The sequence below is a fragment of the Miscanthus floridulus genome, chromosome 14 (genome assembly GCF_019320115.1).
Source record: "Miscanthus floridulus cultivar M001 chromosome 14, ASM1932011v1, whole genome shotgun sequence".
NCBI classification, from domain to species: Eukaryota; Viridiplantae; Streptophyta; class Magnoliopsida; order Poales; family Poaceae; genus Miscanthus; species Miscanthus floridulus.
In genome coordinates, this window is record NC_089593.1 from 77,994,988 (window position 1) to 78,055,300 (window position 60,313).

Genomic DNA, 60,313 nt, shown 5'->3' on the forward strand with positions numbered 1-60,313 from the left:
AGTGAAGAGCTGGACAGGCAGACCCTTGGTCATGATATCTGTGAACTAATGTGCAGATGGGACATGGAGAACACAGAACTGTCCTAGAGCGACCTTTTCGCGGACGAAGTGGATGTCGATCTCGATGTGCTTTGTGCGGCGGTGGTGGACGGGGTTGGTAGCCATGTAGATGGCGCTCACATTGTCACAGTAGACAACCGTCGCAAGCGGGATGGAGATGTGGAGCTCCTGTAACAGCTGACGCAACCAGCAGCACTCGGCAACAACATGGGCCACTGCTCGGTACTCTGCTTCGGCACTGGAGCGAGACACGGTCGTCTGACGTTTGGAAGACCAGGATACCAGGTTGTCACCGAGGTAGACGCAGAAGCCAGAGGTAGAACGGCGCGTGTCTGGGCAGCCAGCCCAGTCGGCGTCGGAGTAGGCTATGAGCTGGTCAACGGCACCGGAGCCCAAGTGCAGACCGGCGGACAGAGACCCCTTGACGTATCGCAGGATGCGCTTGATTAGCACAACGTGCGGCTCGCGGGGGTCGTGCATGAAGAGGCAGACCTGCTGGACAGCATAAGCCAGGTCCGGCCTTGTCAGAGTGAGGTACTGGAGTGCACCAGCAAGGCTCCTGTACTCCGAGGGATTGGCAACTGGGGCGCCCTCTGAGGCAGACAGCTTGGTCCGAGCATCCACAGGAGTAGCAGTCGGATGGCATTCAGACATGCCAGCACGCTAGAGGAGATCAGCAGTGTACTGCCGCTGGGAGAGGAACAACCCGCTGCTGTCCCGCGTCACCGAGATGCCGAGGAAGTGGTGTAGGTCGTCGAGGTCCGTCATGGCAAACTCCGAGTGAAGGCGTGAAGTGACATGCTGGAGAAGTGTCGGTGACGACGCGGTGACGATGATGTCATCAACGTAGAGGAGGAGGTAGGCCATGTTGTCGCCAGCCTTGTAGACGAACAGGGAGGCATCCGACTTGGAGGTGGTGAAGCCGATGCTGCAGATGAAGTTGGAGAAGCGCTGGTTCCAAGCACGCGGCGCCTACTTAAGTCCGTACAAGGACTTCTGCAGCAAACAGACAGAGTTAGGAGCAGCGGGGTCGACGAAGGCTTTCGGCTGCTCGCAGTAGACCGTCTCCTCGAGGTTGCCATGGAGGAAGGCATTCTTCACGTCGAGCTGGCGTATGGGCCAATCTCGCGATGCAGAGATGCTGAGGATGGTGCGGATCGTGGCCGGTTTGACGACGGGGCTGAATGTCTCATCGTAGTCAACACCGGCCTCCTGGGAGAACCCGCGGACGACCCAGCGTGCCATGTGACGGGCGAGGGAGCTGTCGGAGTGGAGCTTGTGCTTGAACAACCACTTGCTAGTGACGATGTTCGCACCAGGCGGCCGAGGTACGAGGCGCCAATTGCCGTTGTCGATCAGCGCCTTGTACTCTTCCGCCATTGCAGCGCGCCAATTGGGATCGGCGAGTGCACTGCGATAGTTCACTGGGACCGACGAGGCGACGGAGGCAGAGAAGCCGTAGCACTGGACGGTGTGGAGGTTGCTAGTCTATGAGCGTGTCACAGGCCGGGCCACTGGTACTACGGGGAGCGCGGCTGGTGGCGCTGCCGGTGCTGCAACCGCTGGTGGCACAGCAGCAGGGGCCACGGAGGCAGCCGCAGGAGCCATCGGCTCGGTGGCCGGCGCTGCAGGAGTCCGGGCACGGCGAGTGTAGATGGCACCGAAGCGCTGGCCTCCTAGCTGTGGCCCGCCCACAGGAGGAGCAGCTGGAGTGTGCCCGCTCGTAGGCGTAGCCAGGGGGCCCAGCTGGAGTACAGCCGGGAACAGATCCTCGCTGGTGGCAGCGAGTGGCGGAGTAGTGCTTGCTGGTGTCGGCAAGGAGGAGAGTCCCTGCATCAGAAAATCAAGTGAAGACGGCATGGAAGCCGCCGATGGTGCTGCTGAGAACGGAAACACGGACTCGTCGAAAATGACATGGCGGGAGATGATAATTCGACGAGTAGACATGTCGAGGCAGCGGTAGCCCTTGTGAGAGGATGGATATCCTAGGAAAACATAAGGTGCGGAGCGAGGGGCGAGTTTGTGTGGGGAGGTGGCAGTGAGGTTTGGATAGCAGAGGCACCCGAAAACGCAAAGTGAGGAGTAATCTGGGATGGTGCCGTGAAGGAGTTGGTGAGGTATTCTGTTGTGGATGGAGGAGGAGGGACGCCTATTGAGGAGGAAGGTGGCTGTGGTGAGAGCCTTAGCCCAATAGGGAGGTGGCATGGACGCATGGAGGAGCATGCGTTCAGCCTTGCCGTTTTGTGGGGAGGTATAGGGGCAGGAGAGGCGGAGCATAATGCCATGGCTGGTGAGGAAAGAGGTGGTGGCATGGTTAACAAACTCGGTCCCATTATCTGCTTGAAAGGATTTAGGTGTGGTGCCAAACTGTGTCTGAGCGTAGGCAATGAACTCGACAATGTGGCGATGCACCTTAGATTTTTGGCGAAGTGGAAAGGACCAGCAGTAATGAGAAAAATCATCTACTAAAACAAGATAATATTTGAATCCGGAGTTGCTAAGCACGGGAGATGTCCACACATCACAACGAACTAAATCAAACGGAGCATTGGTTATAGAGGTGGAGTGACTGAATGGGAGTCACACGTGCTTGCCAAGTTGACAGGCATGGCATAGGCATGGCGAGCTCTTATTGTAGGAGATGACCGACATGCTCTGGAGAGTGGCGAGGCTGGTTGGACCGGGGTGGCCGAGGCGGTGGTGCCATAGAGATGATGTGGTGGCGAGGCTGCAGGAGTGAGCTGGTGTGGAGGGGAAGGTGTAGAGGTCGCCACCACTATTGCAGCGAAGAGTCACGCGCCCCGTCTGTTGGTCCTTGACAGAAAAACCACAAGCGTCAAATTCAATTGAGCAAGCATTTTCACGAGTGAATTGACGGACGGAAAGAAGGTTGCGCACTAAATCAGGAGCAACCAGAACATTGTTAAGGTGAAAAACAGAATTAGGAAAAGACAGTGTGGATGTGCCACGGCAGGTGATAGGAATTGTAGTGCCGTTGCAAACCGTGATGCCGGAAGAGGGTGGGGGAAGACGGGACAGGAGTATACCATCCGAGGACGACATGTGGGCAGTGGCACTGGTGTCGAGGACCCAGGGGGAAGACCCCTGGAGGGACATCTGGTTCAGGGCGACAATGAGGCCGGCCTGATCCCAGCTGCCATGCTGCTGCGGGGGTGGAGGAGAGGTGTCGGAGAACTGGGCAGGGGCGAACGCCGTGTGCGCCTAGGCTGAAGGAAAGGCGCCGAGGACCCCAGGGCCACGCCAGGCTGGGTTCGGCATCGGCGGACGCCAGGGCTGCTGCTGCGCCTCACCCATCCAGGGCTGCTGCTGCGCGCCGCCCGTCTAGGGAGCGTAGCAGTACCAAGGGCCCGCTGGCGGAGCAGAGGACTTCTGCCCGCCTCCAGAATTGGAGCCGCCCCTGCCCTTCTTCTTCCAGCGACCGCCGCCGCTGCCCTGGCCCCCGCCACCGTAGCCACTGCTAGAGCCGCTGCTGTGGCTGCCCTGGCGACCGGCGGTGTAGCCACTGCCCGTGTTGCCGGAGGTGATGCGGCAGCCTGTGCCGCACGAGGCATGGAACGTCGTCTGGGCAGTGACGGAGCCCTCATTGGTGAGGCGGAGCTCCTTCAACATGAGCTTCTCACGGGTGGTGGCGAAGTCCGGCAGCGGGTGGGAATCGGCGATGTTGTCGGCGGTGCTGGCAAAGCGGGGATTGAGGCCGCGGAGGAAGTTGAGGACGAGCTCCGAGTCGGTGATGGTGCGGCCGACATCGCGCAGAGCATCGGCTGTGGCCTTCATCCGCTGGGCGTAGTCATTGATGGAGGAATCGCCCTAGGTCATGGAGTGGAACTCGTGACCTAGGAAGATGGCGCGCGGAGCCTTGTTGGCCTCGAAGAGGCGCCTGATGGCAACCTAGAGCTCGCGCGCAGTTTGATTCGGTGCTGCAGCAAGGCCGATGACGTCCGTCCCGGCAGAGCCGAGGAGCCAGCTGCGGACGTAGGCCTCGGCAATGGCCCAAGTAGGGTCAGTGGGGCTGGCCTCCGCCGTGCCGTCGACGTGTGGAAGAAGACCGAATTTCCCGCAGAGAGAGGTGAAAAACGGCTCCCACTAGTTGAAGTTGGGCTTCGTCAGTTCCAGGGTCACCGGGATGTGGTTCTTGACATTGATCGTCGCGTAGGGGGCGACGAAGACGGTTAGGGCAGGGATGGAGCCCATAGCAGCCGAGGTGCTGGAGAGTGTGGTGGAGCTGGTGACAGAGGAGGTCGACATGGGCGACCTGGGAGGGGGGAGCAACGCAGCAGGGGGGCTGTGCGGTGGGAGGGAGGGAGAAGGAGGATCTAAAGGCCTGATACCATGTAGAAGGTAGAGAATCACCACACACACCAATGTGGGTGGGGAGCCTTTCATATATATAGCCAATAGGCATACATGGAAGTTACATACATGGGAAGCTATTTCCTGTACAAGGAAACTATCCTAGGCTATACATGGCAGCTAGCCTATCTAGGGAAACACCAATCAATCGCTAATTGATATACATATCCTAATAATGAGGTAGGTGGCGGTTTGCAAGGCTTTGACCCAGAGGGAGGGTGGAAGAGATGCCTGGAACAGAAGACAGCGCACAACATTGTTAAGGGAACGAATGATGCGCTCAGCCTTACCGTTCTGAGGCGAAGTGTAGGGGCATGACATACGAAGATGAACACCATGAGTGAGGAAGAACGTGCGAGAACTAGAGTTGTCAAACTCCCATCCATTGTCGCACTGAACTGCCTTGACTGTGGTGCTGAACTAGGTAGAAACATAGGCAAAAAAGGAAACTAGCGTCGAAAAAGCGTCAGATTTAAGTTTCAAAGGGAACGTCCATGTATAATGAGAGCAATCATCAAGTATGACCAAATAGTATTTATAGCCTGATACACTGAGAACAGGGGATGTCCATAGATCACAATGTATAAGATCAAAATTATTGGACGCTCTAGATGCTGACATATGAAATGGAAGACGCACATGGCGGCCTAACTGACAAGCATGACAAAGAGATGAACTATAATGACAACAAGCAGGAAGACCGAACGACGCTAGTGTGGAGAGGGCCTCGTGTCCAGGATGACCGAGGTGGCGATGCCAAAGCGAAGACCCAGAGTTGGCGACCAAGGAGTGCGCAGCCGGCAGACGAAGAGGGTACAACGGCCTACAACTGTTGCACCTGACGATCACGTTCCGATACTAAAGATCCTTCACAGAACAACCAGTCGGGTCAAACTCAATAGAGCAATTGTTATCGAGAGTAAACTGACGAACGGAAATAAGATTCTTAATAAGCTATGGAGAGACCAAAACATTATTAAGATGTAGGGAAGGTGAAATAACAGTAGCGCCAGTAGCTGTAACGAGAAGTAAAGAACCGTTACCGATAACAATGGAGGAAGGAGTAGGATACCGCAGGGAAGTTGTATGTGAAAGAATATTAGAATGTGAGGCCATGTGAGATGTAGCACCTGAATCGAAGTACCACTCGTTGTTGTTCTGGGGCTGATTCAATGTCATGGTGCTGAATGTCGACGCTAGAGAGGACTGATCCCAGGAGGGCAGCCCAGCAAGTGGGTTGTAAAACCCGGGAGGAGCAGCCCATTGTCCTGCAGACTCCATGGCAGGGGCCTGCTGCTGAGGCGCCGGCTGTGCCAGCAGGGCCTGCTGCTGGGGCACCGGTAGGGGCATGAGTGGAGGCCGTGGTCTGGGCCACATCTAGATGGACTCGGCCCACGGATTGTAGGAGGGCCACGGGGCGCCCCTAGAGCCGGAGCCGGCGGCCTTGGGTTGCCCACCGGACTGCACGCCGGCAGCGGCGGGGCTGGCCACTGTTCTGCTGTCCAGAACCGTCGCTCTTGCTGCCACGTTTGCCTCGACGACTCTTGGACAAAGGAGTAGACGAAGCAGGTGCGCCCCCGGAGCCCGAGCCGCCTGTGGGGGGCTGCTGGGCAGTGGGAGGGAGGGTGCGGTGCAGAGGTGGACGAGCCGATGGAGGCAACGAGAGTAGTCTGCTGGGAGGGCGCCTGCTTCTCCATCGTGAGCTCCTCCATAAGGAGATTAGACTTGGCCTCTAGGAACGTGGGAAAGGGACGTCCACGCCGGAGGTGCAGGCCGATGGTCTTGAACTTCTCGTTCAGGCCGCGGATGACATTAAGCACAAGAGTGCGGTCGGTGACAACCTCACCCAAGTCGCCAAGCATGTCTGCCATGCGCTTGAGTTCCCTGCAGTAATCGGTGATTGACAAGTCACCTTGAACGAAGTTGCGGAACTTAGCGTCGAGGTAGAGTGCTCGTGTCTCGTGGTTGTTGAAGGACTGCAACTCAACAGCACACCATGTGGGGCAGGCGGTGGAGTTCCAGGCCGAGATCGTCTCGGCGAGGTCGCCGCTAATGGTGTTGTGGATCCACGACTTGACAACGCAATCCATGCATGCCCAGTCAGGGAAAGTAAGTGCCGGGACATCCTGCAGGACGTGGTCCTGAAGGGAGAACTTCCCCACGGCGAGGAGGAATTGATCGCGCCACCGATTGTAGTTGCCGGAATTGAGGTCGAGGACGACCTGAACAAGGTTCCGGATGTTCTGTACAACGACTACCTGGGCATGAAGATTGGCAATGGCGAGCAGAGCTTGATGAAGATCGTGGTGGTTGGAGGTGCAATCCTCCGCATCAGAAGGGGCGTCGTCGTCGTCATCGGTGCCGGGCACGTCGTCGTCATTGGTGCTGGGCGCGCCAGCAGCGGCGTGCTCCTGTTCAGCACGGGCCAGGGCGTCGCGAGCGCGCGCCGCAACGGCATCACGCCCCAAAACGGCGTCCTGGGCCTCCTTCTCGGCGGCGGTGGCGCGTGCCAGGTTGTCAGCCCAGGCCTTCTTGTGGGAGGCCGTGCGCAGGCGCGCAGCGGCGGCGGCGGCCTTTACCTGGGTATCAGACTCCAGGGCAGAGGCCGGGGGGTCAGATCCAGAGGCAGCGGCGGCAGTGGCGGCGGCGGCGGCGTGAGGAGTAAGAGGGGGAGTCTCAGCCATGGAGATCGCTGCACAGCAGGGTATGCCGGCGCGAAGGGCGCAGCCAAGAGAAGAGGCGCGCTGGGAGGGGGGAGGCGCGCTAGGGCAGCGGAAGGTGAATGAGGGTGATGACCCAGACTCGTGATACCATGAAAGCAGATGTGGCTTAGGAATAATAGCAGATTGATTATCAGGAGTACAAGAGGTGTACAATATATAGGCAAGGATGACCTGGGGTTTATAGATCAATACCCAATCATGAGGAACCTTGCCTAATACCAAATCACCTACTATAACAGCCCTGGGCGCCTAGGCCCATGCGGCTAGCAGCCCAATAAGCCTCACGCTAACACTTTCTTCTGAAATGACCTGAAAGGCATTGAAAACCAAAACCATGTTGTTACAGGCAGTAATAAGGAAAAAAAAGTGTAGTGAGGCTGATCGCCTATAACAGCCATTACCTCAATTAACTTTCCTAAAGCAATGCTATCAACTCCTCCACCAGAAGAGTCTGGCCGAAGTTCCAAAGCTGAAGAAATGTTGAAAAATTATCTCACATAGGATTACCACAATATACATTGCTTAAGAAGTTCAGAGTTCAGACTAACCATGACAAAAGAAGCCATGATTTTCCTCGCATAAACCTCCAAGATCATTACCATCAGTTACAGGATTGTTAAATCTAACTCCAACTTTGGAGGACCGGTTTTTTCCAAAAGCATGCACCACTTTGCCTCGAGAACCACAAGAAGGGCCCCTGTGAATCAACCAAACGACTCATCAGAATGTGAAAGAAATGTATCTCAGCAACAAAATAATCACATGACCACCACAACAAAAAGATTAATCAGTGTCAACAAAAAAGATTAATCAATATTATTAGGATATGTATATCAATTAGCGATTGATTGGTGTTTCCCTAGATAGGCTAGCTGCCATGTATAGCATGTAACTCAAATTCGGAAATCATACACTCAAAAAGATATTTAGTCAGAAGAAACACCATTTTGAGTCTGTCAAATGCTATTGCTGCATAAATATGTTCCTTCCACTGATACTAGAATAAGGTTGAAAGATATCCTCATTTCAAGTCTGTCAAAGCTCAAGAACACAAGGGGTTCCCAACATTCACTGTCTGGGTCATACAAATTGACTCCACTTCAGAACACATCTGGCAAAATGCAATCACAAAGAATCCATAGAGATCTAAGACACACCATTGCTAAGTTAAAATGAAACACGAAAGCATAGCTCTCAACAAAAATACCTTGGTGCCAGATTTAATGAACTAGTACCAGTATACTCTACCCAATCACCTGCATAAGAAAAAAGATGTAAAGGTTCAATTAAAGAAAGAGTTAAATGTTAATATAGAAAAATAAAGAAACGGGCAACAAAAACCTTCTTCGAAAGTGTGTCTGTTGGATGTCCCCACAATATCATCTCCTGAACTAGAAGGTGCAACATCCCTCCGGACATCCTTCATGGACTCTCCAAACTTAGAAGACGTCTGCTAGAATATTATCTCTTAATCAATAATATGTATGTTTCTGCTGACATATTGAGTTGAAAACTTGAAAAGTTCGGTAAAATTTTGAACTGTGTATATCAGTAAAGGGAGCTCATGTAGAACTTACACCACACAGCATAAGAGAATCAAGTATCAGAAGTCTAGCATCAAAACGCTTTGAAAGTGCCTTTATCAATCTTTCCTGGTAAATTTCAGACCCTAGAAGCAAGTTTTTGCCAAATAGTTAGAGACATGCAGAAAAGCAAACACCAAGAAATTGCCAGCTAGGCATAACAGTGTGTGTAACACAGCTCCGTGACATTATTTTGTCACAACAAAATAAAAAATTCATAAAAATTACCTGGTGGGCCAGATAACAGAATTCGCTGGTCTAAAGGTGAAAGTTTTGGTAAGAATTTCCTAGACTTCTTTTTCATGTTTATGAATGCAGATGATAAGAGTATCTCCTTTGTGCTCTCACTGCACGAAACGAGCACAGATTAATAAAAAAAGGTGGTATATAGGAAAAGAAAGACACAGGCTGAACTATTTAGGACCAAGCCACCAAAACTATAGCAAAGGATAGATTGCTTTGGCAAAATACTGAAATCTGATCAACAAACAGAAAAAGAAAAAGTTCAGAGAAAAACTGGAAGATAACAGAGCTCTTAATGAAAATACACAAGACTGTATAATCTAGAACTAGCATATTACCTGAGATAATATGGGAAATTATCAAAGGTTACGTCAATATCCTGTGGGCTCAGAATCTCTTGTTTCAGTCCATCCTTAAAAGCTTGCCATCCGCTCGGAGGCAAAGAAGCTGATGGACTAGACCTGATGCAATCGCTCTGATTTTCAAGAGCTTCAAAATTCACCCAGTCAAGTCAACCTCAATTAAAGTTGGTCCTACAATATCCAAACTGATCATACGTTATTAATTGTAATCTTACCAGGTCCGACTACCCTCTGGTTATTCTCTCCAGCTGATCCAGCAGTAACTTCATTACCCCTTAGAGGATGCTGAAAAATCTGCCAGCATGTTATGGATCACTCAAGATAGGAAGTCAAACTAACAAATCTGACTCATTGTATCATTGCTGAAGTACCTATTAGCATCCAAATCAATAGAGAATGGACAGAAGAATGAAATGGACATGTATGAAGTATGAACAAAATTTGATAATGTATGGATACATAGGCATGCTTGCCACATTGACCGAAAACAACTTCATCCCCTCCTATGAGGGGAACTTTGGAGTCTCTTCCAGTTTTTCTTTTATTTACTGCAACCTCACCATTTTTTCCCATGACCTGTAACTCACATGAACCTCCTTGCTGGAAAATGAAAAAAAAGGCCAAGTTTATGCAAGAAGTCAACAAGCATAACAAATAACTGCATTCTAACAAAGGAGAAGCATAAAGGACCTCAAGACGCCGCAATATGCATAGTTCTTGACTAACAGTTTGGTCATCCAACCATATGTCACTGTTTTTATCGTTACCAACAGAAATTTGGTTGCCAAAGATAGGAACATGGAGGGTCTGCAATCACAGATGGTTGATATTCAACATCAGTTAATATCAAATGAGCAATATGGCCTGATTAATTAAGGTAAATAAAAAAACAAATGCACAAGTTACAAATAGAGTGAGGAATGTTTTCAGCTGATTGATCACAAAAAAAGAGGTAACTCAAGATTTATGAACCATGACGACAAAATTACAGGTTCTTACACATTTGAGATGCAGAAAGATCCCATGAAGATTAAATACAGACTTTCTTGCAGTCACCACACCGAGAAGAATATTTCAGACGTTCACCTACGTTTGACCTTGTACGAGTGTGTTATAATAAAATCAGAAATGGTGGTTAAATAACTCCATTAGAACATGTCCTTGTCCTAAAAACGGAAAAAGTCTACTTACCCCCCAACTATCATACTTGGTCTACTTCACCCCCCTTAACTATGAAACCGTCTGTTTTACCCCCTGAACTTTCCAAAACCGTTTATTTTACCCCCTGGGCGGTTTTCAGCGGCGGTTTGCTATAGTAACAGCGGGTTTGCTACGGTAACCGCGGGTTGCTACAGTACCGGTGGTTTTGAATTTTCTTTTTTTTTATTTATTTTCGGTGAATTTTTGAAAAATCATAGTAAATTCTAGAAAAATCATAAAATGAAAAATCTAATTTTATTGGACTCCACATGAGTAGATCTACACAGTGAATATATAATACGGTATGCTTTAGTACAAATTTTTTTTGTAGCTTTAGATTAATTGGAAAATCTAATTTTGTCTGTAATTAATTGGAATAATTCATAGCTGCAGCTTCTATGGTCCAATTGTGGTGAAATTTTTATGGTACACTAATTATTGTATGCTTGAACTATAGTAAAAATTTCGTACTCATTGAACTATGTATAACTTAGTTATAGATAAATTCTAATTAATTACAGACAAAATTGGATTTTTCAATTAATCTAAAGCTAAAAAAAAATTTGTACTAAAGCATACCGTATTATATATTCACTGTGTAGATCTACTCACGTGGAGTCTAATAAAATTAGATTTTTTATTTTATGATTTTTCTATGATTTACTATGATTTTTCAAAAATTCACCGAAAATAAATAAAAAAAGAACTTCAAAACACGGAACTGTAGGAAATCCGTCGTTGCTGTAGCAAATCCGCCGTTACTGTAGCAAAACCGTCGCTGAAAACCGCCCATGAGGTAGAATAGACGGTTTTAGAAAATTCAGAAGGTAAAACAGACGGTTTCATAATTGAGGGGTGAAGTAGACTAAGTATAATAGTTGGAGGGTCAAGTAGACTTTTTCCTCCTAAAAACCATTATGATCCCTAGGAAAGAGAAACGATAACAGTACAACTTTCGGAATAATCCTAATACTCCAATCAAGGAATTCCTCCGGACCAAGAAACCACTGATAACTAACGGATTCCAAGAACATTCAAGAAACTGCACAGAATGTGGACACTGTTCTGCACCAGCAACCAGAAGTGCAGAACACGTGGACTTGATGCAAGGCGCTAAAAGTAAAAGCTAGAACCCCAAGACCACGAACAAACAAATTGTGCAAATGCCGTACAGGTTCCCGAATCATCAAGGAGCGATGCACAGAATGCAAGTATGCTCCGAAATGGCACAAACGCAAACGACCAAACGGCAAGAACCGTCAAGAAACCGCTTCAGACCAAGAATCCAGGGAAGAACAACCAGGAACACCCTAAGAGCACAATACGGAATGTCGAGAGTCAAACCCCACACACCCACGCACCTGCGACTGCGAGCTCTGCGAAAGCAGCTTCGCCCACGGTACGGGGCCCGAGCGCGTCCCCGCCGCCGGCGCCGCCCCAGCTTCGGGCGCGGAGGCCTCCGACGCCTTCTTCGCCTGCGATTCCAGTCCACGTCAGCTCCATCCAACCAATACCGTATTCCTACTTTGCACTTTGTGGAGGAGGTCAGGAGGAGGAGGAGCTCGAGTTCACCTTGCCGCGCTTGGTCGGCGAGAGCAGCAGGGAGGACGATGCCGCCGGGCGCTTCGCGCCGCGGCCGCGCTTCCCTCCACCTCTCCCTCCGCTGCGAGTTGTCACCATGGCGGCCGGCCGGCGACGAGGGCGGGGGTTCGTTTCGCTTTCCGGATTTCCGCAAAAGGCAAGGGAACGGAATGGAAGCCGAAGCAGAAGCCTCCGTGGATTCGCCTTCTGCTTTTTTTATGGGGGAAAAATGGAAAGATGGCGGAGCCTGTGGGGTTTTATTGAGAGCTATTGGCCCACCTGTCAGCTTCACGTACGTCGCAAGCTTTCTCTTTCTTTAGAGGGGATACCGGATACGGATTGGATCCTCTGTTCGTGTTTGTGAGTTTGTGACCCTTTTGTGGTAGTTTTTTTTTCATACTTTTGTGGTAGTTTGCAACTAGTGTACTTCCCATTATTTATCACAAGCCCGGCGTTTGACCAATTTGAACCTTTTGGTCATGTGCACACTTAACACTTTTTTTTGGAAGGGTGATGGTAGCGTCCGGACTTGCGATGCCCAGGATATTTTTCGGACGTAGCTCCCCACCAGCCAACTGTTAAACGATTCCACCAACCGTGGATGGATGTCGTGGCCCACCAACGGAAGTCCGATCTTAGGCTGCTCGAAGTGGTATCCCTCTGCCCTGCCCTCGTAACAGAGAAGGGGAGAGCATGCGCTCGCATCCGCGTAGCCATCCCCCTGCACGCACCGGCCCTCTCCGTAGTCTGAGAAGGATGCAAGGCAGCAGAAGGCGAGGAGGAGACATCGAGACGAGGTAGTAGAAGAGGAGGGAGATGCAACACCCGATCTACTTTCAAAACTTTCAGATGCAACACTTGCAACATACGTACGAAGACAGATGAAAAACTTAAAACATGTGTTTGAAACATTTGCAAAAACACTTGAAAAAAACACTCGAAACCATTGTAAACATACACAACATCTAGATAAAACACTTGCAACATATATATGAAACGTATGCAATATCCAGATAAAACAAATGAAACATTGAGAACGAACATTTGCATCATACGTGTACAAACATTGCAACATATGTAATATCCCGATCTGCTTTTGCAACATTCATATAAAACACTTGCAACATACCTCTAAAACATCTGCAACACTTGAAATAGACGCTTCCATCATGTGCTTTCAAGTGCAACATCTACTTGTTGCTTATGAAATGGAGGCTTGCCGTCGTGTGGAGTTCACCGGAGGCAGCCGCGCCGTCTCCACCATCGACTAGCACCACCATCGACCAGATCGGCGACGCAGTCTCCACTACCACCAGATCTCTCGCCGCGCAGTGGATTTGGTGGAAGGAGCAGCGAGGCAGAGTAAGGCGGAGGCGCGCGGCACGCAATGTGGGCGAGTGGCCACCCTGCGGTGGGGTTACGCCGCACGGCTGGGGCACCATAGGGCCAGCCGTGCGCAGCGCGCGGAGGTGGCCGCGCTTTGGGCCTCCCGCTGCGCCGCTGAAAGGTCCTAATATGGCTAAAGGGGGTGAATAGCATATTTAAAAACTCTACAAAGCACTAGAGCAATTGATTAGTATGACAAACAGCGTAATACAATTTTGCTCTAGCTCTACAAGGGTTGCAAGCCACCTATCCAACAATTCTAGTTGTTATGATCACTATGCACACAAGAGACTAAGTTGCTACTCACTAAGAGCTCTCAAATTTGCTACACTAAAGAGCTCCACTAGGTGTACTTAAACTAGCAAGCAAAAAGCTCTCAAAACTAATTACACTAAAGAGCTTGTTACAACTAGTTTGCAAGTAAGTAAAGAAGTGAGTGAAAAGCTTATACCGACATGGAGAGGAATAAACCAATCACAATATGAATGCCAATACAATCACCGGGAGAATACCAATGGGCAAGAGACAATCAATTTTTCTTCCGAGGTTCACGTGCTTGCCGGCATGCTAGTCCCCGTTGTGTCAACCAACACTTGGTGGTTCGGCGGCTAAGAGGTGTTGCACGAACCTTGTCCACATAATTGGACACCGCAAGAATCTACCCACAGCCACATGTGAGGAAACTCAATGACACGAGCAATTTACTAGAGTTACCTTCCGACGCTCCACCAAGGAAGGTACAAGGCCCCTCACAATCACCGAGAGACGGCCACGAACAATCATCAACTCGTGCCGATGATCCTTCACTGCTCCAAACCGTCTAGGTGGCGGCAACCACCAAGAGAAACAAGAAATCCGCAGCCACAACGATCCCCAAGTGCCACTAGATGCAATCATTCAAGCAAATACACTCGGAATCACTCTTAATCTCACTATGATGATAAATCAATGATGGAGATGAGTGGGAGGTGTTTGCTTAAGCTCACAAGGATGTCAAGTATGTCAAAGTGCCAAGAGGGTGAGCCCCAAGCCGGCCAAGGTCTATTTATAGACCCCCATAAAAAATCCAACCGTTACTCTCCTCGGGGCTGACCGGACTCTGCGACCGGACTCACCTCAGAGTCTGGTCAGGTGCGTCCGGTCGCACCTGCCGACCAGCCACAGCACGCCACGTCGCCTCCATTCAAATTTGACAGTTGCCGCCCACGCGCTCACGAGTCAGTCATGCACCAGACGCGCCTCTGCCCATGACCGGACGCCAGCCACTTCAGGGTCCGATCGAGTACAAAGAGCATCCAGAGCGTGTTTTTCACGACCGGTCCTTCACAACTATATGAATCTTCTTTGGAGATTCTTCTTCGGAGATGCATTGTACATGTCAACTTGCGCGAAACCTTCTCAAATTTTTATCACAGCATCCACATACGATATCATGATATCTTGACATGTTTCATGATTTTCGGACTTCGTTTGCTTTTTATACAATTTAAAAACAATTCGCCCCCAAGTTTGTGGTCATGTTTCATGAACAAGATGTTCGAAATTTCTGGTTTGTTCCTGGATACGGCCTCACATTAGACTCAATAACATGAATATCATTTTTCCATTCATTTTTTCCATTATTCGAATGACTTGCAGTTCAAATTTGACTTATCCAAAAAAAATCAATTAAATGAAATAAATTAAAGAAATATATCAAAAAGATCGAGAAATGTGCCAAATTTGAACATGTAGTTCAAGGTACTGTAGGAGCACAGTAGAAAAAGTTTTGGGGGCAAGAAGAAAAAATAAATAAAAAAATTTGCTGAGTGTCAAGAAATGACACTCGACAAAGACCGGCTTTGCCGAGTGTCACCCTGGTGACACTCGGCAAAGGGTATTTTTCTTTTTTTTAAAAAATAGCACCTTTGTCGAGTGCCGGATCGCGGGCACTCGGCAAAGGCCCTAATCTAAATCCCCCGCGCCTGAGGGCAACTCACACACGCACACACGCACACACCCCGCCGGAGCCCGCCCTCGCCCCGCGCCGCCACCGTCCCCGTCGGAGCCTGCCCTCGCCCCGCGTGCCGAGTGTCACCCTGGTGACACTCGGCAAAGGGTATTTTTCTTTTTTTAAAAAATAGCACCTTTGCCGAATGCCGGATCGTGGGCACTCGGCAAAGGCCCTAATCTAAATCCCCTACGCCTGAGGGCAACTCACACACGCACACACCCTGTCGAAGCCCGCCCTCGCCCCGCGCTGCCGTCGCCCCGCAACCCCACCCGCCCGCCCGCCCCGTGCGCCCGTGCCGCCGCACGCCGCCGGAGGAGGAGAAGGAGGCCACCGGAGGAGGAGGAGGAGGAGGTGCCTCGGCCCCTCGGCCCGGCGACCGCCCGCCCCCGCGGCCGTTGCCACCATCGTCCCCGCCCCCTGCGCCTACCGTTCCCGCCCGACCCGGAGCTCGGCGCCCCATCCCCGCCAGCGCACGAGGTATGCCCTCGCTTCCCTTCCTCTCCCTTCCTACTGTGGCTGTGGCTGTGGTTGTGTTTGTGTTTGTGTTTGTGGTGGTGGGGGCGGTGGCGGTGGTGGTGTGGTTGTGGTGGTGGTTGTGGTTGTGGTGTGGTAGTGGCGGTGGCAGTGGTGGTGGTGTGGCGGTGGCGGTGGTGTGGCGGTGGCGGTGGTGGTGTGGTTTCGATGGTGGTGTGGTGGTGGTGGTGTGGTGGTCGTGGCGGTGGTGTAGTAGTAGTCGGCCATCGTACCGTTGTTTGTTCCCTTGATATGTGGTTGTCGGCCATCGTGCCGTTGTTTCTTGCAGGTTTTGGAAACCTCACCATGCAGACGAGGTGCTGCCAAAATTTTCAAATTGACAGTATTATGTTTCTTTTTTTGTAGAGAAGAGCCTGTATGAGCCGAGCTAGAGTACCCTGATCGTCTTCCTCGCCGCTGCGGGTCTGCCTGCACCACGTCGCCTCGCCACTGCACCGACCCGCCACGGCCCCGCTAGCCTGACTCCACCGCCACCCAAGGTATAACCTCTCTTTCCGTATCATGGTCGTAGATCATGTAACCCAGTTAGGCATTGAAAGGATCCAGATGCCCAAGAGGGGGGTGAATTGGGCTAATTCTAAATTTCTTTGCAATAATTAAATCCTACGGTTAGCCCAATTAACCCCTTGTGCCTCTGCGGGGTGACCGGACTCTAGTGTTTACAGTGTGACCGGACGCGTCCGGTCACAATTTTCCCTCTCTAGAACCTTACTGGAGTCGACCGGACACTGTCTCTCAGCGTCCGGTCACTTGACCTCTCAGCGTCCGGTCAAACCAGACGCAATCACCTTGGTCAAATTAACCGATCGGACCCTGAGCCAGCGTCCGGTCAAACCGGAGCCAGCGTCCGGTCAGTATTTGACCCTCCATTCACTTCCAACTCTCGATCATATGTGAATGAAGTTTGCTCCATTGGATCTAAGGACTATCTTGGAGCTACCTAGTGCTAGTTTTAACAAGTGTGCACCACACCTAACTCACTAGACTCACCTAGGTCAAGCTACCCATCCATACCCCCTTAATAGTACGGCCAAAGGAAAAACAAAGTCCTATACTACTCTAAGTGTCTCTCCAACTCCAATCGACACTTAGAACTAGTCATCCTTAACCTTGTCGTCCATCCTTTGAAACCAAAACGATTTCCATCGTAGGGGCATGACCACCTTGATTGCCCAATCGATCTCCATTACCATGACCTAACTTAATTGCATCTGCAAAACACACGTTAGTCATAGTAATCTTGTATTGTCATTAATCACTGAAACCCAACTAGGGGCCTAGATGCTTTCAGTCTCCCCCTTTTTGGTGATTGATGACAATACCACCTCAAGTATGTGAAAGAGTTGATGTTTTTAACATGCTTGGATCATATAAGCTCTTGTCAATAAGAACAAAAGGGTTAGGCAAGCTTATGTGAACCAAGCCAACATGATGTACTCAAAAGATATGAATTAAGCATGAGTACAAGTAATAAAGCTCATTTGCATCGGAGTAAAATGCGGAAGCAAAAGCAAATGAGCATTGCACAAGTGATATGACATTTAAATAATTCAAAGTAGAGAGCACACATGTCATATATCACGATCACGTAGATATCACTATCACATATATATAGTTCAATGCATGAAAGGTAAACACACGATGAATGCATAATAGTGTATCACACAATAAAAACTCCAAATGTAATATATAAGCTAATATAATAACTAAGCTCCCCCTAAATAGTTGCTCCCCCTAAGACTATCATACTCGAACCCTCTCCCCCTTTGGCGTCAAACACCAAAACCTAAGGGTCGGTCGGTGGGGCTGCAGCGGATGAGCCGGGCGCTGAAGTACGAGGAGCAAGCTAAAACTGAGTGCCATCATCATCTGATCCTGAACTCTGAGCTGTCTGACCCTCTATGGCTGGTAGTGAAGCTGTAGCAGTCTGGGTCGGATCAGGAACTAGAGCTGCTATAGACTGAGCTGGTATGACTATAGTAGGCTCTGATGATGCCACTGAGGAAGGGAGTGTCTCTGTAGTCCCGATAATAGGTGCAACTGTAGAAGGAACTGGGACATATAGATATGGAGGAGTGGGCATCCCTGTCAACTCACTGAATGAAGCACCAAGGCTCCTAGACATGGTGGTCTCTGGCACAAGCAGCGAAGACGTCCCAGCCGGTGTGAAGCCCATCTGAAAAGGTGTGAACTGCGGGGCTAGTGCTGGCGAAGCAAAGTACTAGGACACCTGCTCTGTAGGAGAAGCAAATGGCGCTGGTGGCTGTCCCTGACTCTGAAGCCCACTAGGCTGTAACGCTGGAGTCATCGAAGTAGTGGCTGCCTGACCAAGCTAGGGCGAAGGTTGTGTCGGTGGAGCCCCAATAGCTGTCACTACATGCTGCATAAATCCAAGGAGTTGCTGCTGCATGAGTATCTGCTGCTGATGCATGGCCTGCTGCTGCTGCTGTAGAGCCTGAGTCTGCTGCTGAATAGCTAGCTGTTGCTGCTGGATCGCCTGTTGCTGCTGCTGGATCGCCTATTGCTGCTGCTGGAACTCATCCTGCCGAGTCTGGAACTATGCAAATGTAGCAGCTGTCTCCTAAGCCTGGTGTGCCTGGTCCTGCCTCATTCGCTCAAGTATAGCAAGGAGAGCGAGGTCTGTCTATGGGGTAGGTGGCGCTGAGCTAGAACTGCCGGCCTCATGATCATGTCGTTGTGGAGGCATCCAAGGAACGGGCTAGTAGTCATCATCAGAACTATCACTGGGGTCGGTCACGACTACACCTTCCTACTGAGCAAGCTCCTCCTCCTCAGTAGCTGCTATGCCCCTGATAATATCATCCTGCTGGGCTGCAGTCTCTGGCACCTCAGGACGTCGATGTGGCTGACTGGGTGCTGTAGGTGTACTGTGCCTGATCATCTGTGTCATGTTATAGGCAGGAAACTCTATAGTGGCACCACTGTACTCAGTAAGCATCTCTGGCGGCCTCACTATGACTGCCATGTGGATAAGCCATGTGATCTAGTGAGCATAAGGTAGCTGTCTGTGTCCTCTGAAGCCCTCAGCTATAGTGTCCTCCATCTCTGACAGAATAAGATCCCAAATATCAAAGACTATCTACTGCATCAGAGAGTTGATCAGCCACAACTGTATACATGTCAAGCCCTCTCTGTATCCCATCCTGGGAAGCAGTGTCCTCCTCATATCAGCCTCAAGTATGCGAGCAGTGGGATTTAGGTCACTAGGGTTTCTACATGATCCTTCGCCGAAAGGCTCGGTGAAGCAGTGGCGAACCAAGTCAGTAGGGGGCACATTACCACCATGAGGGCGTCTAGGGGTGCTGTCTGGCCATAGCACACCTCATGAAGTATGACTGGCTACTCCTGAAGCCTCAATATCTCCCTGACCCTAGTACTCATCAGCCGATAGTCTCTGCCTCTGAATGCAAAGTGAATATATCTATGCTGCGGGTCAATCCAGAGGGAAGCATAGAACCATCGAACCCAAGATGGAACATATAGTCCGGTCCGTCCAATCAAACCTGATAGCCCCAGTAGATATGTAAGGTAGGGGCGAATGTGCTCTCCAACTGCTGCAACTACAGAGTCAATGTGGCACACCCTCTGAGATCTGAAAATTGGCCCACTGTTGAGATAAGCATTGTAGAAATCCTCATGGAGTGGTGTGTAGAAGCCCTCTGACGCTCTGTCATCCCTCCTCGGAGGAAACCACACCTCAAAGTCCGCAAACCTCAGCTGCTAAACCTGCTTGGCCATGGCGGCCCTCAAGTCAAGATGGGTCACTGGAGGCAGACCCTTTGGTTGAGGCGGTGGACGAGAACCCCTCCTCTGAGTGACTGGCCTCGGTGAAACTGGGACACGAGTGCGACTAGAGCGGTGTAACTGTGGCTGTGGTACCGGCTCTATCTCCTCGGCCTGCTGGACCTGCTCACCCTCCTGAGACTGCTGTGACGGCTGTGCCTCCTGTGTCTGCTGAGCTGGCTAAGGCTCCTGAGTCTGTTGTGATGGCTGAGGCTGCTGCTATGGCTCCCCCTGAGGCTAAACCTCGTCAATGGCAACATGTCGTCCTCCAATCATGAGGGTCCTAGCTGGACCACCATGAAGACGCTCAACAAGCTGAAGTGTAGCCATCGTGTCTGGTGAAAGTGGATCGGCAATCTAGACTCCACTACGAGCGCCTCCTCTCTCGGCACGCTCTGCGGCCTCTACAACTGTGGCGGCCCTCGCTATATCTACATCTGGGTACTTGCACTTCCTGACTACTTGCTTCTTGGTCACCTTGCCTTTAGGATCTGTAGGCTGGCGAGGCGGACGCCTCGGATCCTCATCCCTTGGACCACCTCCGACATTCTTCACGCGAGCCATCGGAAAATCTGAAGAAAAACTGTCGCTGACAAAGATCAACTACCACTAACACTTCCGAGGCTTGGCCTCGATCCGTACTCACAAGCTTGGCCCTAAGTTAACTGTCAACTGCCACATGATCTCAACAGCACCGACTCGCTGCACGATGGAATAGAAGGATATACAAATAAATACGAGATATCTAATAGATGTGAAACCCTAGGAAGCAAGCAATTAGGTACGAAATTGAAACGACGGGCTTGCTACCTGACGAACCGGTGACCCGAGGAGAAAAGAGACGATGTGTGGGGAACCACCGAATCATGAGGCTAGGGTTTGCAATGATGGATCGATGACACTGGATGCAATTCAAGTCAGTGCTTGTAATGGATGCTGAGCTAGATCAAGTGCGACGGTGTTAGGGCAGGGCGTTATCGGCCTGGATGTGGATGGCACTGCTGCTGTCGATCTCGGCAGCCTGGGCAGAACACAGCGCGGTGGCGCGCGGAGCAGCAGGGAGGCGCGCAGGAGAGGCGGCTAGGGCACAGACGGAGGCATGGAGGCGCGGGAGCGGCGATGTCGGCGTGGTGTGGAGGTGGGGTAGGGTAAGACGGCGCGCAGATTAGGTTATAAGGTGGCCTCCCACGAGTCAGATAAGGAAACAGGAAAGGAGTCCTGAAACCGCATGAAAACTACTGATCGGACGCTCCGGTGGTAGCGACCGGACGCTACCACCCAGCGTCCGGACGATTCCAGAGAGGTCCAAATCCTCTGGAATCACGACCAGACACATCCAGTGGACACCGACGGGACGCAGCTAGAGTCCGGTCACCTAGCCTTGACGTCTTCATCATCGACCGGATGCTGAAGCTCCTCCTGACCGGACGCTAGGAAAACACTGTTTCAGCGTCCGGTCACTCCTTCGGCAGCAGGTTCACCTCCTGTGAACTGACCGGATGCTGGACATCAGAGTTCGGTGCAGCGTCCGGTCACTCTTTCTTCAGCAAATCTTCAAAGTCCTTCGCGCTGCCTGTTCCCAATCAAGTCCCAACTCCAATAAGATCCAAATAAACACCAATTGGGACTGATGTCAGTGACCTCTCTCAAACCCTCAAGTTTTTTAAAATATTTTGCCTTAGGCTATAATTCTTTTTAAGAAAATAGGCAATAAAAGGGCAATTTGAAGACAAACAACAAACAACAATCATGCATATGCAATGCAATACTTGAAAGTAAATCTAGTTGCTTGTCAAGTTTGATCCAAGGTTAAGCTTCTTCACACGCTTTTCGGCGGTTATCTTAACCATGTTAGACAAGCCCTATATGCATTATAAAGCATTAAACATGTTGTATATTACAATGCAATGCAAGGGACAACACAAGCTCAATTTTTAGTGAAGTTACTAAAATCAAGCACATTTAGTTCATTCTGCAATCTACAAAATGCTGCCTCATCTAGCGGTTTAGTAAAGATATCCGCCAATTAATCCTCGGTCCTTACACCTTCTAGTGATATATCATTTTTAGCAACATGATCTCTAAGAAAGTGATGACGGATATCTATGTGCTTGGTGCGAGAGTGTTGAACCGGATTATTTGCAAGTTTTACCGCACTTTCATTGTCGCACAAAAGAGGTACTTTTATCTAGAGCTACACCATAGTCTAGCAAAGTTTGTTTCATATAGAGTATTTGTGCACAACAAGCACCCGCGGCAATGTACTCCGCTTCGGCGGTGGACAAGGCCACACTATTTTGTTTCTTGGAGGACCAAGACACAAGTGATCTACCAAGCAAATGGCACCCTCCGGATGTGTTTTTTCTATCAACTTTGCAACCGACATAATCCGAATCGGAATAGCCAATTAATTCAAATCTAGCTCCTTTGGGATACCAAAGGCCAATGCTTGGTGTGTGCTTAAGATACCTAAGGATTCTTTTTACGGCAATTAAATGTGATTCCTTAGGTTTAGCTTGAAATCTAGCACACATACACACACTAAACATGATGTCGGGCCTAGATGCGGTTAAATATAACAAGCTACCAATCATAGAGCGGTAGAGAGTTTGATCAACCGTGTTACCTCCCTCATCTAGGTCGAGATGTCCATTAGTTGGCATTGGTGTCTTGATTGGCTTACATTCATCCATCTTGAATCTCTTGAGAAGATCTTTTGTATATTTCTCTTGAGAGATGAAGATCCCTTCTCTCATTTGCTTGACTTGAAAACCAAGAAAGAATGTAAGCTCACTAATCATGGACATCTCAAACTCCTTCGACATCAATTCACCAAATTCTTTGCAAGAATCTTCATTTGATGATCCAAAGATGATATCATCAACATATACTTGACAAATGAAGATATGCCCATCAAGCTTCTTGGTGAATAGTGTGGTATCGACCTTCCCAATGGTGAAGCCCTTCTTAATGAGGAAGTCCCGAAGGCGCTCATACCAAGCTCTTGGGGCTTGCTTAAGCCCATATAATGCATTGGACAACCTATAAACATGATTAGGATATCTAGGGTCTTCAAACCTGGGAGGTTGATCAACATAGACTAGTTCATTAATAAAGCCATTTAAAAATGCACTTTTCACATCCATTTGATATAATTTCATTTCATGATGTGATGCATATGCAAGGAGGATACAAATGGCTTCTAATCTTGCAACCGGTGCAAAGGTCTCTCCAAAATCCAAACCTTCAACTTGAGAGAACCCCTTTGCAACTAGTCTTGCCTTGTTCCTCATAACAACACCTTGATCATCTTGCCTGTTTCGGAACACCCACTTTGTTCCAACGACTCTTGCACCTTTTGGCCGCTCTTCAAGAGTCCACACTTCATTGCGAGTGAAGTTGTTCAACTCTTCATGCATGGCATTTATCCAATCCAGATCTTGAAGAGCTTCTTCAACCTTAGTAGGCTCAAAGCAAGAGATAAAAGAGTGATGAGCAATAAATGAAGCAAATTTTTGTGAACGAGTCATTACACCCTTTGATGGACTCCCTATGATGAGATCTTGTGGATGATCTTGTAGTAGAGGTGTATTTCTTCTATTGACCACTTTAGGAGGAGGTTGTGGAGCATCAACATCTTGTGCTTGTACCACCATTTTCTCATGGGAGACATGAGTGTCTTCATTTTCTACTCTCCCATCTTTTTCACCATCTTGTGATACACTTTATGAAGAGGTTGGATCAATCACTTGTACATCATCTTCATCATCTTTAGGCTTGATGTCTCCAACCGGAATGTTCTTTATAGCCTCCCTTAATGGTTCATCACCTACATCATCAAGATTCTCATGTGCTCCTTGGGAGCCGTTAGATTCATCAAATTCCACATCATATGTTTCTTCAACCAAGCCGGTGGCATGATTAAATACTCTATATGCTTTGGACTTTGATGAGTAACCAACAAGAAAACTAATATCACAACGTCTTTGGAACTTCCCTAGGTGTTGCCACTTCTTGTAGATGTAGCATTTGCAACCAAACACCCTAAAGAAGGAGACGTCCGGCTTCTTCCCATTGAGCAACTCATAAGGTGTCTTGCCAAGGAACTTTTGAAGGAATAGGTGGTTGGATGCATAGCATGCGGTGTTGATTGCTTCCGCCCATAGAGCTTCGGGGGTGTTGTACTCATCAAGCATTGTTCGTGCAAGAGTGATCAATGTCCGGTTCTTCCTCTCAACTATACCATTTTGTTGAGGAGTATAAGTTGCGGAGACTTCATGTTTGATTCCAACTTCATCACAATAAGCTTCTATGTTTGTGTTGTCAAATTCTTTCCTATTGTCACTTCTTATCTTCTTGAGCTTCACTTCAAATTCATTTTGTGCTCTCTTGGCAAACTTCTTGAAGCAAGATGCAACTTCGGATTTGTCATGAAGGAAGAATACCCATGTATACCTTGAATAATCATTAACAATCACAAGACAATAAAGATTTCCTCCCAAACTCTTGTATGTTGTTGGTCTAAACAAATCCATGTAAAAGAGTTCTAGCACTCTTGCGGTTGACATGAAGGCTTTTGTTGGATGGGTATTAGCAACTTGCTTGCTGGCTTGACATGCACTACAAAGCTTATCCTTCTCAAACTTCACATCCTTCAACCCTCTCACCAAATCATTCTTTATTAGCTTCTTGAGTGAGCTCATCCCAACATGAGCAAGTCTTCTATGCCATAGCCACCCAAGTATTGTTTTGGTGAATAGGCAAGTCTTCAAGTTTGCATCTTTGGAGGTGAAGTACACTAGATATAGGTTGTTGTATCTAAATCCTTTGAATATCACTTGTTCATCATCCTTATTAGATACAACAACTTCCTTCTTGGTAAACAAGCATTGGAAGCCAAGATCACATAATTGCCAACGGATAGCAAGTTGAAGCTCAATGAAGCAACATATAGCACATTGGAGATTGAATGGTCATTTGATATTGCCACTTTGCCCAATTCTTTAACCTTGCCCTTTGAATTATCCCCAAATGTGATTCTTTCTTGTCCATCTACTTCTTCATCTAGTGAGGTGAACATATGAGGATCACCGATCATATGTTGTATGCAACCACTATCAATAACCCAATGACTTCCACCGGTCTTGTAGTTCACCTACACACAAGGGATCAAGCTTTAGGAACCCAAACTTGTTGAGGGCCCTTCACCTTCTCAACAAGTGACTTTGCTACCCAAATTTTCTTAGGCCTATTCTTATTGGGAGGTCCTAAGAACATCACTTTCATCTTTCCACTAGAATCTTTTCTAAGCATGTAGTGAGCATTAAAGGCAAAGGGTCTAGCATGCTTGGGCAAGGGTTGTGGTGGTGGATTTTGGCACTCATGAGCAAAGTGGCCTTCTTGTCCACACTCAAAGCATCTCTTTGGCTTTGGCTTTGGCTTTGATTGTTGTTGTTGAGCTTGAGCCTCCTTCTCTTGATTTGCCATGTACCCAATGCCACTTCTATCCATCTTCATGATCATGTTCATTAGGAGCTCACTTTGGAGATACTTGCCTCTAGTGAACTTGCTCAATCCAATCTTGAGATGCTCCTTTTCCAACTTGTGCTTCTTGTTCTCTTCCTTGAGTGCATCACTACTTTTATCTTCCTTGAGTGCAACATTGTTTCTCTCTTCCTTGAGTTTCTTGTTTTCTTCTTTTAGCTTCTCATTCTCAAGAATCAAGTCATCATCATGATCAAGAGTTTCTAGCACAATGGTGTTGTGGATTTTGAACTCTTCAAACTCTTTCTTGAGCTTTTCATTGTCATGCTTGAGCTTGACATACTCATCATAGTCATTGCACTCAACCACTTGCTTGCCTTTGCCACTAGATCCTTGCTCAATGCTCTCATCAATTAAATCATCACATGATGTAGCTATATCAATCTTAACAACATCGTTAGTAGCATCATGTGGCTCATTGGGTAAAAATTATTGAGCAATAACAAGATTGTCATGATTAATCTTGAGAGTAGTATATTCATCTTTTAGCTTGTTATGGCTAGTGATGAGCTCTTTGTGCACCCACTCAAGTTTATCATGTTTATCTTTAAGCTCTTTCTTAGAAGATTTGAGCTCCTTGAGTTTGGATGACATAGCATCATTTGCTTCTCTAAGCTCAACACTAGCCTTTTCGGCTATGTCACATTTAGCTAAAAGAGAATCATTCTTAATCTCAAGCTTTTCATTTTTAGCTCTAGTCTTTATAATGATCTTAGTGTATTTCTTTAGCAATTTAGCAAGATCAGCATAAGTAGGTGACTCATATTCATCATCATCGCTATCACTATCACTATCATCATTATGAGCATGATCATCACCACTACTATCATCATCATGTGATACCTTTCGTTCACCTTTGGCCATAAGGAATAGGTGTGTAGAGGATGATGGCGGTGGTGGCAGTGAAGATGATGAAGAATCAATAGCAACAGCGGCCACCTTCTCATCGTCACTATCATCATCGGATGATCCACTAGATGAATCAATGTCCGTGAGCCAATCATCGACAATGTAAGCCTTTCCATTCTTCTTCTTCTTGTGGAAGTCCTTCTTCTTGCCATCTCTCTTCTTGTATGGCTTGTTCTTTTTCTTCTTATCTTCATCTTCATTGCTTGAGTCATCTTTCTTGCCCTTGTTCTTGTTCTTGAACTTGTCTTTCTTGGGCTTTGTGCATTGGTGAGCTAGATGACCAAGTTCGCCACAATTGTAGCAATCCATCTCGGAGATTGGCTTTTTTCTTGAGCTTGTGAAGAACTTCTTCTTCTTGCCATCGAACTTGATGCCACTCTTGTTGAGCTTCTTTAGCATCTTGGTGGTTTTCTTCACCATGAGAGCAAGGCTTTCATCATCAACTTCATCATCACTTGAGCTCTCATACTCAAGCCTTGCTTTGCCCTTCTCTTGGCTAGCTTTGAATGCTAAGTCTTTTTCTTTCTTCTTTGTAGAGGATGAGCCATCTTGAGGTGTGATGTGCATATACATCTCATGAGCATTGATCTTTCCCAAGATTTGTGTCGGTGTAGCGGTGGAAAGATCACCTTGGTGTAGCATGGTCACAATATGCCCATATTTGTCAATGGGGAGGACACTCAAGATCTTTCTTACAACATCAGATGGTTGCATTAGAGTGAGTCCAAGCCCATTAACTTCCTCTACAAGAACATTCAAACGTGAATACATCTCATTAGCACATTCTTTAGGAAGCATTTCAAAAGAGTTGGGCTTCTTCATGACAAGATGATAGCGTTCCTCACGCTCACTCTTTGTTCCCTCATGGAGCGCACAAACGTCCGACCATAGTGCATGGGCGTCTTTGTGGTTCCTCACCCGATTGAACACATCTTTGCAAAGGCCTCTAAAAATAGTGTTTCGAGCCTTTGCATTCCACTTCTCGTAATTCACCTCATCGCCTTATAGGTGAGTAGCATCCTAAGGTTTTGGAAAGCCTTGTGAGGCGGCTCTAAGAATACCAACATCTAGAGCTTCCAAATACGCCTCCATGCGAATTTTCCAATAAGGAAAATCATCTCCCTCAAAGATAGGAGGAGGTCCATCCCCGTGAGACATCTTGCTCTAGGCGGTTAAGCCTAAAAATGTGAGCATGAGGCTCTGATACCAATTGAAAGGATCAAGATGCCCAAGAGGGGGGGTGAATTGGGTTAATTCTAAATTTCTTTGCAATAATTAAATCATACGGTTAGCCCAATTAACCCCTTATGCCTAGAAAGTGTTTCTAAGTGTTCTACCGCACAAAAGACTTCCAACCTAAATTCCAATCCTACTCTAGCATGGCAATTCTATGAATGTAAAGACAAGTATTGAATTGCTCAAAGTAAATGGAGAGAGAGAGGAACGCGGCGATGTTTTGCCGAGGTATTGGAGAGTCGCCACTCCCCACTAGTCCTCGTTGGAGCACCTGCGCAAGGGTGTAGCTCCCCCTTGATCCGTGCAAGGATCAAGTGCTCTCTATGGGTTGATTCTTTGACACTCTGTCGTGGTGAATCACCCACAAGCGCTCACAACATGAGTTGGATCATCCACAAGCTCTCTGGATGATCACCAAGCTCTCAATCACCACCAAGCCATCTAGGTGATGGCGATCACAAAGAGTAACAAGCACGAACTCTCACTTGACCACGACAAGCCTAATGAGAAGGTGGATGCACACTTTGCTCCTCTTGATCTTCACTAATGAGGGCTCTTTTTGGGATTCTCAAATCTTAATCACCTCACTAGGATCTTGCTCTTCTTGGCACTCTCTAAGGTGTTTCTCGACTGTTGAAATGAGCAAAAGTACCCCCACACATGAGTGGAGGCTCTATTTATAACATGGGCTGAAAAACAAACCGTTATGTGCCTCTGTGGGGTGACCGGATGCTCCGGTCATGTTGACCGGACACTCTGTCAGTATACCCCAAACTCCAGTGTTTACAGTGTGACCGAACGCGTCCGGTCATGATTTTCCCTCTCTGGAACCTTACTGGAGTCGATCGGACGCTGCCTCTCAGCGTCCGGTCACTTGACCTCTCAGCGTCCGATCAAACTAGAGCAATCACCTTGGTCAAATGAACTAAACGGACCCTGAGCCAGCGTCCGGTCAAACTAGAGCCAGCGTCCGGTCAGTATTTGACCCTCCATTCACTTCTAACTCTCGATCATATGTGAATGAAGTTTGCTCCATTGGATCTAAGGACTATCTTGGAGCTACCTAGTGCTAGTTTTAACAAGTGTGCACCACACCTAACTCACTAGACTCACCTAGGTCAAGCTACCCGTCCATACCCCCCTTAATAGTATGGCCAAAGGAAAAACAAAGTCCTAAACTACTCTAAGTGTCTCTCCAACTCCAATCGACACTTAGAACTAGTCATCCTTAACCTTGTCGTCCATCCTTTGAAACCAAAATGATTTCCATCATAGGGGCATGACCACCTTGATTGCCCAATCGATCTCCATTACCATGACCTAACTTAATTGCCTCTGCAAAACACACGTTAGTCATAGTAATCTTGTATTGTCATTAATCACCAAAACCCAACTAGGGGCCTAGATGCTTTTAGGCGTCTCCTGTTCGAAAGAGATACGGTTGGAAGTATGCAGATCTTTGCATATGTATAACCGTATCTGTTTCGAATTGTCCACGTTTTTAGACAGCCTGCGAATGCGTAGATGGGTTAGTTTCCATGGTCTGCTTCGATCTGAGATAGAGTTTTGGCATCATCTCCCTGTTGTTCTCTGGATACACACTCTCCCTACCTGGATGTGTATCTGTAGAACAGCGGGTAGGTGCTGCCAAAATTCTGTCTCGAATAGGAGTAGAGCATGGAAACTAACCTCATATATGCATCATCGGGTGGGATTAGGACCTATACTCACCTATTAGATAGTAGGAACACCATGTAGATGCAATTGATGGTTATATTACTCGTTGATATATATGTTAGAGGATGGATGACCGTGAGTGGATGTACATGGGCCGCTCAAGTCAGGGTCAATTCACCGATGAATGGGTGGACAAGACCGATGTGTTCTGGGACCTAGCATTTGGCGAGGCTGCTAAAGGAGTGAGTCAAGTTTTGTGTCCCTGCAGAAATGTGCAAACAGGAAAAGACAAAACAAGGAGAACATGGGTAAACATCTTTTGAAGAATGGATTTACGCCTGACTATACCCGGTGGGTCCACCATGGTGAAGCCCATCATATGAGAGAGGAGGTGGTGAGACCACATGTCGAGGATTATGATGCTGATGCCGGGGTAGGAGACATGTTAAATGACTTTCTTGAAGCACAGTTCGCTGAACGACGTACAGAGGAGGAGATGGAGGCAACCGCAAAGGCGTTCTATGACATGATGTCTTTGGCATAGAAACCCCTTCACGGTCAGACAATGGTTTCTCAACTGGATGCCATTGGACGCGTAATGGCATTGAAGTCCCAGTTTAGCCTGAGTCGAGACGCCTTCGATGGTATGTTGGCTGTTATTGGCAGCCTGCTTCCGGAGGGTCATATTCTACCAAAGAGCATGTACAAGTCACAAAAACTCCTTAGTGCACTTAAGATGCCGTATGAGCAGATACATGCTTGTCCAAAGGGGTGCATCCTATTTAGGAAAGAACACACAGATGCAAATTACTGTCCAAAGTGTGAATCCTCTAGGTTCCTAGAGGTAGACTCTGGTGATGGCCAGAAGAGGCAGCTTTCTGTCCTCGTGAAAATCCTATGGTACCTTCCATTCCTACCGAGGATCCAACGGCTATACATGACCGAGGAATCCACGAAATAGATGACATGGCACAAAAAGGGCAAACGATACAATGCTGACAAGCTGGTACATCCATCCGATGGTGAAGCATGGACCCGCTTTGATGACATTCATCATGACAAAGCTAAAGATGCTCGTAATGTTCGTGTTGCGCTGGCAACAGATGGGTTCGCTGCCCCATACACATGTTGGCCCATGTTCGTTATCCCCCTCAATCTCCCCCTTGGCGTATGCTTTCAACGACAGAGCGTATTCTTGTCATTGATAATTCCTGGACACCCAGGGAATAATATGGGTGTGTTCATGGAGTCTATGTTTGATGAATTGGTCCGTGCTTGGGAGGAAGGGGTATGGACATACGACCGAGCTACAAAGACAAACTTCAAAATGTATGTTTGGTACCACTACTCCCTGCATGACTTCCTGGCGTATGGGATATTCTACGCCTCGTGTGTTCACGGGAAGTTCCCATGCCCAGTATGTAAGGAAGGTCTGAGGTTCATTTGGTTGCAGAAGGGTGGCAAGTATTCGTCGTTTGATAAACATCGACAATTCCTCCCTCTTGATCATGCATTCAGACAAGACATCAAGAACTTCACGAAAGGTGTCGTAGTGACAGACCTTGCACCGCAGATGATGACTGGTGCCGAGGTTCATGCTCAGATAGATGCTCTCGTGGTCAATCAAGTAGAAGGTGGTTTTGTGGGATATGGTGAGCAACATATGTGGACTCATAAGTTGGGCTTGATGAGGCTCTCCTATTTTGATGACCTTCTTCTACCACATAACATTGATGTAATGCACACTGAAAAGAATGTCGCCGAGGCACTTTGCGCAACAATCATGGACATTCCTGATAAGTCCAAGGACAACGTTAAGGCTAGAGTGGACCTGGCAACGTTATGCGATAGACCAAAGCAAGAGATGCAGCCTCCTAGAGGCGGCAAGACATGGAGAAGGCCTAAGGCCGAATTCGTCTTGACCAAGAAATAAAGGAGGGATGTACTTGAATGAATCTAGACGTTAATGTTCCCTGATGGGTATGCAGCGAATCTAAGGAGGGGAGTGAACTTATCTACTCTGCGAGCCTTAGGGATGAAGAGTCATGACTACCACATATGGATTGAGCGGCTTCTTCCGGCTATGGTTTGAGGCTATGTCCCTGAGCATGTCTGGCTAGTGCTGGCAGAGTTGAGCTATTTCTTCTGCTAGCTTTGTGCCAAGGAGTTATCTCAGACCGTGATTGATGACTTGGAAAAAGTGGCACCTGTGTTGCTCTATAAGTTAGAGAAGATCTTTCCACCCAGCTTCTTCAATCTGATGCAGCATTTGATTTTGCACCTCCCATATGAGGCACAAATGGGGGGGCCGTGCAGGCCTGTTGGTGCTATCCAATCGAGAGATGTCTAAAGGTTCTTCGAAAAAAATGTAGAAATAAAGGCAAAATTGAGGCTTCCATTGTAGAGGCATTCATTCTGGAGGAGGTGTCAAACTTCACAACAACATACTACGCTGAGAACCTTCCTAGCGTGCATAATCCACTCCCTCGTTACAATGCTGGCAAAAATGAATTGAACCTCAGCCTTTTCCGAGGGCAACTCGGAAGCGCAAGTGCATCAACCACCAAGAACTTAAAACCTGAAGAGTGGCGCAGTGTCATGCTATATGTGTTGACCAACCTTGACGAAGTGGAGCCGTACGTGGGGTAAGTTCTCAACGAGCTTGTTCAATACGCCATCACTATTCTGCATCCAACCCCTTGTTTCTCCTTGGTACAGGGAATATCTTCATCAATTCTGGCATCGATCAAGGGATCCTACCCCGCAGGAATCCGATACCCTTCTTAGACAGGGTGCGGGAAATGGGAGGCCTGATTTCATTTCTTGGTTCAAAAAGAAGGTACCGTCCAATTTAGCTTGTACTTAGTTTGACATTCTAAGTTGCTCCTACATGCGAATAATATAACGATCTATCCTGCTCGAGCTTGTAGAACCAAACCGATGCGTCCATGAGTGCCGAGTTAAGATAGGTTGCCGATGGCTTTGCCTATAGGGTCAGGTCATTTACCGGTTATGACGTGAATGGATATCGCTTTCACACAGCAAGCTACGAGCAGAGTCGGCCCAGTCGAAGAACCGCAAGTATCGGAGTTTTTATGCCCGGCCAAGATGGGGTTGAGTATTATGGAATAATTGAAGAAATATGCGAACTCAACTTTCATCGTTGCAAACCTCTTAATCCTGTCATATTCAAATGCCATTGGTTTGATCCTAAAGTAACAAGACGGACTTGGGACCGTCTTGGGGTAGTCGAAATTCAACAGGATTCCGTCTTAGCAGGAGATGATGTCTATATTGTGGCCCAACAGGCCACACAGGTTTATTATCTCTCATACGCGTGCCAAACCAAAGAGCATCTTAAGGGTTGAGATATTGTGCACAAGGTATCGCCACACAGTAAACTACCTGTCCCAGATGATGAAGATTACAACTTCAACCCAAACACATATGACGGAGAGTTCTTTCAAGAAGAGGGGCTAGAAGGGAGGTTTGAGATAGACTTAACTGAAGCGATAGGAATGGAAGTAGACAATGAAAGGGTTGATGACGAGGACGTTGGAGATGAGGTGCAAAATGTGAAGAACTTACAAATTCTTGAGCGATTACGTTTAGACAATGACAATGATGACAACATTGCTCCTTCGGATAGTGTTGATTATTTCAACATGGTTGATAGTGATGATGAGACTTATGATCTAGCTAATCCCAATCATGAAGATTATTTCTAATACATGTAATACTATGTTATTTTGTAATTATGTTTTGTTTATTTTGTAAGAATGTAATTATGTTATTTCTAATACAACATTGTTTATTCTTTTTAATTATAGGTGATTGAACAAAGATGGTGGGCGACCGTCAGAGGAGGGTGAACTCGATTTACCAAAGAACATGCCCTGTAGCGCCCGCTGAAGATGAGGACCGGTCGGAGAGGAGGAGGAGGAGGAGCAGCAACCGCAGGAGGGAGTCGTCACCTACCGCCACGCCACATGAGGAGGACGAGCAGGTGACGCCTGAGGATGAGGAGGAGGAGGTTTGACAGACGGACGACGAGGTGGCACATGAGGACGAGGAGGAGGAGGCGGCCGCAGCGGGTTCCGCTTCCTCTGGTTCATTGAGTGTCTACTTGCGAGGTCCTGCAAGCCCCCTCATCGACCGATATCTCCTCACAGACGCTCGCTGATTCGACCTGATGGGGAAAAGTAAGTAACTTAAGATGTTATCACTACTTCATATGATATGTTGGAAATTACAATAGAAACTAATAATTTTTCTTAATTACTTGGGTAGGAGTTGGACGATTGTAGAGTCTGTAGGTTGTCACACACGCAGTGTCAATGGCATCCTAGGTCTTCTGTGCAAGGAACACTTCCCTAGCCTGGTTGAGTTCGTCGGGAAGACGGAGCCGACCTACACGTTTGACCACTACGCCGTCGCCGACGATGCTAGAGACCTTGTTGGTAGCCAATTCCCTAACAAGGCGGAGCGGGTGAAGGCCGAGCTGTGGGTAAGACTTCCTCGCACTACATTGCTCAATACATCGCATTCATTGGACATTCTTGAAATATTGAATGGATACATCGTGTCTATATGCAGGATTTCTTCAGATGCCAGGCGAAATTTGAGGACAGGGCGGCTTTGGTGGCTACCAAAGGATGTAAAAAAGTCGTGAAGGACCTGCATTACGAGGCACGCATCCAGGCCATCATAACATACAACGCAGTGTTCCTTGGAATGAAGGTCACCAAAGCTGACGCAAGAAAGATAACGCTGACCAAGGAACGGTACCTGGAGGTAAATATAGTCGAACATTAATACTGATTTCTTCTGAGCTTAGGTAGGATTAATTTGATCTTCTTATATGTCATACTTGATGACGTGTAGGTGATTCCGTGCTGGTGCGCCGCGCATCCCCAGTGCTGGGAGATGGTGGTGGACAAGTGGTGCGCCCCCGAGTGGCTGGAGACGCACAACGTTTGCCGAGAGCGATGTTTGATGATGCCAGGTGTACCACACCATTAAGGCAGCCGCAGCCTTAGCGGATACGCAAAAGCATGGGTAAGTGAATTCATTTATTTATTCTAACGCTCAATTCTGCATGATTTCTAACCATCTTACTATTTTCTCGCAGTCGTCGTCACATGGTGGCCGGCCTTGCTCCAACTTCAAGGCATGGGCTTTGGCCCACAAGGGCAAGGCGACGTCCGACGTCGACTATAACCCGGAGGACCCGCCCGAGGCGTACAGCAACGCCACCGTCCACAGCCGCCTCAGTCAGTACACTGAGATGGCAAGGATGGTCCATGGGCCAGAGTACGATCCTAGCACCGAGGACCTTGATGGAGAAGTCGTCATGAGGGTGGGAGGAGGCAAGAAGCATGGGCGGTACTGGCTTGGCGACGGCGCAATTGACACGGCCGCTACTCCCACTCTCTCCCAGATCCGAGCAAGGAGCACGAGTGCAAGCCCGGCCATACGCCCATGGCCGGACACTGCACAACACCGGGTCGACGCACTCCAGGTTATTCCTGTTTTATTCGTCGTTCATTGATTTTTACATACCTTAGCTTTGCCTTATTGTAACATTGGGGCGAAATGTTGTAGGCCCAGCTGCAAGAAGAAATGAGGATACGGGAGGAGATGCAGGCGACGATGTAGGCCGATCGGTAGAGGATGGAGGCTATGGCGGTCGAGCGGGAGGCCGAGCAGCGGAGGATGGCGGAGATTCTTCAGTACATGCAAAGTCTTGGCGCCGCTACGGGTGTAGCTCCGTCGCCTACGCTATTCGCTCCACCTCCACCTCCTCATGCAACTACTCCTGTGAGTATGAATATTTTACTTTGTATGTTCATGCTTAGGGTCAAACCACAACACTACTTGGAAGCTAGTGCAACATTGACGGTATATATTTATCTTGTCTCACACATGCAACTACTCATGCAACATTGATGGTATATATTTATCTTGTCTCTCACACATGCAATCTCTTCTCCTTTGTGCAGAATCAATCGACGTCATCGAATAGCGTGCCTCGTCCTCCCGCTAGGTCGCCGGGATCGTATGTTGGGCCGACTCCACCCGGACAGTCGCCATGATTTACTTATGGTTGGTTCTTATGCACTTGTGGTTTATTTTTGACAACTGTGATGCACTTGTGGTTGGACTTGTGATGGACTTGTGAGATATGTGATATATATTTTGATATATGTGGTGTTTGTGATATATATGGGATGTTTGTGATATATGTGGGATGTTTGTGATATATATGGGATGTTTGAGATATATGTGATATATATATGATGTTTGTTTAGATGGAATGTAAAAACCCAATAAAAAGGCTGTTTTTGGTCACTTTGCCGAGTGTCATGACCAAGACACTCGGCAAAGTGACCAAAACTGGGCACCTGGGAACAGGGTTTGCCGAGTGTCATGGGGGCGGGACAGTTTGTCGAGTGCCAAGCTCACGGCACTCGGCAAAGTGGGCGAGTTTGCCGAGTCCCAAGCGCATGGCACTCGGCAAACCTGTCGTTACTGCCTCTGTCGCCGTCACGGCGACTTTTCTTTGCCGAGTGTCAAACCGGCACTCGGTAAAATCTTTGCCGAGTGCCCGATAAATGACACTCGGCAAATCACCCTTTGCCGACAAATTTTTTGTCGAGTGCGCTTTGCCGAGTGTGGCACTCGGCAACACTCGGCAAAGCCTTTGCTGAGTGTAAACTGATCTTTGCCGAGTGCCCCTGGCACTAGGCAAATCGGCTGTTTCCAGTAGTGAGCAGGAGTTAGTATAAGGTAGGGGTTAGTATCGTGTTTTATTTTTTCTTTTCTTTAATTCATTTATTCGACCTTCGAGTTAACAGTGTCTAGAACATGGATGAATAGGGGCTTTAGATTCAAAAAACAATAATAAAATCATAAAGTTAAAAAATGAACACCAATCTTTTCTTTGGTCACTCCTTACTGTCATCTGTGATTTAAACTAGTATTCACATTAATAAGCCCCATGATAAGGTTTACTCACTCCATTCTCTTGTAAATGGCACAACTTAACATGACACGTTCTCTCAAATTACACTTTTACCATCTATTTATTTTTTATTTTTATTATTTATACTTATAAACTTATGATAATTGGATAGTTGATTTAATTACAAATCTAACTATATCAAGTTTGTGTTGTAATAATTTAAAATTGTTATTCAAATTATCGGTCAAAGATCTTGAAGTTTGAATCTTTACATGTGTCATGGGTGTGTATCATCACATCACACTGTAAAAGAGCGAATCTTTTTGAGGGAGCTCTCCCTCTATAATAACCGTTCGATCTAGACGTCATGCTATATGAGCCTTCCGTCATCCGTAATCTTACATGTAAGAGTAAGACTCCTAGCGCGATGCGTAAAGAAAAGATTTGGATTGATTCATGAGTCCTCGTCCGTCACATATGCCAAGCTTGTGATCGCCCTTCTTGTGTGTGTTCTCTCTCCTCGCCGTCTCCTCCACCGCGGAGAAGTTTGATTTCTTCTACCTTGTTCAACAGGTGATGCAGTGTCCGTGACTGGAGACGATCGGCCGCCTGACCGCCTCTGATGAATTTAATCTAGCGATCAACGACGAATCTAATGAATCTAACGTGTGTTCCTTCAGCCTGTTCGATTGGCTGGTTTATATCGTCGCTGGTTCGTTTATGTGAGAGTGAAGTACTGTTGGCTGATTCATTGGAACAGTGGCCGGCCCAGCCAGCCAGCCAGCCCCCAGCCGAACACGGCCACTTGTTGATGCATGCAGTGGCCGGACTCGTTCTGCGACATGCGGCAGGGCTGCTGCTTCCCGGATGACACGAAGCCGGCGGCGGCGTTCGGCATCCACGGGCTGTGGCCAAACTACGCCGTGGCCGCCAGGGCCTCGCTCGCGCGCGATGCTCGGCGGCGATGCCTTCCTCTCCATGGTGGGGCGGCGGGGCAAGTGCTGGCCGGAGTACTACTACGACGGCAACGAGCTGAAGCCCGTGGGAGATCCGGGGACCTGGTGGCGTCGCTGGACCGGAGCTGGCCGACGCTGTCATGCAAGAACCGACGCAGCTTCGAGTTCTGGAGCTACGAGTGGAAGAAGCACGGCACCTGCTCCAACCTGGAGCCGCAAGACTACTTCGCGCGCGCGCTGGCGTTCAAGGCCAGGCACGACCGGGCGGCGATCCTCCCGGACGCCGGGATCGTGCCTTCGGACACCGAGACGTACCCGGTGAGCAGCGTCAGGGACGCCATCGCGCAGGGCACCGGGTTCGTGCCCAACCTGGAGTGCAACCGCGACGCGGACGGCGAGGCGCAGCTGTTCCAGGTGTACCAGTGCGTGGACCGGGACGCCAAGGACCTCATCGACTGCCCGCTCGCCATGCCTACCAAGTGCACCGACCGGGTCAACTGGTCAAGTTGCCTGTCTTCTGATTCCCAGTTTATGGCTGTCGTTTGTAATTGTAAAACGCATGCAGATCGATCGGTTTTGAAAGCGGGTTCGAATAATGTGTGTACCTTTGCAATTAATTGGAGATATGTTTATGTAATATCGAAATTTAAGGTCTTTTGCTAGGATAGTCTAGCTACGGCTGTTTTAGGTCGACCTCCTTCGGCGCTCGAAAGAAAGCGCATTATCTGTACGATTAAACTCTTCGTCTTAAAACGCAATGATACGTAAATCTTTTGCGTATTCGAGAAAAAAAGATATGTTTGTGTTCACAGCCATCAGCGCTGTCGGGTACAGAAGGTTAATTATCCTTGTGGCAGTGTATTGAATAATGTGACTTTTATAGTAAAAAAACACGCCTACATTGGCAACCACGTATAATCAACTGCATTCGAGCCTTAGTGCCACGATTCATACACAATCGGTTGTTTCCGACGATTTGTTATGTTGTGGGTTGAATTTGAAAATCACAACGGCCATGGTACGTCTGGAAGCTCGGGTGCACGATTGAGTTTCGAGTCCAGGCCCAAGGCCGCCATGTAGACTAGGCTCGATCTGCTAAGTACAAGGCGCTAGACAATGTCAAATTGTACTGCCTGCAATGAGTTTCCTGTGGCACACATGAGTGATGTAAATGAGCTAACCTAGCAGGTCGTAGATTATTTATTTGTCTATCTATGTACGTATCCTATACTTAATATATGGTTCTATTGTCACACATCGATGTTGATGGCGTCAATCTGAGCAAGAGATAATTAGTTCATAATTTCATATTCATATATAATTTGGACAATATATTATTAATCGAAACAATAAATACGTGCGGCATGCACGTGCATATTTGCTAGTGCCTTATAAAAGAGAACATAGGTAGTAATAGAACACGGATCACACATAGGCTAGTAATAATGTTGCAGTCAATCAACTTTTCATGTCACAAATCCGACAAAACGTTGTTTTTGGTAGAGAATCAGTTTCTGTTTGGTAGGAATTGTATTATCTCCAGAGAAAAATATTTTTTTTAAAAAATAGTTTCTGTTTGGCCGTACTGCCGTGACGATGCTCGAGGCCGGCGAGGTCATTGGCGCGGATCAGCTAGTGGGCCTTATGCGGATCAACATGACAACTTCGATTTCTTATATCTGAAATGGTCATTGTTTGCGTCGGCCCTGTTCGCTTCGCTGATTTGTTACGAGACAAAAAAAAAATACTATAACATGATAAGTTCAAGCGAACAGTGCTGTACACCATATTTTAGGCTCAGCTTTCAACCTGCAACGCCGCAGTGTAAGAGGGAGGCACTTAAGTCTGTCTCCATTGCCTGACGATAGCTCCTACTTAAGTTCATTCTGCAATGCTCTTCTGCCCGGATACTCTTCTTACGAGTAGTTAAGGATTTATATCATGTTGATAGGTATTTGTTTCCATATAATTGAGAGTTTTTTATCCCTAATCTTTGTACTCTGGGTTTAATGGTATATAATCTATATGTCCTTTTTCAAAAGGGGAAAAGAAACCCTAAATTAGGTACTCTTCACTTTAATTGTGCAACTTACTCGTTACTTGTTTTTTTTTTCGATAACTTACTCGTTACTTGCTGGAGGTAGATGACATCTCAGAAGGCCAGAAACAATTACGCGTTAGGACGTCAGTTCGTCCCCTCCCGTCCGGACATGTCTTCCCCAGATGCCCAACGACCCCCTTAAATCCCCTCGTCTGTTTCTAATAAAAAATACGCTCGTCGCTCCTATCCGCTCGCCTGCTGCCTCCGAGGAGCAGCGCTCGGCCACCGGACTGCCGGCCCTGCCTGCCAGGCGCGGCACGCGGCCGCCTCGGAGCCGCGGCGCTTGGATGCGGGCCCTGCCTGCTAGGCACGACGCTCAGCCATGGGACTGCCAGCAAGGTGTGGCACGTGGCCGCCTCTGTGCTGCGGCTGCCCTCTGCCTCCTTGCCGCGTCACGTGGCTGATGCCTCCCTGTCGCCTCGCGTAGTCGCTGCCACTGGCCCACTGCCTACAAGTGCCGCCGGGCCACTATCTTCGGCGAACTCCACATGCCGACGAGCCTCCATTCTCCCAAGCAGCAAGGAGATGTTGCGATGTGCTGAAAATGCATGTTGCAAACATATGTTTTATGTGTTTCATAGGTATGTTGCAATTGTTTCATACGGATATTGCAAAAGTAGATCGAGATGTTGCACATGTTACAATGGTTGTACACGTATGTTGTAAAGGTTTGTTTCCAATATTTCATCAGTGTTTTTCGGATGTATGTTGCAAGTATGTTTTTATCTGGATGTTGCATACGTTTCACACATATGTTGTAAGTGTTTTATCTGGATATTGCACATGTTTTACAATGGTTTTCAAATGTTTTCCAGGTATTTTTTTGTAAGTGTTTCAGAAGCATGTTTGAAGTGTTTTATCTGCCTTCAGACGTATGTTGCAAGTGTTGCATCTCGATGTTTCAAAAGTAAATCGGGTGTTGTATCTGTCTCGTCGTTTTTCTATTGCCTCGCATCGGTGTCTTCTCCTCCTCCGGGCGCCGGCTAGGCATCCGCCGCCCCCTACTCCTCTTCCCGATGCTGGTGACGTTCACGATGGCGTAGGAAACTTACGCCGGAAGCGGATAGGGAGGGCGCAGGCGGTCCCCGCACGGCATACGCGTGCCGAAAGCGGAGGGGGGTGCGGGTAGGAAGCGGGATGGGACTCAGGTGTCTGGATAGAGAGGCGCGGGCTCCTACGTGCGTGCGGACGCGCATGAATGGAGCAGCAGGCACCGGCGTCCGTCCGGACGCGGACGTCTGGGCGCTAGTAAGGCGCAAAAATATTAAGTGACCTAAAAGTATATTTTGAGAGTTCAGTGTCCTGAATGACACAAGGAGATAAGTTTGGAGATCCTTGTGCACTTAAATATATAGTTGTTGAGAATACAACTGCTGCTTATACACGCCATTGTAAAGTAATTTCAAATTAAAACCTTTGAATGACCTTAAACCTAAATCACCACCTTTGCCCTTGCTCACCTCATTGGCTCATTCTGACATGTGCCTTCTTTATTCCAGTTGCACCTCTGTCCTCGAACACAGCTCACCTGTTCGGCTGTGCCTGTAATGCATCAATTCAGAAATGAAAAAAGAAAAAGAAAAAGAAAAAACAACTATCCAACAGCAGAGTATGCTATTCATAATTTCAGTTCCAAATTTGGCATCCGTACCACTACAGAACTTGGTGGCAAACAAGTTGTGTGTCATGCATAAGTTCAGCCATTCCAACTTCCGCAATTATGCAGGGGTTACAGAGTTTCCAAATTACACAAAAAATACATGCGACCTACAGTGAAAATGTAATGTAAAACCTGTACAGTTTGCAATGTGATCGATACTGATCATTACATATACACAAATCAGTCAACCTTGGCATCCATACAGGGAGTACAGAAAAACCGGTTGGAAGCAAGCTTTGTTCCCTCCCATGCTGCAATCTAGAGAAAAAATTGTATGCAACCTACAGCTAACAAAAATACAGTAAAACCTGCACAGTTGGGCTTGTGGTTGATACTGAGCCACTGACCATTACAATCAATCAAATCGGCACTGACTCATGTTGATTTTGTTATTTCCATGTCACTGTACAAGGTCTTTACCAATTGTCAGAATTAGTGGGAGAACCGAACGGAGAAAGTATAGTGCTAAGGACAACAGCTATAGGTCATGTCAATCCTCACTATCACTGTATCACATAGTTCAGTGAATTGTCTTGCTAATTACCGGGAGCATCGCCTGCTCCTGAATGTTGGAACAGAGAAAAAGCCCAACTGACTGGGGCACACTGACTTGCAGGGGGTAGTATAGCAACTGTACAAATGCTGTTTGTTGCTCTATGTTCAACTACATGAAATAGCTCAGAGTTTGCTTCAGTTTTGAAATCCCGCCGCCAAACTTGTTGTTCCACTCTATAAACTTGTCCATGGTACTTGAATTAGGCGAAAAGCTGGCATGCACCTACAGTAAATTGTTCAGTTGATTATTCGGTACTTGATATATAGGAAGCTAAGAGGAAAACACCTCTTCTTAAATCATGATGCCAATTCATTAGCGTGCCTCAAATAAGTCATGATTCCCTCACCTGGCCAAGCGCAAATTTGAAGTCATCCATTTCAAGTGGTCGAATGTCCTTGGTTCCATACAATGGAGGCTCAGGCCTACCTTCAGCAATCGCCAAACTCTTCTCCTGTATGATAAAAAAAGGGACTTAAGAGCCACTACAAGGGATGAAGGGGAAGAGACGCGTCGAAAAATGGTTAACCAAAGAAAGAGATTCTGTGCGCACCTTTTTCTCCTTCTCCATGATTTCATCGAGGGGGCGAAAGGCTGCAGTTACACACAGATTCTGTAGGGAAGGGAAACAAAATGGTAAATATCCAATTCCATCTCCCCACTGAAGAGTATAAGGCACACCGACGTCAGCATACCTTCAAGTCAGTCCATAAATATCCACCAGCCATACTGGCAACTAATTTGAGGTCCATATCTGGTGCCAACATTTCTTTGGATAGTATTACTTTTAAAATCTTCTCTCTACTCGACGCATCAGGAACGCTCACCATTAATCTGCAAATAATAATCAGTGGCAAGAGCTAAGGAGTGGACATAAATCTGTCTAGTTCAGGGGATCATAGAAGCCTGCCTGCAAGGAAACCTTCGAATAACGGCATCACCAAGGTCAAATGGCCTATTTGTGGCTCCAAGAACGGTTACATGTTCTTGCTCTTTAGTATGCAAACCATCCCAGTTTATCAGGAATTCATTTTTGAACTTGCTCATTGCTTCGTGCTCCCCTGGTCTTTCTATCTTTCCTAGGAAACTGTCAACCTGTTAAAGAAAAAGTAACAACTGTAAGAGCAAGTGCACAACACACTCAAACAGAATAAAACAATGAATAAACCATTTGGGTGCACACCTCATCAACAAATATTATAGCAGGAGATAATTTACTTGCCAAAGAGAAAATTGCCTTAACATATTTCTCTGCTTCTCCCAACCACTGAAAACAAAATTAAAAATGCACCAGATTTAATAGTAGAACAGACAAAATTAGCATGCAAAAGAACAGTTGTTTTTGTTTAACAGTACCTTTGATGTAATGCTTGATACTGACAAGTTGATGATGTTTGCACCTGCCTCAGTAGCTACCGCTTTTGCAAGCATTGTTTTACCTGTTCCAGGAGGTCCAAAGAGCAGTATTCCCTTCACAGGCTGCCAGAAAGCAATGTGTTAGCAGTACTTCCATATATGTAAATGATAACTACCAGGCAAATATGCCAGGCTCAATTTTCCATTTTGAAACTAGGCAAGCACCTTTCTTAGCTGCCCTTCGTTGAACAATTCAGGTCTATGTAGAGGGAGCATCACCAATTTCTTCAGTGTCTCTTTCACATCGTCCAGGACTCCGATATCCACAAAGGTTACTCCAGGATCATTAGGTGAGATAACATTTAGAAGAATTTTTTCCTCGAACACATTCTCTGTGAGCATACCCTGACAAAAGAAACTTGCATGAATTTTTGTGCCTGGGACTTTTAACATATACAGAGAGAGATGGAGGGGTCACCTTTAGCACATGCTTTGGGCTCTTATTTTCACTGTGTGTTCTCTGTACCACACTGAGTCCATACTTGAGGCTGTAATAACAACGCTAACATAGCATTCCCCAGAAAGAACTCATCGAAGCTTATATGAAAGTCTGATACAACATTAACATTGCATTTTTACCTTTCAATTGGAAGTTCCATTTTGACACATTTTGGACGTCCAAAGTTCTGAAGGTGATGACTAATAGCATATCCAACAATCTTATCCACATCTGAAATTAATTAGAGCTATATAAATGTTCAATAAATTTATTATTACAAGGGGCAAAAATAAAAAAGTTGGTCCATGAGCAACAATGGAAAGAACAGCTTACCTTCATTAGTCAGTAATCGACCATTGATGGATAATTCTTCAAGACCAATGCATTCAATTTCTCTGCTAGACAGAAACTGCAATGAAAAAACAGAGTGTCATGGGCATACTATAGATGGCCTTAATCCAAGCAGTACGACCATGCCAATGCCTGGTGGCCGCAGCACAAGGGCAGGGACAAACAGAGGAGATAGGAACTCTTGATCTATTTCTTTATTGCTTTATCAAAATGGATACAATCCCCATATATATGTATATATATAGATGAGAAGATTTGACTGTTAAGAAACATATCTCTAAAACTTAGGAAATAGATAACTCAATGTTATCTATAATCCTGTGTGTCCAGGTTCATTGTGTCTAGATGAAGTCTTTAGTAGTAGCAGATTTTTAGCTAGTAGTTAAGGAGAATAATAGGCAATCATAGGAGTTATGACTGCAGTAATTAGGAGGATATCATGGTGAGGGCTGAGAGAGCCGCATCAACCAAAAGGAGGGAGAGAGGGAGTGATTCCCTAGTGTGTGTTAAAACTGAGGCAGTGATTTCCTAGTGTGTGTAACACTAAAGAGAGAGGGAGTGATTTCCTAGTGTGTGTTTGTGATAAACACTGAAAAGAGAGGGAGTGATTTCCCAGTGTGTTTGTGATAAAAACCGAAGAAAGAGAGGGAGTGATTTCCAACTCAAGGTTGGTACTCCAATAAATGTTCCTATTGATATGTTTAAAGAAATGGTCTAATTGTATCTTACCATACGAATATTACTAATGTTGGCCTTATCTTTAAGGGTTTCAGTATCTTGTTCTAGTCGTTTCTTCAAATTTGATATCTGTGCTCCAATCTGCCAAAAAACAATATATGAAAATCTCCAGGTTAGATAAAGTACTACCTACAAACACAGTGCCTAACAGAAGTGCTTATGGATGACACTACCTGTGGAAGATCAATGGAAATTTTATTAGGGAAAATATTATTTAGATGCTTTGTTGACTCTGTAGCACTTCTGCTTCCTTCAGGCTTACTTCCAATGGCTTCCTGCATGTTTAAAACAAACTTTCAAGAGATATAAAGTGATATTAACAGTACTGACACATAAGATTACAACAGCCCTAAAAGCGTCCACTGTTGCATGTCATTACACTTTATAAGCCCACAAAAAATAATGCAAAAGGGTGACAATGTTACTGGGAAAAATTTAAGTGGGGACTGATTGCCAGTAGGAAGCCACACAACATCAACAAATCGAGGATATAACAACAAAACAGTCCAAAGCACTCAATTAACATCTTTTACACAAAGTGGGAAAACATGGGAACATGACTCCATGCCAACTGGTAAATTCAAGAATCATCCAAGTCCAAATAAGCTTTTTAGAGAACAACCTGTATTTTCTCTGACTCTACCTTGAGCATTCTTTTATCTTAAAAACTTGTGCTTCCTCAAAGGTGTGCAAGTATACCTGATCCTTGTAGCTCTGTGCCTGAGTGTGAGACCCAATTATCAGAACACCAGGTGGAAGGTCATTGATCAGCGATTCTCTACATTTGGTGAATGACTTCTCTACATCCTTGAGTAACACAAACAAATTACTGCTTTTGCTTTCTTCTGAAATGACCTGAAAGGCAATTAAACTGAATACTGTATTGTTGGAGGCAGTAAGAGAATACATTTTAGTGATGCTGATCACCTATAACAGCCATTACCTCAATGAACTTTCCTAAAGCAAGGCTATCAACTTCACCACCAGAAGAGTCTAGCCGAAGTTCAGCAGCTGCAGAAATACAACAAATCGCTCATAAGACCAAAAGAGTATCAATAGGTCACTAAATCCACATTGCTTAAGAAGTTCAGACTAACCATAACAAAATAAGCCACGATTTCGGTCACATAAACCTCCAAGATCATTTCCGGCATTGATAGGGTCGTCAAATAGAACTCCAACTTTAGAGGACCCATTTTTTTCAAAAGCAAGTACTACTTCACCCCGATAAACATAAGAGCTGTAAACAAATCAAACAATTCATCAGAATGAACCAAATGTATCTCAGTAGTAATATAATCAAATGACCACCACAACATGATCTATCAATGTGTTGTAAGGGTGGAGTATAATTATACACAGCTCTCCTGCGTGTTCAAGAAAACAAAAAATGATTTATAAATATCCAAACCAAATCAAGTCCACTATGGTATTGATTTAAGTTCATGCATTAAAACCTTATACTCTTTCAAAAATATTTAGTCTACTGAAATTCTATTTATGATGAGTTTCCAAATGCTATTGCTATATTATGTATTTTTTTCACTTATATTAGAAAAAAAGCTCAACTGTGTCCTTGTTTAGACTTTATCAAAACACAAGAATACGAGCTTCCAGCATTAATTTTCCAAATCAAGTCCTTCATTAATATAATGATATGCAGCTCTCCTGCGTGTTTGAGAAAAAAACCATTAATTGTACGTGATACAAATTAATCCTTCTTCAGAACACATAGAAAAAAATACAAAAGAATCGGCAGAGATCAAAGACACAGCAGTACTAGGTTCAAATGAAACAAGAACAGATAGCTCTCAATTTTCAGCAATAATACCTGGGTGTCAACTTTAAGGAACCATCACCAATATACTCTACCCTATCTCCTGCATAACGCAAAATATGTAAAGGTTTTATTACAGTGCGAGTAAAATTTTGATGAATAAAAGAAAGGGAGCACCAAAAACCTTCTCTGAAAGTGTTTTTTCTGGATGTTCCCACAATGTCAGCTCCTGAACTAAAAGTTGGTGCATCATCACTCCTGACATCCTTTAGGGACTCTTGAAGTTTTGAAGACATCTGCAGGGAATTATTTCAATAAATAATACTTCTGTTGACATATTGGGCAGCTAAAGGGATCAGTAAAAACTCTGATTGTCCATATAAATAAGGGAACCTATGTTGAACTTACACCACACAGAATAAGAGAATCAAGTATGAGAAGTCTAGCATCAAAGTGCTTTGCAAGCGCCTTTATCAATGTTTCCTGGTACAGTTCGGACCCTAGAAGCATGATTGTGCAAAATAGTTAGAGATGTACAGAAAAGCAAACACCAAGAAAATTGTGAGGCAGCCATAGCAATGTAACACAACTCCATGGCATTAGTTTCTCACCAGCAATATAACTAAAATAAAAAAGTGATGAGAAATACCTGATGGACCAGATAATAGGATTCGCTGATTTAGAGATGAAACTTTTTGTGAACATTTGTTGAACTCCTTGTCCATGTGTACGAATGCAGACAACAAGAGTATCTCCTTTGTACTATCACTGCAAGAAATGAACACAGATTAGTTAGAAAGAAGGTGCTAAAATACAGATTGCTTGCTCCTAGTATTTTGGGAAAATTACTGAGATCTGATCAACAGTGTGAATAGGAAAAATATCCAAATGTAAATGAAGATAAAGACTAGAAGATAACAGATAACTCTTAAAGCGAATCCACAAAACATTAATCTAGATTTCTAGAACTAGCAATGACCTGAGATAATACGGGAAATTATCAAGGGTTACATGGATATCCTTTGGGCTAAGAATTCCTTGTTTCAGCCCATCCTTAAAGGCTTGCCATCCACTCGCAGATAAAGTGGCTGATGGATTAGGACTCCCGAAATTGCTCTGATTTTCAAGAGCTTCAAAATTCATCAGTTAAGTCGGATGTCAGATAAAATTGGTCCTGCAATATCAGAACTGGTTACCTTAGTTGTAAACTTACCAGTTTTTTCTATTCCTTGGTTGTTCTCTCTAGATGCAGTAGGGACTGCCAATGGCCCCCCCAAATTGTTATGCCCAGATGCTAATATGTTGGGCCCAGTCAGAGGATGCTGAAAAATCTGCCAGCAGGTTATGGATCACTCCAGGATAGCAAGTCAAACTAACAAATCTGACTCATTCTACCATTGCTGAAGTACGTATTAGTTAGCAACCAAATATATGGAGAAAGGACAGAGGAATGAATCGGACATGTATGGTGCCAAATCTGGTAATAAGGATACATAGCCATGCACCCCACTTCGACCAAAAAAAATCTCATCCCCTCCACTGAGGGGAACTTTGGCACCTCGGATGATTTGTGTTCCATTTACTACAACCGAACCACCCTTGCCTGTAACCTCTAACTCCCATGGACCACCTCGCTGGAATAAGAAGCAGCAAACTGTTTACAAGAAGCCAAAGAAACATAACAACTTAACTGCATTCTAACAGTGCAGAAACATTGAAGGACCTCAAGATGCCGCAACCGCAACAGGCATAGATTTGTGTCAACAGTTTGGTCATCCAAAACTATGTGACATTTGTGACCTCTGCCAACAGAAATTTCGCTGACAGAGAGTAGAACATGAGGAGTCTGCAATCACAGATGGTTGATATTCAGTATGAGTTAATAGATTGGTAAAAATCAGTTAAGCAATTTGAGCATTATGACCAGATGAATAAAAGGAACAAGTGCACTCGTTACCAACAGTGGGAGAAACTTTTAATGAGCAGATCTTGGCTGATTAACCACGAGAATGGAAGGTCAAGATCTCTTAATCATGATGATGAACTTACAGGCTCATTCACACCAAATGCAGATATTTTGTCCAAACCTTTTTAAGAAAAACAGGCAATTGCTTGCGTCATTGACACCAAAACAGTTCTTTCAAAAACAATTTAACCAACACTTGACTTCTACAGATACTTTTACTTTCAGCATCCTGCAAATCCTTGAGTGATGCTGATGCATTGAGAGAAACTATCAGCGAACAGTTGCAAGCTAAGGTACTTTTATGACAAGCCCACAGAAGGAACCAAACGATACTGCAGAAATGAAAATAGTGACAAATAGGCCAGCCAAATTCCCCAAAAGAAAAAAAAAATCCCTGATATAACAACTGAAAGCCAAGAACGTTCAAGAATCTGCACCAGAACTTCACACCCTTCTTCCCAATTGCCAAAAATCAAGAACACTTGCAGTTGGCCGCAAGCAAGCCGTGACCTGTAACATGGTACAAGAACTGCAAATAGCGAAACCCCAAGAACCGCCAAGAAATCGCAGGCGAGCTCCAAAATACAAGAACACGCGAACCATCACGCGGCAAGAACCATCGACAGACGAGAAGTTCAAGAACTACCAGGAAGAGGTCCCGACGATCACCTGCGAGTACTGCGACAGCATCTTCGCCCACAGCGCCGGCTCCAGCTCCTTCACCCCCGCCTGCGAATCCAGTCGACATTATTAGCCCCAACAGAGACGCGGTCCACGCCTGGCCGGCCCGGCTGCCCCCGGTGGCCGACTATGTGGAGTTCACCTTGCTTCTCTTGTTCCCCGGAAGGGCGGAGGCCGAGGGCGCCGGTCGCTTGCCCCTGCCGGTGTCGTCCTTCCCTCCTCCGGCACTTCCATTGCCTCCGGGGGCCGCCGCCGCTGGGGCGGCGCTCCGGTGAGTGTCCTCCATGGGGTTCGTTACACTTTCCGGAAATGGAAGCCGAAGCCTCGATGTATTTTTTTGTTTGTTTGTTTTTTTGCGAGAGGAAAATAGAAAATGCCGGAGTCGGAAAGGGTAGGAGGTTTATTGGGAGCGGGCTGGGTCCACTTGTTAGGGTTGTTTTTTTTTATCTTAAATTCGGCTCTATAGCCTTATATTTGCACCAAACGACTCAGCGAACTCGCGAGTCACAGAGACGTTTACAAGATTATTAGGGAGAAGACCATCCCACACCTGGACTTGGCCTGAGTCCCATCTCAACTCTAATCTTGCTAGCTCGTGCGCAGACGAGTTTAAACTATGGGGTACAAGAGAGAATTTGGAACAAATAAAATGCTCATGCAAGTAGGCCTGGAGGTGTGTACATGTGCAAAGAACTTCCTCAGGGAAAACACAGGTACATTTATGCATCTAACTCCCTTCTCAAACTCATATTGGATCTACAACACTGGGTTTAGAGAGCAATGATCTATGATGGGCCCGTGTCTGTGCCTTGGTGAAGAAATCTGCTAGCTCAACCCTCTGAAGGCACATGGCGGAGCGTCACAACCTGATCATGCACATGCAATCTCATGTAGGAAGCATCAACACCAATATGTTTGGTGAGCTCATGCTTGACCAAGTCCCGAGCAATACTGATCGCAAGAAGCCACCGTAGCCATGTCATCTTCTCAGTCACAGTCGTCATAGCACGTAGCTCAGCCTCAACACTCGAGCGTAAAACTGCAGTATACTTCTTGGTTTTCTAGGCAATCAAGGAAGAGCTAAGAAAAACAGAATAAGGTAAGAGAGAGTGGCCCAGGCCGCATCGGAATACGCCTGAAGCTGGAGAGACCTAGAGCAAGGGAAGAAAAGATGGCGTGAGATAGTTCCACGAAGGCACCATAGAACATGAAGGAGGTGAGCATAGTGGAGCTAGGTAGGAGCTAAGACAAACTGACTCAAGATATGAACAGAGTGAGAAATGTCAGGACGGGTGATCCCGGCCAAGGTGGACAAGGCTCCCAACAAGCTTACGATAGCGAGTGGGATCAGCAAGTGGTGCACCATCAGTGGGTCTTAGGTGGACACCAAGCTCTATAAGAGTATCAACAGTCCGGTGATAAGTGAGAGCAGCACAGGAAAGGAGAACCTAAATGTACTTCTCCTGAGAGAGAAAAATACCATCAGATGTGGAGGGACCTCAAGACCAAGAAAGTAATGAAGCGGACCTAAACAAACATAAGGAATTTTTCACTAAGAGGCTGCTTCACAAAATCAAGGTACTGAGAATCATTGCTCGTGATGATCATGTCATAGACATAGAGAAGAAGGGTGCGACCATGAGGGGAAGCGTGGACAAAAAAAAACAGGATCATGGTCACTAGGCATAAAACTAGCATCGATGACAACAGAGGAGAAACACTCAAACTAGGCCTAAGGAGCTTGCTTAAGGCCATAGAGAGAATGACGCAACCGACAAACCAGGCCATCGGGAATAGAGTATCCTGGAGGGTGGTTCACAGCGAATAGCGGTGATGGCAGAGGAGCTCTGCTGGAGCTGCCCGCTTGGCTCAAAGAAGAAGGGAGAGGCGGGGATGACCATCACGCTGGTGGGCAGCTCCAGCTCCGAGAAGACCATCGCGTAGGAGCCTGCGCTCACCCATGGCAGCCGCGAGGCTCACTGTGGCAGCCATGCCCATGTAGCCTGTGACGGTGACGGATCCTGCAGCGGCCTCATCTGCCGATGGGGCTCCCGCCAGAGCTGCGCCCGCGCCGGGGCTCACCAGGCAGGTCCGAGCACCAGAGCTCCCGCCGAAGCTGCGACAGCACCGGGACCACGCCTGTGCTGGGCTGCGGGTGGGAGGACAAGCGGTGGCGGTGCCTCATGGTCTTGCGAAACAGTCCGATGGGAGAGAAACTGGAAAAAAGAAAAATAACGAAACGTTTTCTTTCTTAATTTGTGGCAAGTGGGTAATTTCTTTGAAGTTGCCCACCTCAGTAGGGGGGACACCTGTTTTTAGATTTGTACTAGAGGAAAAGCTACTTTTGGACCGAAGCACCTGTAGATTTACACCTCTTTGATTGGCTTTTGGCTTTTAAAAAAGCAAAAGCAGGTTGGAAAGCCCAACCTAAGCGCCTATATATGCCTTTGTCCTTTGCGTTCTGTTTCCTATTCAGCATTTTATGTCTCCCGTGGAGCCATCAGGGGCATTCGCGGACCCAAGCAGGCTCAGAATGGGCAATCGGTTTTAACCGAGACTTCGGTTCAATTTGCTCGGTTTACATAAATTTCGGTTTCCAGAAATCAAGGGTCGATCGGTTTCTTGCAAAATCAAAAACCGACGAGATCGGTTTCGGTTTCATCGGGTCGGTTTCTCGGTTCCACCAAACGGACAGCAAAGAGAGAGGAGAGAACTAGAGGACCTCATGCCTGCTCGCAGAAGCCCGCCGGCCATGCCTTGCAGCCTCCTCGCCGATGCGTCACGCCGCCACGGGGGAGCCGCGCCGCCCCGTCGGTCGTCGTCTGCTGGAGCCAAGCTGGCCTACCCTCGCAGCTGCAAGTCCTGCTCGGTGCTCGCCGTCGCGCTTGGGCATGGCCTCCCTGCCATGCCTTGGCCTGCCCTCGTAGCTGCGCGGCATGCGCCTAGGCCCCTCCGTCCCTGCTTGCTAGACGACGACGACGACGCTCGCCGGACGCCACCGCTACTCGCTGCTCGCCGCCGCTGCTTGGTACATGCGCTGCTCCCCGCCGGGCGCCGGCCGTCTCTGAGCAGATGCGCCGCTCCTCGCCGGCCTGCCCCTCGGGCTGCCGTGAGCCGCTCCCCAGCGCCATGGGCCACGGCGCCGCCGCTAGGGTTAGGGGAGTATGCCCCGTGCCGCGTGCGGGAGAGGTGTAGGGCCTGCAGGCGCCCCGTGTGTGCGGGAGGGAGAGAACTGGAGAAGAGTTGGGCCGCTCGGTGCTTCCACCGTGGGCCAGAGAACGGAGTAGAGGGGACTGTGTGGGCTGTGTCTGTTTAGCGGTGGAGACGAGATTGTTTGCATCACTTCGGTTATTCGGTGTCTCGGTTCAGTGGGATGCTGGAACCGAGGCCAAAGCCGAAGACCGAAGTTCCCAGAATCCAAAACCGAAACCGAACCGAGAAACCAAAAAACCGACATTTTGGTTCGGTTTCGGTTTGGTTATCGGTTTTCGGGTAATTTGTGCCCAGGCTAAAAGCAGGCGCAAAAACGTGACAAGCATGTATCTGCTTATATGGCATCTTAAGTGCACGAAGGACTTTCTGTGCCTCGTACATGCTCTTTGGCAGAATGTGACCTTCCGAAAGCATGCTGCCAAAAAGTGTCAACATAACATCAAAGGCGTCTCGACTCATATTAAACTGGGACTTCAAGGCCATTACGTGTTCAATGCCATCCAATTGAGAAACATTTGTCTGGTCGTGAAGGGGTTTCTGTGCCGCAGACAACATGTCGTAATACGCCTTTGCGGTTGCCTCTGGCTCCTCCTCCCTACATCCTTCAGCGAAGTGTGCTTCATGATAGTCATTTAACATGTCTCCTACGCCACCATCAGCATCATAATCGTCGACGCGTTGTCTCACGACCTCGTCTCTCATACGATCGGCTTCACCATAGTAGATCCACCGGGTATAGTCTGTCGTAAATCCATACTTGCAAAGATGTTTACCCATCTTATCCTTTGTTTGTCGACGGATGTTTGCGCATCTGCTGCAGGGACACCAAGTGGTACGGGCTCCTTTAGCCTTGGCAAATGCTAGTTCCAAGAAAGCATTGGTCTTCTCAATCCATTCCTCGAAGAACTCAGTCTGACTTGAGCGGCCCGTGTACATCCACTCACGGTCATCCATCCTCTAACATATCGAGGAGTAATATAAGAATCAATTGCATCTACATGATGTTTCTACTATCTAATAGGTGAAGATAGGTCCTAATCCTACCCGAGGATACATAGATGGGGTTAGTTTCCATGCTCTACTCCGTTCCAAGACAGAATTTCGGCAGCACCTCCCCACTGTTCTCCAAATACACGTCCCGGCAGGGAAAGTGTGTATCCAGAGAACAACAGGGAGGTGATGCCGAAACTCTATCTCGGATCGGAGTAGACCATGAAAACTAACCCCATCTACGCATCCTCGGGCTGTCAAAAAAACGTGGACAATTTAAAACAGATACGGTTATAGATATGCAAAGATCTGCATATTTCCAACCGTATCTCTTTCGAACGGGAGACGTCTAACTAGGTTACGTGATCTACGAACATGAATAAATAGTTGAACTTTAAACCGAGCAAGGAAAAGGGTAACTCACAGCACGTAGATTGTCTACGTGGGAAGACAAGCTGTCCGACCCGAGGAACCGCCCTCAGCCAAGGCGTCGGCGGTGGACGGTGCAATAGCCTCTCCTGCAAAAAAAACATAATAGTGTCAATTGAAAATTTCGGCAGCACCTTCCCTGCATGGTGAGGTTTCCAAAATCTGCAACAAACTTGTAATGCCTATGTAACATAAATTCCTACATTGTGCTACAACACAGATTGATAGCGCGAGTTCTATATTATGTTAGAGCAAGGATTGATGGGCCACTAAGGCCTTCCGCAATGTAGAAGTAGTGCCAGAAAAATTGTGGGTCCCATGGCAGGAAACGGGCACCATGTTTGAAGTGCTGCAGCGTACTCGAAAGCTAGGCATCGCAGCCATCTTTGGTCTGGGACCACATGATAAGATAAAGTATTGCCCACCATCAACACCAAACAGCAGCGCGACGGGTCACTGCACCGATAAAATAATATTGTTTAATATCTGAGCATCGGTAGGCAGCGGAGCAAGTAGTTGCACCGCTCCGAAATTTTGAAGCACCGATGAAAAGATAGCATCATAATTGTAGTGTAGGGAGTGGCTCCTAAATCCTCTCTCTCTCCATTTCAAGCGCGCAACACTGCAGAAGGCCTAAGTGAACTCAATTTTTCCCATGGCTAACTGGCTAACAATTTCAAGCTACTGGTACACGTTAGTTTGCCTAGTGTATATAAGGGTGCGTTTAGTTCCGAAAATTTTTGGCTTTTGGCTACTATAGCATTTTCGTTTGTATTTGGCAAAAATTGTCCAATTATGGACTATTTAGGCTTAAAAGATTCGTCTCGCCAATTACAGGCAAACTGTGCAATTAGTTATTCTTTTTACCTACATTTAATGCTCCATGCATGTGCCGCAAGATTTGATGTGACGGGGAATTTTGAAAATTTTTTGTTTTTGGGTGGGAACTAAACAGGGCCTAAGTATATGATAGTGGCTGGTCCAGTCAATTTTTGCCTAGTACTAGTACTGGTAGGGGCCGGATACCGAGTGGTCCAGCTAATCCATGGCAGAGAGTGAGAGAAAGGGCATGAGAGGCACCGGGGGGTGGGGATGGGCGCGTGTGTGCGTGTGTGTCTGGCCGGGACGGGCACGGACAGCGCATAAGTCATTTCTTATTTCCAATCTTTGCCGAGTGTCTGCGGTCCGGTACTCGACAAAGAATGTTTTTTTTTCAAAATCCTTGCATATTTTTTTATAAAAAAAATATTTCCTCTCTTTGCCGAGTGCCGTCGGTCTGGCACTCGACAATTTTTTTTAAAATTTCCTTTCCTGTACTTAGGGTTAGCATTTTAAAAACAAATTATACTCTTTGCCGAGTGCATCTGACAAGGCACTCGGCAAAGCCATCTTTTACCGAGTGCAGACCCTAATGCATTCGGTAAAGATCTTTTTTTTAAAACATAAAAATCCATTTGCTCTCTTTCTTTTCATGACGAGTTTCACTTGTTTCCTCAAATATACTTTGAGAATACCTTCAATACTACAGAAACAGAATGGACTTGTAGTCCCGGGCGGTAACGGCCTTTAGTTCTAGTTACCGCGCCGGGACAACGATCCCGGGACTAAAGAGGGACCTTTAGTCCCGGTTGGTGTTACGGGACTAAAGGCCCTCCAGCCGAGCAAACGTGGCCGCACCCTTTAGTCCCGGTTGGTAACCCCAACCGGGACTAAAGGTTCCTTTTTTTTCTTTTTTTTATTTAATTTGTTTTCAGTTCAGTTACACGTATTTGTTTAATATATAATATGTTTTTATGTACGTATTCTACGCTGCTAATATAAATACACGTACGCATATAAATACATCTAATTCTCATCTCGAGCATTATTATATTCGAATAAAGTATGAACCTATATATATTATAGATATATATATGTATATATACAACACATTCATAATCTTGTTCTCGAAAATAACAATATCAATAAACATTTAATTTACATCATTTATTCCTTAGGAACAAAGTAGAACTCGCCGTTGGGATTTAGCACTTTTTCTAGAAGAAATTCTGCTATTGACTCTTGAACTGCTTTCAGATGGTCTTTTTACATGACCCTTCGTTTCAACCATTCAGTCTTGCATTTGAAATAAAAGGAAAAGTATTAATACATATATATATATATATATTCATTTAAAAATAAATAAAAAATTGATATATACGTACTCTGAGGACATCTTTAGGAGTTCTTCTTATGTGCGCAGTGATAAATTCACAAACGTAGTATCCACACAAGTTATTACCTGGTTGCTGCCGCAAACACCACTGTACGAGAAGAAGATTATTCTCATCATCTCACACGTAAATTGAAGTACGATATAGTAATTAAACACGTGGAGAAGTGTATATAGTACAACTTACTGGTATTTCAACTACATTAAGTGGTGCCTTGCAATCCTTGCGATGTTGCCGAATAAACTCTTTCCAAACCCTGTGCGACCAATAATGTATGATCGTTAATAAATTATGGCAAAGTCTATTCAATAATAGTTGTGCGCGAGAGATCGAAATTACCTCTGGATAATGTCTATCATATCTTGGTATAGTGCCCGCTCTTTTCTCAACGAGTTAAAGATTACTAACCGACTTGAGTTTAACTCAATGACAATGAGTATCCAGTGAAACCTGCATTGGTTTATACATACACGTACATGCATATAAGTTGTATTGATATTACATAAAATGTGTAGACTACATTATTATTAACGCTTACTCAAAGTTGTACGGAAAAAGTATTGTTGTCTTGTCGTGCTGCTTCACGAAGAACATCATGATATTCTCCTGTGCTTCAGATACCCACCGCTCCTTGACAATAATACCGGTTTTGAATACGATATAAGGATCAATGAAGCCAACACTGGTGTCTTGTATTCTTTGGAGCTCTGACATCTGGAATCTGTATATAAATATAAGTTACATGTGATGATAATTATATACACGTACGCATTGAAGTGAGTTTATTAAATAAAAGTAAGAATTACTTACAAACAAAAGGAGCTAATGATTGATTTATCCAGAGCGTCCATGTGGTATAGTTGATGCAATTCTTCGAAACTAATATGTAAGATGTCATCGCCACGGAAGTAATGATGGTCTCTAAATCTGACAAAGATCCACTGCTCAGCCCTGCCACACGCCTGCATGTACCACTTGTTGAGCAAGTATATTTGCGTACCCAATTCATTTAGAGCCGTAGGGTTGTACAGACTTTTGCCATATTTATAAGTCTTCAGGTATCAACTTCCAGGTTCTGGATTGGAGCTTTGCCCATCAATTGATCCAAGGTTAAACCAGTATCTTCAAAAAAAGCATTAAGGGCTTGAACCGACACTTCTTCAGAGTTGTCTGGTCGATAGACTTCTATGTTGGAACCATATTCATTAGCAACAACAAGATTTTGCATTGGTTGCTTCTGTTGTCCGAGCTGTGGGTCATCCTTCCCTGATGCTCTTTTCCTTTTCTTATCTGCATCATGTGACTTCACGAGGGAGCGGTCATAGTCTGATAGTGGCGAAGGCTTACGAAGTTCAATCATTTTTTCTTGTGAGCATCGACCTTCTGCCTCAGCACATCTCGTGGTATGTAAAAGTACGGCTTCTCCTTAAGCTTCGCTTGACTCTTGTTTTTGATATCTATAAAAAAATCTTTCACTTTTTTATCTTCTTCAGCTGCTATTTGCTCATCAGTCTTTTCAGGAAGTATTTCTTGAGAAATAACTCTTTTTCTCGGGGTCTTCTTTGCCGCCGGGACCTTAGACGTCTTTGTAGTGCGTCACTGTGGAGGGGGTGGGGGCGGTGTTGGAGACCGGCATGGAGGCGAAGAGGCCGGTGTTGGTGGAGACCGGCGTGGAGGCGTTGGAGATCGTTGTGGAGGCGGTGGGGCCGGTGTAGGAGTTGGAGATCATTGTGGAGGCGATGGGGCCGGTGTAGGAGTTGGCGATCGCCGTGGGGATGAAGTCGTCTCGCCCCCCCGTGACGCTGTGATGAGATGGGGAATGAATGATTAGGCTAGGCTGGGGGGAGACCCTGCTACAAAAACAAGTTGTGTGTCAATTATTTTTGAAGCCAATAGAAAATTAATAGAAAATAATATTTCATTCACTTTCATTCGTACCTAGGGTGAGGTAGGGGAAGCGGTGGCGCCCTAGGAATGATGATGAAGCGTTTGCGCCATTGAATAAATGTCTTCTCTGCTTCTCCTAGTGTCTTCTCTCCATCACCGCCTTCAATGTCAAGAGGAACATTGCTGTAACCTTTGAGCACTCTATCGACTGAGACGCTAGCATATTCAGGTTGAATAACTGACCCATGGATTCTTGGTGTCTTCGTTCGGTCTATTGGAGATACAACCCCGATAGCCACCATGATTGATGCATTATTACCATCTGGAATGTGCAGCTCACATGTTGTTAGAGGCTCAGTAATGTCACCAATAGGGAAGCGCAACCCAGCGTCGTCTTGAATAACTGGTAGCTCCGTAGAAGCACAACTGCTTTTCATCTGACCAACGGGGCTAATGGTGACTCCCGGCGTTGATTGCGATTGCATTTGACTCATTGCTAGCTGCACTTATCTCTTGATCTCCTCCTGCATTCTTGCCTCAAGAGATTTTTCTCGTTCACGTGATTCAAGCAATGCTTGTCGTGACTCATCAACAAATTGCTCCAATGCATGGATTCGTTCTGCCTCCTCATCCTTCTTTCTCTGGCGGCTTCTGTAGGTATCCTTGTCTGCTGGGAATGCGTGTAGCCACGGAACTGCCCCATAGCCTCTTGTTCGACCACCGTGTTCGGGATTCTCTAGGGCATATGTCAATTCATCCTTCTCTCTGTTGGGCTTTAAAACACCACTATCAGCTTCTTCCCTAGCACGAGCTAGTCTCTGTGTTGCTCTCTTAATTTTTGGCTGAAAATTAGCTTGCCAGTGTCTGGGTCTAGGCTTCCCCCATGAGCGTAGAACCAATTCTTCACGCGTTGAGGCCAGTTCTTCTCTATTGTTTCAGGTATGATTCCCTTGGCAGTAATCTCTGCTTCTAGGTTCTGCCACTTGGGAATAGCACTCCTATAACCACCTGATCCCATGCGATGATGGTATTGCTTCTGTCGGGCATTCTACCGATTCCTCATCACACGTTCCTCACTGTCTTGAGATGTCTTGTATTCTACGAAGGCATCCCAATAGGACTCCAACTTGACAAACGCCTTAGCATTGAAATCCGGCGTAGCATTCTTCAAGATAAACTTTTTATACAATGTCTTCTTCCAACTCTGGAACAATGTTGCCATCTTCTTCATTGTCCAATCCCTCACTAGCTCCTTCAAAGCATCATCTGTTTGTAATGTGAAATGCTGAGTGATATCTCTTCAAGCTAGGTTCTTGTCACAATCAGATACAAAACTAACATTAGGAGCGGATATCTTCTGCTTCCATTCACGAGCACTAACTGGGATCCTATCCCTTACAATGAACCCACATTGATTGACATATGTCTGAGCATGTAGTCCCAATGGTTTGTCGGTGTCGGTGTCGAATTCTGATATTATGAAACGACCCTCTAATGGCTTTTTTGGCCCTCGGACTTTCCTACTTTTGTCGGTGGTTGATGTAGATCCAGAGACCGGCTACATGAGTAGAAACACAATGATTAACAATAAATATACGTACGCATGCATCTATAAGAGATGATAGATAATCGAATATACCTCGCCAGTATTTTCTTGCGCGACAATTTGTTGATCTTCAACCACCGGCATATTCAGGATATCCTCATAATCAGCAAAGTACTGACTCGTGTCATCTACATCCACATTGGTGCCGGCGTTGATAATATCCGCCATTATGTCATCACTCAAGTTATCATCCGGAGCAGCCATTTGTATCTTCAAGATAACACATAGATAGAATTACTATGGTACATAAGTACATGTGATAACACATATAGAATTACTAAATCCAATTAAATATAATAACACATAATATTTCATAAGGATAAACAATAATAAGGTATAGGCTTTGGAATCGAATCAAAAACACTTTTGATCCAAAAACATGGAAATAAGTACATGTATATATATACACATAGAATGATACAATATATTTTCTCTCTCTCTCTCAACACATAGAAATAAGTGCATATGTCTATATCTCTAGATATGCATGTGATAACACATAGAATGTCTCTCTAGATACAATTTTCTCTCTCTCTCAACACATGAAAATAAGTACATGTATATATACATATAGAAATAATTAAGTACATATGTATACATATAGAATCTCTCTCTAGATATATATAGAGAGATAGAATATATAATTACTAAATCCAATTAAATAAATCTAACATGAAATTAGATAAACTAATAGATAATACATTTTAATCTAACATATATCAAAAACTATAATAAAAAACTATCTAAATAAAATACTAATTAAATTTTAATACATTTAAATCTAACATATATCAAAAACTATCTAAAAAATAACTAAAAAACTAACAATAAACTACTAATTAAAATTTAATACATTTTAATCTAACATACAGCCGAGACTTTGTAAAAAAAATCTAAAAAACATGGTCGAACGAGAGCAGCAGATCACGAGAGTTCGACGGAGGGTACGGTGGGCGCGCGGGAAGCATCGGCGACGGAGGGTGGGGTCGGGTGCGGCGGCGGAGATGGGATGCGGCGCGCGATGCAGGCCGGGAGAATGGCGCGGCCAGGCGGGGGTAGACGACGACGGCGGCGCGGTAGAGACGAGCTCGGCGACGGCGGATGGTGCGGCCGGGCGGGGCTGAGCGATGGAGGCGAGATTAAAGATGAACAGAACAGACGTTCGAT

At 46.4% G+C, this 60,313-nt stretch overlaps 3 protein-coding genes and 1 pseudogene across 4 annotated transcripts; 1 reads left to right on the forward strand and 3 right to left on the reverse strand.

Moving 5' to 3' along the window:
• Nucleotides 1-3,402: 3,402 nt before the first annotated feature.
• LOC136503822 (uncharacterized) lies at nt 3,403-3,855 on the reverse strand. The gene has a single exon (XM_066498779.1). It carries the CDS (start codon nt 3,853-3,855, stop codon nt 3,403-3,405), a length of 453 nt encoding a protein of 150 aa, XP_066354876.1.
• Nucleotides 3,856-7,362: 3,507 nt separating this feature from the next.
• Nucleotides 7,363-10,143, reverse strand: LOC136505647 (uncharacterized). The gene is made up of 11 exons (XM_066500816.1): nt 10,033-10,143; nt 9,802-9,942; nt 9,558-9,636; nt 9,319-9,469; nt 8,966-9,084; nt 8,732-8,823; nt 8,496-8,604; nt 8,362-8,410; nt 7,703-7,851; nt 7,556-7,623; nt 7,363-7,463 (listed from the first exon to the last, which is right to left on the reverse strand). Exons 2-11 carry the CDS (start codon nt 9,913-9,915, stop codon nt 7,404-7,406), a joined length of 990 nt encoding a protein of 329 aa, XP_066356913.1. The 5' UTR covers nt 9,916-9,942; nt 10,033-10,143; the 3' UTR covers nt 7,363-7,403.
• Nucleotides 10,144-36,674: 26,531 nt separating this feature from the next.
• On the forward strand, nt 36,675-37,794 carry LOC136503823 (ribonuclease 1-like; annotated as a pseudogene).
• Nucleotides 37,795-40,923: 3,129 nt separating this feature from the next.
• LOC136505244 (uncharacterized) lies at nt 40,924-49,140 on the reverse strand. Of its 2 annotated transcripts, XM_066500391.1 has the most exons (26): nt 48,951-49,140; nt 48,797-48,856; nt 47,885-48,007; nt 47,655-47,795; nt 47,375-47,492; nt 47,141-47,291; nt 46,811-46,929; nt 46,570-46,661; nt 46,346-46,457; nt 46,216-46,264; nt 45,482-45,624; nt 45,328-45,395; nt 45,084-45,239; nt 44,558-44,659; nt 44,376-44,465; nt 43,629-43,704; nt 43,436-43,526; nt 43,275-43,344; nt 43,022-43,201; nt 42,797-42,919; nt 42,624-42,707; nt 42,351-42,535; nt 42,136-42,274; nt 41,994-42,053; nt 41,790-41,894; nt 40,924-41,665 (listed from the first exon to the last, which is right to left on the reverse strand). In XM_066500391.1, the coding sequence occupies exons 1-26, from the start codon at nt 49,092-49,094 to the stop codon at nt 41,552-41,554; spliced, it is 2,895 nt and encodes a 964-aa protein (XP_066356488.1). In that variant the 5' UTR covers nt 49,095-49,140; the 3' UTR covers nt 40,924-41,551. The 2 variants fall into 2 exon arrangements, with proteins under 2 accessions (XP_066356488.1, XP_066356489.1); XM_066500392.1 differs by lacking the exons at nt 47,885-48,007; nt 48,797-48,856; nt 48,951-49,140 and having other exon boundaries at nt 47,375-47,483; nt 47,557-47,768.
• Nucleotides 49,141-60,313: the final 11,173 nt, after the last annotated feature.

Coding starts and splice junctions, on each gene's coding strand:
- LOC136503822 (XM_066498779.1), bottom strand. CDS start 3,855: ATGAAGGCCACAGCCGATGCTCTGCGCGATGTCGGCCGCACCATCACC.
- LOC136505647 (XM_066500816.1), bottom strand. CDS start 9,915: ATGGGAAAAAATGGTGAGGTTGCAGTAAATAAAAGAAAAACTGGAAGA. Junction 9,085..9,318: donor AATTTCCCATATTATCTCAG/GTAATATGCTAG, acceptor CGTTTCGTGCAG/TGAGAGCACAAAGGAGATAC. Junction 8,605..8,731: donor ATTCTCTTATGCTGTGTGGT/GTAAGTTCTACA, acceptor ATATTCTAGCAG/ACGTCTTCTAAGTTTGGAGA.
- LOC136505244 (XM_066500391.1), bottom strand. CDS start 49,094: ATGGAGGACACTCACCGGAGCGCCGCCCCAGCGGCGGCGGCCCCCGGA. Junction 47,796..47,884: donor TGCGGTTGCGGCATCTTGAG/GTCCTTCAATGT, acceptor TTCTTATTCCAG/CGAGGTGGTCCATGGGAGTT. Junction 41,666..41,789: donor TCAAATTTGCGCTTGGCCAG/GTGAGGGAATCA, acceptor AATTTACTGTAG/GTGCATGCCAGCTTTTCGCC.